Source organism: Antechinus flavipes, chromosome 5 (genome assembly GCF_016432865.1).
Source record: "Antechinus flavipes isolate AdamAnt ecotype Samford, QLD, Australia chromosome 5, AdamAnt_v2, whole genome shotgun sequence".
Taxonomy (NCBI): Eukaryota; Metazoa; Chordata; class Mammalia; order Dasyuromorphia; family Dasyuridae; genus Antechinus; species Antechinus flavipes.
In genome coordinates, this window is record NC_067402.1 from 138,341,981 (window position 1) to 138,414,069 (window position 72,089).

General features: G+C 33.2%; 1 pseudogene; it reads right to left on the reverse strand.

Annotated features, from left to right (window-relative positions):
- Positions 1 to 34,757: 34,757 nt before the first annotated feature.
- LOC127538631 (platelet-activating factor acetylhydrolase IB subunit beta-like) lies at positions 34,758 to 39,306 on the reverse strand (annotated as a pseudogene).
- Between the last annotated feature and the right edge of the window lie 32,783 nt (positions 39,307 to 72,089).

Sequence of the window (72,089 nt, forward strand, 5' to 3'; positions counted from 1 at the left end):
ATTAGGCCAAAGGCAGAAATATGGGACACATCCAGCTTAACCAGGAAAAATAAATGATGAATTAACAAACAAGATTGAGAAGTTATTAGAGTGATAAAATCAGAAATAGGAGAATTCAATGTTATGGAAGCCAACTCCATAGATGATTTTTATTTTAAAATGCATGATAATTTAGCATGCTAGTTACAAAACTATCACTTTCTCTTTATTTACATGTTTTCTTCCATAAATCTGTAAAGTTTTATTAATTTGTATTTACATTATTTTTCTTTTTATCTCCTCTACTTCTCCCCTTTCTTTCCTTCAACATTCTACATATTTCATGCAACTCAATATTCATTCATTATATTAAAAATCCAACTTTAGATGCCTAACTTGTAGCATTCCTTCCCTTTTAACATACAGCATTGGTAATACAGCTTGAACCTAAAAATTATTAATTGTATTTCGGTCCCCAACCCCTTTTGTTTCTCATTTCTTTGGTCTGTCTTTTCATTTCACTGAAATCTATAATTTATCTTTATAGGTATGTTTCCTCCTTCCCATTCCATATTTCACAAAAGTTATTTGGTATATGAATATTAATTGTTTAGAATTGATGGAGGTCATTGAGTTTATTAAATTCATTTTTTCTTATTACTTTTTCATTGGTTGAAAATTGAAAATATAGATAAATGAAGAAATAATCAAAGTGTACCTAGCTACCCTTAGTAGGTTCATAACAAATACTGGATTGTTAAAAATCTGGAACATGTGATTGTTCCTTAAATCAGCAATAGGAAAAAAAAAAGAAGTTTTCTCAGGCCTAAAGAAGGGTAAATATTGCTCCTTCTAAAGGAAAGGGGAGTACTTCTGTCATAAAATAATAGAATTAACTTTACATTGACTATTAGGAAGATTTCTAAAATATTATATCAAAGAGGAATTTATTGAATAAGAAAGTGATAATTATTGGAAGTATAATTTTAGAGAAAGGAAGTTCTGGTTTCCAATACTGCCTCTGAATTTTTTTTTTTTTTTGCTGTTGTCAATTATTTCAGCTATGTGTGTCTTTGTGACTCTACTTAAGGTTTTCTTGACAAAAAGTACTAAAGTTGTTTGCTCTTTTCTTCCTTAGTTCATTTTACAGATGAGAGAATTGAGACAAACAGGATTAAAAGACTTGTCTAAGGTCAAAAACTATCCAGTGTCTGACGCATACAAGGTCTATTAAATATCTTAGTCAAGAAATTTATCTTCTCAATGCTTCCAGGCAGCTTTAATCATTTCTTTAAAGTTACTGATAAGTTGCATATCTGAATCAGTAAAGGATACTTTCACATTGAGGGCTTCCCACAATAGTGAAATCACAGACACATAAAAACCAAAACAAAATACTTCCCAATCCACAGCAAATAAACAAAGAAAGAAACATCAAACAAAAAATGAAACCTAAATTTGTGGATCAGGGGAATTCTGGACATGGAGTTTCTCTGGATATTATGAAAGCATTTGATTTTTTAAATTATCCTCTTTCATCTAGAAAAAAGAAAATTGTAGTTAACAAGAATTCAAAATTAATGAATAATTAGATCAAAACATAGACATTAATGCTTCTCTAAGCATTAGTAGTAATAGTAATAGTAATAGTAAATAGTAATAATAAAAGTAAAATAGTAATAGTAAAGCGAATATTCTACTGGAGTAGAGGAATCCAAAAATTTTCCCTTGGCCTTATGCTGTTAAACATTTATCAATTATTTGGATAAAGATAAAATAGAATATTGATCAGATTTACAAATGCTATAGAATTGAGGAATCTAATGAATGAGTCAAAACAAAGTGATCAGGAGAACAGTGACCATACCTCTTTCAAGATCATATTTCATTGGAAGCACTAAAAACTTGCAGACCCTCAGAACTATCTCTGAACTCAGTGGTTTAAAAAAAAACTTGAAGCTTACGACAGTGTCTCCCCATACCCAGATAAGCAAATTCATTTTTTAAATTTTTTTTTAAAAAATGTTTTATTAAAAAATTATTTCAGAATAAGAAAAAAATAGAAAAGAAATGAAACAAACACAAAAAAACACAAAACAAACACAATAAACAAAAGAGAACATTGTCATGTGCTCAAAAGAACATAAAGGAGGATTCAAAATATGTAACAACAAATTACCAGATCAAGAAAGTATCTATGTCTATATCTGCATAGATACAGAAATAGATATGGAGAAGAAATTATATTCATGATTGCCCATCTTTTCTTTACTTTCTTGTAAATTGTTCTTTTTTTTAACTGCTGCTCATCTTTTTTTTTTTTTTATTCTGTTTTCCCCTTCATCAATTTCACCACTCCCAAGCAGGCTAGTGACTAAGTAAGGATACATTTATGTTTACATTTGTGTTTACACACACACACACACACACACACACACACACACACACTTGGCCCTCCCCAAATATCTTTCCCTTTTAACTCTGATTTACTTCTGTTCTTAACTTGTCTTGCTATTACTTGACCTCCCCCCACTCACAAATCCCACCCTTGTCTTCTTCCTTCATCCTTTGCTTCCTGGTCCACTCATCCCTACCCACTAGTTTCTTTATAGATTTTGGAGGTTGTCATATCCTTTACGCTCTATATGTAATGTTACCTATTTAACTTATTCCTGATGTAAACAGGTTTTCAGAACAATAAGCTTTCCTCTCCCCTCTAATGCCTCTGTGTCTATTCTTCTCTGTATCTCATTTGTATAATTTCAATTTTTGTCTTAACTCTATCTGAATCTTTCTTGTGAGCTGCCCTATTGTTGATGTCAATCATATATATGGTATTCATTTTCCATTCATTTAAAAAATAATAATAATTTTTCCATGTTGAGTTCCTTGAAATTGTTCTTTGATATTGCCCCTTATATGTTAATTTTTCAAATAAGTTCAGATTTGGTTGCTAGAAAATCCTGAAAATCTGCAAATTCATTGAATGTCTACTTTGTTCTCATTGAATATTAAAAATTATATTACTAGATATGATATTTTTGGTCACACACCTAATTCTTTTGATTGTTGCTAGATAGGATTCCAGGACCTGCAATCTTTTATTGTGGGTGCTGATAAGTCCTGTACAATTCTAATGGCAGCTTCAGTATATTTGAATTGTTTTCTTGTTGTTTCTTGCAAATTTTTCTCTTTAATATGGAGGTTTTGAAATTTGACAATAATGTCCAATGTGTTTTCTACAATCACATCAAGGTGGTGATCAGTGAGGTTTTTTCTATTTCTACTTTCCCTTCATGTTCTATCCCTTAAGGACAATTTTTTTGGATTATTTCTTGCATTGTATCAAGGTACTTTTTTGGTCACAATTTCAGGCTGTCAAATTATTTTTTTTTATCTTTTCTATTCTCTATCTGTTCTCCAGATCTGCCATTTTTTCTTACAAGATGTTTCACATTTTGTTTTATTTTTTTTCATTCTTTATATATTTTTTGTTATTCCTTGGTCTCTCATAGCTTCACTGGCATCCCCTTGTCTGATTTTAATTTTCAAAGAGTTATTTTCATCTTTGAGACTTTGTATTTCCTTTTCTAGTTAGATAACTTTTTTCATAATCATTTTGTTTTTCTTGTATCATTTTTAGCTTTTTTTTCTCAGTTTTTCCTCAAGGTTTATCATTTGATTTTTAAACTGTGTTTTGAGTTTTTCAATAAATTCTCTATGGGTAGGAAGTCATTTTACATTATTCTTTGGGGTAGAAGCTTTTTTAACTTCATTGTCCTCCTCTGAAGATGAACCCTGGTCTTTCTGTTCCTATAGTATGTTTCTTTAGTGAGGTTTTCCTTGCCAGTTTATTTTTTAAATAAGAGGTATTAGTGTAAATACCTCTAATTCTGAGATTAGGGGGATGATGATTGTTTTTTTTTTTCATCTCAGCTCTCCCCTTTGACTAGGAATTCCATACCAAGAGTGCCATCTTCCAGCAAGTGACCAAATCCAGCAGCATCGTGTCCCACTGCTTCTGCATTCATGACTGTGTTGGTTTCTTCTCTCCCAGAACTGTGTTTCTGCACCACAGCTGGGCCTGGGTATTCCTAATCAGCCAAGGTTCACTCAGTCTTTTTGGATTCAGGCCCTAGTTGCACAGTTCAGGAGGTGAAAGTTTCTGTGGCTCCTGCCAAAGTGTCAACCATTTCCAGCTTGCCCCATTGGGGAAGATATTCCAGAGATGTTTGCACTTAACATGGATTAATCCTGCTCCCTGTCTTTCTTCAGATCTTCTCATATCAGGAGGACACCTGTTCTGCTCCAAGTCTTCTTGATTTTTCACCGGTCTATGTTTGTTCTGAGAAACAAATTTGTTCTATTTGCCAGATAAATCTGAAGAGCTTAAAATTTACCAAGCAACTCCATCAACATAAAGTTCAAAATAAAAGAGAATCTGAAAAAAAGAGCAAACAACCCCCAAAAATGACGACAAAAAGCCACAGGAAAGACAAAGATAAAAACTCAGAAAAAAACAATACATTTAAAATGGCTGCAAGCAAAGCCACAAAGGAAAAAATGCAAATTGGACTCAAGTCCAACAAAAATTCCTAAAAGAATTTAAAAAATAAATAAATATCAATGGTAGAAGAACAATTGTGAAACAAAATCAGAGCAAAGCAAGAAAATTATGAAAAAAAGAATAGTTTAATGAAAGAGAAACAAAAAGTCTAAAAAAAAATAACAAATTAAAAATCAAAACTTCACAATTTTTCCTCAATTGATAACCAAATTATATGAATAGGTAGGTTTAAAGAGAAATCAGAACTGCCTGTCGTCATATTTTAAAAGGAATCCAAACTGCTATTGATTAGAAAAATGTAAATTAAAACAATCTGAGGTACTAAGTAAGTCATCAGAAATTAATGTCAGTGGGGATGAAGAAAAAATAAGTACAGTAATGGAGTAGCAGATTAGTAAACTGGTTCAATTCTTCTAATGAAAAATTTGGAACTAAGCCCAAATACAACAGCCATATCACTACTAAATCAAAGAGATTAAAGAAAAACAAAAAGAACCTACATGTACAAAAAATATTTATAGCACTTTATTTTATAATTGCTAAGAATTAGAAATCAAAGGGATGGTCTTCAATTAAGGAATGGCTGAACCAGAAGTAGCATGTGATTTTTATGGTATACTCTTGTACTGTGAAAAAGGACAATAGGAATGATTTCAGAGAAAACAAATAACAAACAAAGAAAATCAAAAGACAAAACAAAAAGCATATTAAAACTGATCTAAATTAACGAGTGAAATAAGAAAAGCCACGAGATTATTGTGCAGAGTAACAACAACTTGATTCAAAGATGAATTTGCAAAGACTCTCCTCCTTGGTGAATAAGGGTTATTTAATGCCCCAACCATTTAAGTATGTCTGGGAGTGAGTTAGTGAGTGAAAGAAGAGAGATCCTATTCTACTGCATTCCAGCTTTAAAAGAATACATATTCCATATTACATTATTCACTTCAGGTTCCTTAAGGGAGAAAAAGATTCTGTGGAGCAGCTGATATATAAAGGATACAGTATCACCAAACATGTCCTTATGCCCAATTTACTAGAATAATGACTACGGGGAATTTCCCCTTTAAAATAATCAAAAACTCAATCTTCACTGAGATGATCTAACTAACTCTTTCTTAGTGGGAAAGCTCATTTACTTTATATCTAGTACATATTCTCCTAGTTATATGTTGGGGAGGGGGTTGTTTGTTTTTCTTTTTTGCTTTTGTTTTTGTTTTTATTTCTGTTTTGAATCAGTTTGGAAATAAATAGATTTATTTGATATTTGCTACATGTATTTTCTGTGAAATTGGTATTTAGTAGGAAGGAAATCAAGCCTTGTGTATCTTAAGGTACTCATTCTTCATAAAAAGATGATATTAGAAGTATAAATTAAACACAAATATTATTTCCTCTACTTTGACAATATTTAATAGAAAAGATATATCTGATTCTAGTCTGGTACTCCAATATTTTTTTCTCAGGAGAGCAAAGTATCCAACCTCTCTCACACTTCCCTTTCTAGTTGCTTTGGAGAAAGATAGGAAAAATAAAATTCCTGCTTCTCTTAAAGCCATATCTAGAAAGATCCAAATGTTTATAAATATTCTACATCTGCAACATACAGTACAATGATATATTTCTTATACGAGTGAAGAAATCAAGTTTCAGAAATATTAAGTGACTTTTCAAAGTAGAATGACCTTCCAAGTAACATTTTAACTGAATGAGCATGTTTTCCTTGATTCCATTTTGTTTCTACAAGGAAGCAGATCCATCTAGAATTTATCAGATCCATATTATAGGTGAGATAGAAAGGCAAAATTGATGAAAAATTATATTTCAAAACAAAAAAAAAGAGAAGTATGATGGAAGAAAGGTCATGTGTAATGTAGTTTGAGGAAATATGTAGGAGCCTAGAATATAGAAAGTGATGACTGGTATAAGGAAAATTGCATCGTACTTCTTCAATAATTGCAAGCATTTTCATTTGGCATATATTTTCAATTGGAAGAAAAAATCCACCTTTTCCATCTCTGAGTTACAGAACTGTTGTTTATTTGTAATAAAAGTAAATTATAATGCTATACTAAGCAAATATGCAAATCACTTCCTAAGGTCACCTCTTTCAAATTTTAATAGAAGTGATTACAGGATTAAAAAAAAGCAAAGAAATGAAGCTGAGAATGTGTAAATGAAATTTACATTAATTATATCATCCTGCCTAAAAAAGATTAAATTATTTTTAAATGAGAAACTATTTTATTTCATGGGATCACAATAATTATCATTATTATAGTGTAATGAAAAATTAGGGGAGCATCCTCAGAAAAACTTGGAAAGTTTTATTAAGAAAGGATTTCTCCAAATAAGTTGCATTGGTCTGCTAGATTTGAGCAGCCAAAAAATGTAATTATCCAAAAAATTGTTACAAAAATTGTAATTGTCCAAAAGCCAGTTAGGGGCTGGAGCTCAGAAGAGAGATTAGAGCTGGGTATATCAATTTGAGAACTATCAGCATAATTATAAATCCTCTTGCATTTTATTTTGTCTTCTCATCACATATTCAATATGACACATTCCATGGAGCAAGGAAGGTAATATTCTATATTAATTGTAATTGGGATTGGAATTTAAATATATATTCAGAACCTAGGTGACCTACTGGAGGCAGATAGGTGCCTCAATGGATCTAGTGATGAACCTGGAACCAGGAAGAGCTGAATTCAAATCCAATACCATGAATTTACTAATTGTATGTGAGTCACATAATCTTGTTTGCTTTAATCCACTTGAAAAGGAAATGGCAATTCAGCCAAGCATCTTTTCCAAGAAAACCCTATTGGCAATCTTGGTACAATCCATATAGTCATGAGGAATTGGACATGATTGAACAACAACAGGTAATCTAGTAAGAATTGCAGTACAAATGTAATAAAATAAGGAAGAAAAATTTACTCTTCTCCATCCTCATCCGTTATAATAAAATATGATCTTAGTCACTCTTTCCTAATTCCTCATTTATCTATCTTAACTAGCCATGGATTCATAATGATCTTTTAATCATTTTCCCTTTTCCAGTCCTCTTTCTGGAACCTTTTTCCCCTTCCTTTCCTTCCTTCCTTCTTTCCTTGTAATGTTCTGTTGGTTGGTTTTTCTGGAGGTCTTTGGAACAGCCTTCTTCTCAGTTGAGTAATCGCCACAAGAATAGCCAGGTGTTAACGTCCAAATCCTTTATTATCTCCTTCACAATCAAGTCTCCTTGCCTGGGGTCCAGGCTAGCTTTCTTAAGGCATTCTGAAGTCTTGGTTTCAGTGGAGAAATGAAGGAGGAGAGACTGCCACCACAGTAGTATGAGACAGAATGAATGAATCTGTCCCTGTGTACCTTGGCTTGAATATGTGTCAGCTAATATGCTCTACACTGAGTATAAACCAATTATTATATCATTAGGAAATTATTATTTGTTGTAAGATTAAATCAATCATACTGAACTAAGAGAACTATTAAGCACCATGCTGTACTAGATAACCATCGTCTTTATTAATTCCACTGACTTAACACCTTGTAAGAATTCTTGTTTCAAAGTTCTGGTCCATAACACTTTGGCCAGAACCTGAAACAAGGTACTAAGTAGAACTAATTAATACAAGGCTTGTGTTCACACCTTTACTCATTGGAGTTCACAAGTATGCCAGCTTCACAAAGTAAACTTTCTAACTTCAAGGGAGTTCACACCTCCCTTAAAGCTCTTTGGGCCAGAGAGCACTATGGGAGAAAATCCATAATCCCATTCTCTCAGAAGATTCACATATAAGGCGAGACAGCCATTCCAGAATACATTTTATTTTCCTCTTGGCTGGTTGGTCGCAGAAGAGAGTTCAGCTGGACTCGAGAGGAGCGACTCTGGTGGCAGACGAAGGGTTTTCAGAGGATAAAGCTACGAGTGGAGAGTTCAGTGGACAACCAGATTCATCTTCATCTCACACCACTGTAGTTGGTGGCTGGGCTCCCCAGAAGGAGACAAGAGAGACATTCCATCTCTGTGTTGGTTGGAGGCTGAAGAAAGCAGAAGCAGAGGCTGAAGGACAGAACCTTTGGATTTGGAGACATCCGAAGGGCTCTAAACCTCTAAACCAGCTGTGCTTTGAGAAGAACAAGAACTCCAACATTTGAACTCATAACACACTTCCTTCTTTCCTTTCTGTATGCCCATTAGTTGGATAATGGCTGAATAAGTCATGGTACATGAATGTTATGGAATATTATTGTTCTGCAAGAAACAATCAGCAGGATTATGTCAGAGAGGTCTGGAGAGACTTACATAAACTGATGCTAAGTGAAACAAGCAGAACCAGGAGATCATTTTACATGGTAACAACAAGATTATATGATGACGAATTCTGATGATGTAGGTCTTTTCAAAAGTGACATGATTCAAGTCAGTTCCAATGATCTTGTGATGAAGAGAGCCATCTACACTCAGAGAGAAGACTATGAGAACTGAGAATGGATCATAACATAGCATTTTCACTCTTTTTGTTGATGTTTGCTTGCATTTTACTTTCTTTCCCATTTTTTTCTTTCTGATTTTATTTTTGTTGTGCAACAAGATTATTATATAAATATGTATGCATATATTTGATTTAATATATATTTTACCAAGTTCAACATATATTGGATTACTTGCCATCTAGAGGAATGAGTGGGAGGGAGGGAGGGAAAAAGTGGACACAAGGTTTTGCAAGGTTAATCTTGAAAAATTATCCACACATATGTTTTGAAAATTTAAAAAAAAATTCATAAAAATAATGTTCTCTAATTCTTCTTTGGTCATAAATTCCTGTTTCTCCCATATTACTCATAGGTAAATTATCCCTTGTTCTCCTAATTTGTTTATGGTATCATCCTTTGTTCTGAAACATCTATCCATTTTACAGAAGTTCTGAAAAACAGTCTAGTTACTTTCTGAAGCTCAGACACTCTCCAAATGGAATAATACCTTGATCATTTCATAAAATGTCAGATCTTCACTAATTCTATAGTCACTTTCCATTAGGAATATGATGTATAAATACTCTGAAAGAAATAACTGAAATCAATGATTTTAAAATCACTGAAAATAGGTGATGTCACAATACAGTTTGTGATTAATTGTCAATTGAATGGAAGGAACACTAATTTCTATAGCCATTTTCAGAAGGGTGACACCACTTCAGGAAGAAACAATCTACACAGAATCAGAATTCATGGATTCTGGTTTAAGATCTACTACTCACTAGCTTATGTCAATGGACAACTGAATTCAGTTCAAAGATAGAGGATGGTTATCCAACCTCGTTTTATGGTATGACCATCTTGAATCTTTTGACTGTCTCTAGGCTACTGATTTCGTGTGTTTTGTTCTTCCCATTTCATGGGACTTTCAAGTTTCTATAATCATGCTATCTCATACTTCTCTCCCTTCTGTATTTCTAGATGTAGGGGAAATATACTGAAGAATCTTACACACAGGTGATTTATTACTTTCTTTTCCTAAGACTGTATACAGCCAGATTAATGCTATCCCCTCAGCTACATTTTGCTTAGATCACAGCTATCACTTTGTTAATGTGAAAATTATAATAAAATAAACACATGATAGAGGAATACTTTAATAGAGAATTTTGAAAAGAAAGACATCTTACATAGTTCTCTCAGTAAAAGAAAGGAAGGTTTAATGAAATAATTGTGAACTGATTTAGACTTTTAGGAAAGGAAAGGTTGGCATACTCAATAATTTCAAAGAATGTTCTTTCTAGAAAATTGAGATTGGATGATAACAGAAAAAGTTAATAAATAGTACAGTTTGCCTTGTATGTTAGTAGAATAAAGAATATGTTATTTAGTCTTTCTAGTTCTGATTTAGTTTCTTCATGAATAAAGGTAAAGATAACTAAGTGGTGTAGTAGCTAAAGCACTGAGCCTGGAGTCAAGAGGATCAGGGTCCAATTCTGATCTCAGACACTTACTAGTGGTGTTATCCTGGGCAATTCACTTAAGTCTGTGTTCCTCAATTTTTTCATATATAAAATGAGCAGGAGAAGGAAATGGTACACTATATCAGTATTTTCCAAAAAAACTATTAAATGTGTAATAAACTTAAATGAGATGAATGAGTGAAATCAGTGAAGTTTTTTTTTTTAATTTTAAATGAGGGTGCTACATTAAATTATCTTTAAATGCTAATATTATATGATTCAATAGGAATCACTGTAATACATTGAAAGAGCATTTGATTTTGACTCAGCGTACCAGGGCAGGGAAATTTAATGCATTCCTTGTATTAGAAAAATCACTTAATTATTTTTCTTCTGTTAAATGAGAAAGCTATACTAAGTATATCTAAGGTAATTTCTACCTTTAAAAAATCTGATTCTATAATTATGGGAAAGAAAAAATGCTTTAGGTATTCTAACAGTACTAGGAAAAGTAGGTCATATTGGCCTTGAATGCCTCCAGAAGTGTTAGATGCTTATTCCCTGGGTATTGGTGTTGACAAGATTAGAAGTCATGAGCCCCTTGCATAATGATAGCTAAAATAAAACCTTTCTACTTATGGGAACTTTCCCCTTTGTGTGGGGTATATATACAATTTGGAACATCATGCATTAGTGGAAATTGATCCCCCATGACTTCCTATTTATGGTACCCTTCTCTGTAGAAATTAATACATTGATTAACAATCTGTCAGGCAACAGCAAGCATAGGGTGATTTCAGTGGGACAGAACAGACCTGTTTCCACCTTTAGAGTCCCTAATGATAGCTTGTGAGAATTCTGTTGCTAGGAAACTGACATCAGTGCTTACCATACAGGTGCTACTTTAACATCAGGGTATAACCCTCTAAGTCCCACTGTGAGTCTTCATGGGACTTGTAGGATGATTATTTTTCTTTAAAAGTTCACTGATATGTGAGTTCTCTAAAATGAATTTTAAAAAGCACAGCCATTCTCAAAATCTAAGAGCCAGTGTCCTCCAGGCATTATATCTTCACCCACTTTTCCACTATCTTTGCTCTTTTGTAGAAACAAACAATAAGTAACACGTGGCATAATTCTCAAGGTGACTCAGTGCAGGTAAAGAATGTCTATATGAGATGCCCCAAAGTGCCCTTCCCTGGGAAGCAGTTATATAACTGAACTGCGGCAATTATAAGAAATTTACAATGTGCCTGATATTAAATGTTAGAATAGTGGAAAACAACCTACAAGACTTAAGTTTGCATCTTTGTTATCACTGTTTAAAAAGCTCCTTAATCAAAGCTTCGTATTTCTGCTTTACATAACACGTTCAGGGGCTGGGCTCCATGAATATATAATAATTATGCAAAACATTTTAATGTATATTCTTTCCACATCCCATTCTAGATATAATGACATAAGCCAGAATCCCTAGATGAGATAGCATGGTAACCAAACACTTATTCGAAAGTTTGACATTTTTCTTTTCTCCTTGACAAAACACTTCATAAAATACACTAGGAATCCCACAAGTGAAACATGAAATAAATGATAGTAATTCAAACCCAAGAGGAGAAAGTTTTAAATGAAATGAACTGAGAAACAAGGCAAGATTGGAAGAAAAGTGCACATTTTCCTAAAATAATTCTTAGGGCAAGACAATTTCCAAATAAAATTAAAGGAATTTTTGTAGTATTTTCCTCAGAGATTCTGGCAATCAGTGAGTTTCTATATTTCTTCTTCATCATTCAAAGAACTAATTTTTTGAAAAAAGTTGTATCATGCACTTGGTTCTTCTCATTTTGAATGATTTCTTGGCAATTAAAATTGAGAGAAATTGAATTGTGAATGCATAATGCAGAAAGTTTTGCAAAGAACAGAAATATCCAATCAATGCACACACTTTCATGTTTAAGAAATGCATATTTACAAAATATATTTTGTATAAGGATAGCAAAAACAAAAGTAGCAGTGCTGGTAATTAATGATGATGTTTTTCAGTACCTTAAAGATACCTTCTACCTTTGTATAAGAATGTTAACATCAGGCTATATTCGTTCTAAACTTTTCATTTACCCAGTGCTTTCCCAATGACCTGAAAACAGTATGTGCATTGCCAAATATAAGAAGAGACTTTACAACATATCTGGAGGAAAATTAATTTTACTTCACACGTTATGGCCAGTTGGATGAGTATTGTCATGTCTTAATAGAGAAACCACATCTGTATAATGCAATAATTCTGCTACAGAGTTCACTTCAAAAAGTGGGTTCTACAATTATGAGTTTTTTTCAAAAGATCATGAGAGAACCAAAGAGTTGCCCTCTTGAACTATTGTATACATATACATGTACAACACCACCTGATGCAATCATTCTCCACTTACTGACTGGCTTCTAGGTAGTAATAATCAAGAGAATAGATATTTTTATTAAGTAACAAGTGATGTAATATTACAAAAACAGACAAGATTTTAGTGGGGAATTTAAAATATTTTATAGTTTTAAAAAATGTGAAACTGGCTCTGGAAAATTTTTTTTAAATGGGCAAAATGTGTTTCTCAGCTACGACTTGAATCTAAAATGCATGAATAAGAAACTAACTTGGAGAATTTTTACTCAGCTTGAAGGATTTTATAACCAGATTATTTTGAAAGTGATATTTTCATCATGATTTTCTCTACCATTAATTACCACTCAACTCCACCTCCACTAATTTGGTAAACTAATACTAACATGATATGGATATGATGTTAACTAATTTCTGTGGATGTCTTAAACTGACAATTATATATTGTGATGAGAGAAACAAAAATTCAAAATACTGATTTGTCAATGGATCAATCTGTTTGATGTCAATTCTTGTTTGTCCTTTATATGACCAAAGATAGTAGATTTGGAGTTGCCAATAACATATTGCTCAGAAGTCATAATGAAATCTAGCCCTTGGGGAAATTTCCAGAGAGCTCTACTTTAGCCATAGATGGCTGATACATTTTCTAGCAGATTTGCTCTTGCAAACTCATTCTTATTTGTTACTATGGGAATTACTTTTATTCATTAATATTTTATTTTTAAATTAGGAGCATAAGACACTGCTATATATTTTTTCCTTTTAGTTAGCATGTGATGAATTAAATATTTGTTCCATCTTTAGCTTAATATTTGACTGAATCTCTTATAGTAGAACTACTTTGCATTTTTCTTAAGATTTCCTTGTTGTAGGATGATTTCAATTTTCTAACAAGTTGCTTTATAATTTTCGATCTTTTTTTATATTTCAGGTGTGCTTTATTCTGCTATTATTTATGCTTACTCTTTAGATTTATGGGGAAATAAAGAACATGAATATGATCCCATATTTTGATAAAATCTTCTCAGTAGAGCAATTTGATGTATTATAGTGACTTTTAAGGGAGATTTGTGCACAAAAAAATAGGAATTTATATAGAGAAATGAGTATTTTGTTCATTATAAGGAGGGTGAGATATAAATCAGAAACATCCAAAATACTTTACAAAGCAAAAAAAAAAAAAAAAGCCCAAAATCATAATTTCCTTTTAACTCAAATTTTATAATTAAAAATATAAATTGGTACTTTGAAGGAAATGATATTTAATCGATTTGATTTAATCAATTAATCAAATATAATCAAACAATCAATCAATACATTTAATAATGTCCATCTAAAGGGACATTAATTAAAATGTTTTTTTTTTGCAACTTTGCAGAATGTATTACTTTCTGATGCTCTCATAAAATAATTTTGACAAATTTTGCCCTGATCGATTGAGGAAAGCATACTTTAGAGTGCATAAGAAGTATGCATTCAACTTCGTTTTTATTTACCTTAAATTTTATTTCAATTAATCAACCAACATTCACTAATCACCTATTATATGCCAGGTAGCACATTTAGTACTACAGAAATAAATAACATGAATTAAGAATACTCTAATCTTAAGAAATTTACATTCTAACTGAAGAGCCTATACATAAAAAAATAACACAAATAAATTTAAGATTGCTAAATACAATGTACTGGGAGAAGGAAGGCATTAGTAGATGAGATCAGGAAAAGCTTCAGGTAGATATCACTTGAAATGTTTTTGAAGCAAGAGAGGGATTCTTTGAGGTGGAGGGGAGATGTAAGTGACTTTTAGTCAGTTCAAGGACCTCAGAGGAAAGATTTATATAGACTTAGATGAGGAACAGAAAGAGGGTAAGTTTGGCTAGATTAAAGAAGGTAGAAAGAGAAGTGATATACAATGAGATTGCATATATAGGCTGAATTAAAGTCGTGAATGACAAACATCTATACAGTGAAGTACATATTCTATCATAAGGACCCATTGAAATCTACTAAATCGGGGAATAACTAGTTCACATTTATATTTAGGAAAATCACTTTGACCTCAGTGTAAAAGTTGGACTGGAATCAAAAGACAACTCATTATTTGTTGAGCACTGGTCAGACATTCAACTTTATACTGAAAGGCTAAAGTTATTATACTAAGTGCAATGTTTTAACACAAATGAAAAACAAAGTGTTGCTTAAGAAATGTTCAAATTGCTACCTATCAGTTTTATTGACTGTTGGAATCCTTACTAACTGCTAAGTAATTAGAGTTGATCTAATCTTACAAGAAGATGTTTTGGGCAGAACCTGAAACAAGGTACTAAGTAGAACTACCCATAATCCCTCTCTCTGGAAGGAGCATAAATAGGCCAATGGGCCAGTCGGAGACTTCTTGAGAGAGTGAAGACGCTACAAGTCGAGATTTCAGCGGAATGACATGAAGAGTTGGAGCTGGCTGGAGGCTGAAGAAAGCAGAGGCAGAGGCTGAAGGACCAGGCCTTTGGATTTGGTGACATTCGGAGAGAGCTCTTGGAACCAAGCAGAGAGATAGGCCTCTAAGCTAACCGGGCTATATTGGAGATATTAAAAGATCTGAACTTTTATCACCTGGCTGCTTTTTGAGAAGAAAAAGCTCACCACATTTTGGCGCCCAACGTGGGGCGCCAAATGGTGTGAGCTTTTTCTTCTCAAAAAGCAGCCAGGTGATAAAAGTTCAGATCTTTTAATATCTCCAATATAGCCCGGTTAGCTTAGAGGCCTATCTCTCTGCTTGGTTCCAAGAGCTCTCTCCGAATGTCACCAAATCCAAAGGCCTGGTCCTTCAGCCTCTGCCTCTGCTTTCTTCAGCCTCCAGCCAGCTCCAACTCTTCATGTCATTCCGCTGAAATCTCGACTTGTAGCGTCTTCACTCTCTCAAGAAGTCTCCGACTGGCGCCCTGAACGTGGGACAAACAGACCCCTCAGTGGATTTCAGTGGAAAAGCTCCGATCCTGATTCAAGTGGAAAAGCCTCTGATCCTGATCCAGTGGAAAAGACTCTTCAACCCAGAAATTAGGGTGAGTGCAATAAAGAAATTTTGCTAAAAGAGTTAAAGTAGAATTCCAGCTAAGATGGGACAGATATTTAGAAAACAGCCTTCTGTTTCTGTTCAAGGAAAATGTTTAGAGAGCATTGTCAAAATTATGGAAAGCCAAGGTTTAATTATAAGTTTACAGCAAATCACTGAACTTTTACAAACTGTAAAGGACATATGTCCTTGTTTCTCTCTTGATAAGGAATTAGATCTAAATGAATGGAAATTGGTTGGAGAGGATCTTTGTCAATTCTATGATAAAAATGGGCCTAACTCAATAATTAATACATATAATGTAATACAATTGGCTATAAGAAGTTATTTAAGTGATAGAATGATGAAAAGGAAAGTACAGGAGGAAGAATTGCCAACTTTACTAGGTGAAAAGGAGGACGAATCAGATGAGAATGGAGTTAATTACAATTCTGAGTATGATACTTCACAGCAGGAGGAATTAAGTGATTCCACATCTCATGACCCTCCCCCCGCAATTAACCATTCATGGGTGGAACAAGGGGGAGGGAGGGAGACAGAAACACAGTCAACTTCTCCTGTAAAGCAGAATTTGACAAGATTAGAAAAGGCATTAATTAAAGCAAAAAATGAAGGAGAAGATATATCTGATTTTATAAATGCATATCCTGTGATTGAAGAGCTCAACTCCTCAGGTCAAAAAGAGAGAAGATACACTCCTTTTAATTTGGAAAAAATTAAAAACCCCCAATCAAACACTAAACTTGAAATTCTAAAAATAAAAGGAGAGATCAATAAAATTGAAAGTAAAAAAGAAACTGTTGAATTAATAAAACTAAGAGTTGGTTCTATGAAAAAACCAACAAAAAAGAAAAACGCTTAGTAAATCTGATTTAAAAAAGGAAAGAGGAAAATCAAATGGTTAGTTTTAAAAATAAAAAGGGACAACTTGCCACTAATGAAGAGGAAATTAAAGCAATAATGAGGAGTTACTTTGCCCAGCTTTATACCAATAAATTCGACAACTTAAATGAAATGGAAAAATACCTTCAAAAATATAGCTTGCCCAGATTAACAGAGAAAGAAGTAAATATCCTAAACAGCCCCATTTTAGAAAAAGAAATAGAACAAGCTATTAACCAACTCCCTAAGAAAAAATCCCAAGGACGAGATGGATTTACATGTGAATTCTACCAACCATTTAAAGAAAAATAACTCTAATGCTATATAAATTATTTGAAAAAGTAAAAGAAGCAAAAATGGGTGGGATAAAAATAAAAGGATGAAAAGCAGGAAGAATGGAAGGAAAGAAGGATGGAAGGAAGGAAAGAACAGAAGGAAGGAAAGAAGAACAGAAGGAAGGAAGGGAAGGAAGGAGAAAAGAAGGAAAAAGGAAGGAAGAATAGTTGAAAGAAGGGAGGAATAGAAAATAAATAATGGAAAGAACAAAAAAAAATTGGAAAATATTGGAAACTCTGTGGGGCAGAACCAAGATGGTGGAGAGGACACACGCTTCATTCTGAACTTCCTTTTACCCTCACTTCCTAATTACCTAATTCAGTATCAGAAAGAGTGCTTGACTGGTAAAATCCACAAATATTGGGAGTACAACAGATTACCAATTGAAGATTACTTGGAAGATCACCAGAAAAGGTCTGTGTTGATAGGGCAGGAGGAGACCAATGCAGGTAGGGAGACAGAGCGCAGAAGCTAGTCCAAGCTGAGCAAACAAGGGTTGTATATAATCACTGTGAGGGGAGAATTTTCAGGGAGAACTCTACCACAGTTTGGCTGCTCTACATTAGTTGCAAAGCAGGAGATCAGCAGAGAAGTTACATAAATGCCAGGGGTAGAGTGTACCCCCAATGTCCCCAAGTTAACCTGGACATGACCAAGCCCACATAGCAACCTAAGTGACTCAGCACAATCACAATGCTGCTGTGCAGCCACAGTCCACAGGGGGGTTTCTACCCAGGGCAGTAACACTTCCACAGCAGATTGTTGTTCTTCACAGCCCATTAGCATGCCAGCTACTGTTCTTCTATCCCTCTCTGTAGAGGAAGCTGAGAACCTTGTTGCCTGGAAACAGACCCCAAAGGCTTTTAAAAAATGAGTATAAAAGCCAAGGGAACGCTAACAATAGATAGCTTTTGTACAGAAAGAGAGCAGATTTCCAACCCTGAGGAGACAAAGAGCAGACAGTCTCCAGAAAAAAAAAAAAAAGGGGGATGTAACCTGGTCCCCATCAGACAAGGCTCTCCTAGAAGAAATTATAAAAGAAGGTAAAAGAGAGCTAGAAGAAAAATGGGGAAAAGAAAGAGAAGCTATGCAAGAGAATAAAGAAAAGGCTTATAACTCATTAAAAGAAAGATTTGATAAAGAAAACAACATCCTGAAATGTGAAATGCAAAAGTTAAACAACTCCAAGGGAAACAGAATTAGTGAATTGGAAAAGATAAAGAACTCCCAGGAAAGTAGGATTTGTGAATTTTAAAAGAAAATAACTTATTAAAAATTAGTGAAATGGAAAAACATTCCAAAGAGCAAAACAACACATTTATGTTTTTTAATAATTATAACTTTTTTTTTATTGATAGAACCTATGTCTGGTAATTTTTCAACATTATCCCTTGCACCCATTTCTGTGCTGACTTTTCCTCTCCTCCCTTTCCTCCTCCCACAAATGGCAAGCAGTCCTATACATGTTAAATATGTTACAGTATATCCTAGATATAATATATATGTGCAGAACTGAACAGTTCTCTTGTTGCACAGGAAGAATTGTATTCAGAAGGTAAAAATAACCCAGAAAGAAAAACAAAAATGATGTTTACATTCATTTCCCAGTGTTCTTTCTTTGGGTGTAGCTGCTTCTACCCATCATTGATCAATTGAAACGGAGTTAGATCTTACCTTTGTGGAAGAAATCCACTTCCATCAGAATACATCCTCATAGAGTATCTTTGGTGAAGTGTATAATGATTTCCTGGTTCCTGGTTCTGCTCATTTCACTCAGCATCAGTTCATATGAGTCTCTTCAAGCCTCCCTGTATTCATCCTGCTGGTCATTTCTTACAGAACAATAATATTCCATAACATTCATAAACCACAATTTTCCCAGCTGTTCTACAATTGATGGGAATCCATTCATTTTCCAGTTTCTAGCCCTTACAAAGAGGACTGCCACAAACATTTTGGCACATACAGCTTCCTTTCCCTTCTTTAGTATCACTTTGGAATATCAGCCCAATAATAGCACTGCTGGATCAAAGGGTTTGCACAATTTGGTAACTTTTGGGGCATAATTCCAGATTCCTCTCCAGAATGCCTGGATGTGTTCACAATTCCACCAACAATGATCTGATCAAAAGAAATAAGGAAGGAAACTATATCTTGTTAAAATGTAGCATAGAGAGTGAAGCAAGATAAATAGTAAACATAGGGAATTCCGGCCAAGATGGCGGAGAGGAGGCACACAGCTGTGTAAACTCCACGTTTTTCTCTCACTATCCATCTCATTACAAGCCTCTGAATTAGTGCTTGACTGAAAAAAAAAAAACACCTACAAATAGTTACAAAGAGCAGCCATCCTTGAGACTCGTCAGGAAAGGTCTGTTTTCGTGCGAGGGCGTGACAGTTTTTAGATCGGAAGCAGGCTGCGGGCAGACAAGCAGCAGCAGCGAGAGCACAGAAGGCGACTCAGAGCCGAGCAGAGCAGAGAGGGGGTGGGGTGTGATCACAGGAATCTCTGCAGGGAGAGCTTTGCTACAGGATTGGATACTTTGCTCTGGCAGCAAGCCAGCAGCCCAGCAGAGAAGCTAAAAACACCGGGGGTGAAGAATACAACCCCAAACAGCTGGAGTCTCTCGGGACCTGGTCACCCCTCCCCCACAGTGTCTCAGCACACTCTCGAATCTCAGAGCTCAGGCCCAGCACAGCCATTGCTGTCCTGTTAGGGCCTCACTGCTGCCCCTGCAGTCTGTAGAGGAAGCTCGGTAACACCACCCAGCCCCTCCCCACAAAAAACAGACTCTAAATTAGGGGTGATTTCTTTTTATCTTTTTGCTAGTTTGTCTTTGATTCTTTGACATAATGAGCAAAAAACTGAAGAGGACTTTAACCCTTGATAGCTTCTATACAGATAGAGAGCAGACTCTAAATCCTGAGGAGACTAAAAACAGACAGTCTCCAGGTGACTCCCCAAAGGAGGAGATCATCTGTTCCTCAGCACAGATGAATCTCATAGAAGAAATTTAAAAAAAACTCTCACAAGGGAGCTAGAAGAAAAATGGGAAAAGGAGAGGGAGGCTTCACAAAAGAGTCTGGAGAACTCATGCCACTCATTTAAAGAGAGAGTGGATAAAGAAATCAAATCCTTGAAAAATAGGATTAGTGAACTGGAAACAGAAAATAGCTCTCTAAAAAACAAAATTGGCAAAATGGAAAAAATTTCCATAGAACAAAAGAACTCAAACAGAAAATTAGAAAAAGAAATTTAAAAAGTGAGTGAAGAAAATACTTCACTGAAAATCAGGTTCGAACAAATGGAATTGAATGACTTGAAGAGACAAGAAGAATCAGTCAAGCAAATCCAAAAAAATCAAACAATGGAAAAGAATGTGAAATGCCTTCTGGGGAAGACAACAGACCTGGAAAACAGATCCAGGAGAGACAATCTGAGAATCATCGGACTCCCAGAAAAGCATGATGAAAAAAAGAGCCTGGACACTATTTTCCAAGAAATTATCAAAGAGAACTGCCCAGAAGTCATAGAAACAGAGGGTAAAATAGACATTCAAAGAATTCATCGATCCCCTACTGAAAGGGATCGTAAAATCAAAACACCAAGAAATATAGTGGCCAAATGCCAAAACCCTCAGACGAAGGAAAAAATAATGCAAATGGCTAGAAAAACCCAATTCAAGTATCGAGGAGCCACAATAAGGATCACCAAGGATCTAGCAGCATCCACATTAAAGGATTGAAGGGTCTTGAATATGATATTCCGAAAGGCTAAGGAACTTGGTATGCAACCAAAAATAACTTAACCAGCTAGAATGAGCATCTTTTTTCCAGGGAAGAAGATGGACATTCAACGAAGTAAGCGAATTTCACCTATTTTTGATGAAAAAGCCAGAACTTAACAAAAAATTTGATCTACAAATACAGAACTCAAGAGAAATCTAAAAAGGTAAAGATTAATCTTGGGAACTATATTTAGGCTATAAAGATATACAAAGAATATATGTATACCTTGTTCTAGAAACTAGATGTGGAAAGGACATTGTACCAGAAAAAGGGTAAAGTGGGGGTACTACATCTCATGAAGAGGCAAAGGAAACCTATTATATCTGAGAGAAAGAATGGAGGGGGATGAATATAATGAGTATTTTACTGCTTTCAGAATTGGCTTTAAGAGAAAAATTTTAGACATATTCAATCTATGGTGAATCTTCTCCCACCTCATTGAAAAGTGAGAAGGGAAAAGTGAAAAGAGAAGGAATAAGCTAAGTGGAAGGGAATACAGAAACTGGGAGGGAAAGGGGTAAGATAGGGGGAGGAACTCTAAGGGGGGGAGGGATACTAAAAAGGGAGGGCTGTGAGAAGCAAGTGGTGCTCAGAAGCTTAATACTGGGAAGTGGGGTAAGGGGGCAAGAAGGGAGAAAAGCATAAACCGGGGTTAACAAGATGGCAAGTAATACAGAATTGGTCATTTTAACCATAAATGTGAATGGGGTAAACTCCTCGATAAACAGGAAGTGGTTAGCAGAATGGATTAAAAGCCAGAATCCTACAATATGTTGTCTACAGGAAACACACCTGAAGCAGGGAGATACATGCAGGATAAAGGTAAAAGGTTGGAGCAAAATCTACTATGCTTCAGGTGAAGTCAAAAAAGGAGGGGTAGCCATCCTGATCTTAGATCAAGTTAAAGCAAAAATTGATCTAATTAAAAGAGATAAGGAAGGGCACTATATCTTGCTAAAGAATAGAATGGATAATGAAGCAGTATCTATATTAAACATATATGCACCAAGTGGGGTAGCATCTAAGTTCTTAAAAGAGAAATTAAGAGAGCTGCAAGAAGAAATAGACAGTAAAACTATAATAGTGGGAGATCTCAACCTTGAACTCTCAGAATTAGATAAATCAAACCACAAAATAAATAAGAAAGAAGTCAAAGAGGTAAATAGAATACTAAAAAAATTAGATATGATAGATCTCTGGAGAAAATGTAATGAGGACAGAAAGAAGTACACCTTCTTTTCAGCAGTTCATGGAACTCATACAAAAATTGACCATATATTAGGACATAAAAACCTCAAACTCAAATGCAGTAAGGCAGAAATAGTAAATGCATCCTTTTCAGACCACGATGCAATGAAAATTACAATAAACAAAAAGCCAGGGGAAAGTAGACCAAAAAATAATTGGAAACTAAATAATCTCATACTAAAGAATGATTGGGTGAAACAGCAAATCATAGACATAATTAATAACTTCACCCAAGAAAACGATAATAATGAGACATCATATCAAAATGTATGGGATGCAGCCAAAGTGGTAATAGGGTGAAATTTCATATCTCTAGAGGCCTATTTGTATAAAATATAGAAAGAGTAGGTCAATGAATTGGGCTTGCAACTAAAAATGCTAGAAAAGGAAAAAAATTAAAAACCCCCAGTCAAACACTAAACTTGAAATTCTAAAATTAAAAGGAAAGATTAATAAAATTGAAAGTTAAAAAAAAAAACTATTGAATTAATTAATAAAACTAAGAGTTGGTTCTATGAAAAAACCAACAAAATAGACAAACCCTTAGTAAATCTGATTTAAAAGAGGAAAGAGGAAAATCAAATTGTTAGTCTCAAAAATGAAAAGGGAGAACTCACCACTAACCAAGAGGAAATTAGAGCAATAATTAGGAGTTACTTTGCGCCAATAAATTCGACAACTTAAATGAAATAGAAGAATACCTCCAAAAATATAGCTTGCCTAAATTACCAGAGGAAGAAGTAAATATCCTAAACACTCCCATCTCAGAAAAAGAAATAGAACAAACTATCAATCAACTCCCTAAGAAAAAATCCCCAGGACCAGATGGATTTACATCTGAATTCTATCAAACATTTAAAGAACAATTAATTCCAATGCTAAATAAACTATTTGAAAAAATAGGGATTGAAGGAGTCCTACCAAACTCCTTTTATGACACAGACATGGTACTGATACCTAAACCAGGCAGGCTGAAAACAGAGAAAGAAAATTATAGACCAATCTCCCTAATGAATATTGATGCTAAAATCTTAAATAAAATATTAGCAAAAAGATTACAAAAAATCATCTCCAGGATAATACACTATGACCAAGTAGGATTTATACCAGGAATGCAGGGCTGGTTCAATATAAGGAAAACTATTAGCATAATTGACTATATCAATAACCAAACAAACAAAAACCATATGATCATCTCAATAGATGCAGAAAAAGCATTTGATAAAATCCAACAGCCATTCCTAATAAAAACACTTGAGAGCATAGGAATAAAAGGATTTTTCCTTAAAATAATCAGGAGCATATGTTTAAAACCTTCAGTAAGCATCATATGCAATGGGGAAAAATTGGAACCTTTCCTAGTAAGATCTGGAGTGAAGCAAGGTTGCCCACTATCACCATTATTATTCAATATTGTATTAGAAACACTAGCCTCTGCAATAAGAGTCGAGAAAGAAATTAAAGGAATTAGAGTAGGCAATGAGGAAACCAAACTATCACTCTTTGCAGATGATATGATGGTATATCTAGAGAACCCCAGAGATTCTACTAAAAAATTATTAGAAATAATTCATAACTTTAGCAAAGTAGCAGGATACAAAATAAATCCCCATACATCCTCAGCATTTTTATATACCACCAACAAAATCCAACAGCAAGAGATACAAAGAGAAATTCCATTCAAAATAACTGTTGATAGCATAAAATATTTGGGAATCTACCTACCAAAGGAAAGTTAGGAATTATATGAGCAAAATTACAAAAAAGTGTCCACACAAATAAAGTCAGACTTAAATAATTGGAAAAATATGAAGTGCTCTTGGATAGGCCGAGGGAATATAATAAAGATGACAATACTCCCTAAACTAATCTATTTATTTAGTGCTATACCAATCAGACTTCCAAGAAAATATTTTAATGATCTAGAAAAAATAACAACAAAATTCATATGGAACAATAAAAAGTCGAGAATCTCAAGGGAATTAATGAAAAAAAAATCAAATGAAGGTGGTCTAGCTGTACCTGATCTAAAATTATATTATAAAGCAGCAGGCACCAAAACCATTTGGTATTGGCTAAGAAATAGATTAGTTGATCAGTGGAAAAAGTTAGGTTCACAAGACAGAATAGTCAACTATAGCAATCTAGTGTTTAACAAACCCAAAGACCCTAACTTTTGGGATAAGAATTCATTATTTGATAAAAACTGCTGGGATAACTGGAAATTAGTATGGCAGAAATTAGGCAAGGACCCACACTTAACACCATATACCAAGATAAGCTCAAAATGGGTCCATGACCTAGGCATAAAGAACGAGATTATAAATAAATCAGAGAAACATAGGATAGTTTATCTCTCAGACTTGTGGAGGAGAAAGAAATTTGTGACCAAAGATGAAATAGAGACCATTACAGATCACAAAATAGAAAATTTTGATTATATCAAATTAAAAAGCCTTTGTACAAACAGAACTAATGCAAACAAGATTAGAAGGGAAGCAACAAACTGGGAAAACATCTTTACAGTTAAAGGTTCTGATAAAGGCCTCATTTCCAAAATATATAGAGAACTGACCCTAATTTATAAGAAACCAAGCCATTCTCCAATTGATAAATGGTCAAAGGATATGAACAGACAATTTTCAGATGATGAAATTGAAATTATTACCACTCATATGAAAGAGTGTTCCAAATCACTATTGATCAGAGAAATGCAAATTAAGACAACTCAGAGATACAACTACCCACCTTTCAGATTGGCTAAGATGACAGGAAAAAATAATGATGAATGTTGGAGGGGATGCGGGAAAACTGGGACACTGATGCATTGTTGGTGGAGTTGTGAACGAATCCAACCATTCTGGAGAGCAATCTGCAATTATGCCCAAAAAGTTATCAAACTGTGCATACCCTTTGATCCAGCAGTGCTACTACTGGGCTTATACCCCAAAGAGATACTAAAGAAGGGAAAGGGACCTGTATGTGCCAAAATGTTTGTGGTAGCTATGTTTCTAGTGGCTAGAAACTGGAAATTGAATGGATGCCCATCAATTGGAGAATGGCTGGGTAAAATGTGCTATATGAATGTTATGGAATATTATTGTCCTGTAAGGAATGACCAGTAGGATGAATACAGAGAGGCTTGAAGAGAGCTACATGAACTGATGCTAAGTGAAATGAGCAGAACAGGACAATGATATTGTATGAGGGTGTATTCTGATGGAAGTGGATTTCTTTGACAAAGAGACCTAACTGAGTTTCAACGGATAAATGATGGACAGAAACAGCTATACCCAAAGAAAGAACACTGGGAAACGAATATGAACTATATGCATTTTTGATTTTCTTCCTGAGTTATTTTTACCTTCTGAATCCAATTCTCCCTGTGCAACAAGAGAACTGTTCGGTTCTACAAACATATATTGTATCTAGGATATACTGCAACATATCTAACATGTATAGGACTGCTTGCCATCTGGGGGAGGGGGTGGAGGGAGGGAGGGGAAAAAATCGAAACAGAAGTGATTGCAAGGGATAATGTTGTAAAAAAATAAATTACCCTGGCATGGATTCTGTCAATATAAAGTTATTATTAAATAAAATAAAATTTAAAAAAATAGTAAACATATATGCACCAAGTGGTATAACATCTAAGTTCCTAAAAAAGAAGTTAAGAGAGTTGCAAGAAGAAATAGACAGCAAAACTGTAATAGGGAGAGATCTCAACCTTGTAGTCTCAGATTTAGATAAATCAAACCACAAAATAAATAAGAAAGAAGTTTAAAAGGTAAATAGAATATTAGAAAAATTAGGTATGATAGATCTTTGGAGAAAACTGAATGGAAACAGAGAGCAGTGTACTTTTTTCTCAGAAGTTCATGAAACCTATAAAAAAAATTGACCATATATTAGGACATAAAGACCTCAAAATTAAATGCAGAAAGACAGAAATAGTAAATGCATTCTTTTCAGATCACAATGAAATAAAAATTGTATTCAACAAAAAGCTAGGGATAAATAGACCAAAAAATAATTGGAAAATAATTAATCTCATCCTAAAAAATGATTGGGTGAAACAGCAAATCATAGACATAATTAATAATTTCAACCAAGAGAATGACAACAATAAGACAACATATCAAAATTTGTGGGATGTAGCCAAAGCAATAATAAGGGGAAATTTATATCACTAGAGGCTTACTTGAATAAAATAAAAAAAGAGAAGTTCAATGAATTTAATTTGCAACTTAAAAAGCTCGAAAAAGATCAAATTAAAATCCCCCAATCAAATACTAAACTTGAAATTCTAAAATTAAAAGGGAGAATTAATAAAATTGAAAGTAAAAAAAATCTATTGAATTAATAAATAAAACTAAGAGTTGATTTTATGAAAAAAACAACAAAATAGCTAAAACTTTGGTAAATTTGATTAGAAAAAGGAAAGAGGAAAATCAAATTGTTAGTCTTTAAAATAAAAAGGGAGAACTTTCCATCAATGAAGAGGAAATTAGAGCAATAAGTACGAGTTACTTTGTCCAACTTTATGTGAATAAATTTGATAACCTAAATGAAATTGATGACTACCTTCAAAAATATAGACTGCCCAGATTAACAGAGGAGGAAGTAAATTGCTTAAATAGTCCTATTTCAGAAAAAGAAATAGAACAAGCTATTAATCAATTCCCTAAGAAAAAATTCCAAGGACCAGATGGATTTACATATGAATTCTACCAAACATTTAAAGAACCATTAACTCCAATGCTATATAAACTATTTGAAAAAATAGGGAATGAAGAAGTCCTACCAAATATCTTTTATGAAACAGACATAGTACTGATACCTAACCCAGGTAGGTTGAAAACAGAGAAAGAACATTATAGACCAATCTCTCCAATGAATATTGATGCAAAAATCTTAAATAACATATTATCAAAAAGATTACAGAAAATCATGCCCAGGATAATACACCATAACTGAGTAGGATTTATACCAGGAATACAGGGGTAGTTCAATATTAGGAAAACTAAGTGACTACATTAATAACCAATTTTTTTTTAATTTTATTTTATTTAATAATAACTTTGTATTGACAGAATCCATGCCAGGGTAATTTTTTACAACATTATCCCTTGCACTCGCTTATGTTTCGTTTTTTTCCCCTCCCTCCCTCCACCCCCCCCAAGATGGCAAGCAGTCCTATATATGTTAAACATGTTGCAGTTATTAATAACCAAATTAACAAAAAATATGATCATCTCAATAAATGCAGGAAATGCATTTGATAAAATCCAACCTCCATTCCTATTAAAAACATTTGAGAGAATAGGAATAAATGGGCTTTTCCTTAAAATAATCAGGAGCATCTATTTACAACAATCAGTAAGCATCATATATAATGGGAGTAAACTAGAATCATTCCCAATTAGATCAGAAGTGAACAAGGTTGACCACTATCACCATTATTATTCAATATTGTATTAGAAATGCTACAATTTGGCAATAAGAATTGAGAAAGAGATTAAAGGAATTAGAGTAGGTAATGAGGAAACCTAATTATCATTCTTTGCAGATGATATGATGGTATACTTAGAGAACCCAAAGATTCTACTAAAATACTATTAGAAATAATCCACATGTGAATACATCCAGCCATTCTGGAGAGCAATTTGGAACTATGCTCAAAAGTTATCAAACTGTACATACTCTTTGATCCAGCAGTGTTTCTACTGCGCTTATCTCCCAAAGAAATCTTAAGGAAGGGAAAGGGACTTGTATGTGCACGAATGTTTGTGGCAGGTCTCTTAGTAGTGGCCAGAAACTGGAAACTGAGTGGATGCCCATCAATTGGAGAATGGCTCAATAAATTGTGCTATATGAATATTATGGAATATTATTGTTCTGTAAGAAATTACCAGCAGGATGTTTTCAGAAAGGCCTGGGGAGACTTACATGAACTGATGCTGAGTGAAATGAGCAGGACCAGAAGATCATTATATACTTCAACAACAATACAATATGATGATCAATTCTGATGGATGTGGCCCTCTTCAGTAATGAGATGAACCAAAGCAGTTCCAATAGAGCAGTAATAAATTGAACCAGCTACACCCAGCGAAAGAACTCTGGGAGATGACTATGAACCATTACATAGAATTCCCAATCCCTCTATTTTTGTCTGCCTGCATTTTTGATTTCCTTCACAGGCTAATAGTACACTGATCTGTATAGTCTCATTGCCATGCTTCCATGGTCCAGATTCAAAACTATCTCTTTGTGAAGCCTTCTCCCATCTAACTCTGAAAGTTATCTATTCTTTCTCCAGTTTTCCAAAAGCCCTTTGCCTCTTTACTATTAAATCATACATATTTATGTGTGCCTTATTCCCTCTATTAGACTTATAAGGACTTTGAAGACAAAGACAATAATAATGTTCATCTTTATTCCATAGGACCTAATAAAGTATTTTGTATATGTTAGGGAATTAACAAATATTTGTTGCATTAATTCATTAAATACTGAATATTGCTTCACATGCATAGATTGTGATTTAAAAAGACAATTATAATTTCCTTTCTCTTCCTTTTTTCATTTCTGTGTTAACAAATTTCCACCTCAATATTTCCATTTGACATCCTTTCCTCTTTCTTTTCCTCTGCTTTTTTATAACTATAAGACTTTAAGTATTTCATGCTTTCATTTTCCATCTAATTTTCATATGTTGCTTCTTTAGTCTGTCTCCATTTGTCTCCAGCAACTATTTACAAATTAATTATATCAACATGACAAATGGCATGTAATTATTATTTGTTTAATTTCTTTGATTTATTTATTTTGCTATTTTAAAATTATAAACTAAACAGATGCCATCTAAATGAGCATTCCTACATATAAGAAACTAGAGAGGGCTTCATATTAAATTATAGGAGCCTACACTACAAACAGACAGAGCCATACATGTTAAATATGTTAAAGTATATGTTAACTACTACTACTACTACTACTACTACTACTACTACTACTACTACTACTACTACACACACACACACACACACACACACACACACACATCCATACAGTTATTTTGCTGCACAAGAAAAATCAGACTTAGACATAAAGTAAAAATAATGAGAGAAGGAAATAAAAAATGCAAGCAGACAAAAACAGAGGGAGTAAAATAACTGTTAGAACATATATGCTTTCATATACTTAACATGTATTGGTCAACCTGCCATTGAGGTGAGAGGATGGGGAGAAGGAAGGGCAAAATTGGAACAAAAAGTTTGGCAATTGTCAGTGCTGTAAAATTACCCATGCATATAAGTTGTAAATAAAAATCTGTAATAAAAAAAAAGAAAGAATCCACACTTTTATCAAACTTGCAGGATACAAAATAAAGCCACATAAATCATCAACATTCTTGTATATCACTAACAAAATCCAACAGTTAGAGTTACACAAAGAAATTATATTTGAAGTAACTACTGATAGTATAAAATATTTAGGAATCTATCTGCCAAGGGAAAATCAGGAACTTTATGAGCAAAACTACAAAACACTTTCCACACAAGTAATGTCAGATCTAACGATTTGGAAAAATAGTAAATGCTCTTGGATAGGGTAAGCAAATATAATAAACTTGACAATACTACCTAAACTGATCTATTTATTTAGCATTTTACCAATCAGATTCCCCCAAAACTATTTAATGACCTAGAAAAAATAACAACAAAGTTCATATGGAAAAACAAAAGGTCAAGAATTTCAAGGGAACTAATGAAAAAAAATCAAATGAAGATGGCCTCGCTGTACCATCTCTAAAATTAGATCATAAAACAGTGGTTACCAAAACCATTTGGTATTGGCTAAGTGTAATGGGCTGAGGCTTGAGTTGATGCACTGAGGTCCCAAGCACATGGGGCTAAATAGTAATTGGACCATACTCTATTAATATATAAGCTTGGAGAAAGAATGGCCCCGCCCACTCTTTGTGCAAGTCCTGATGTGTTGTATAGTAAATGATGATTTTGGTGGGTGGAGCTAGGGGAGTGGAAAAGGAAGGGGAAGGAGAGACTGTTTGCATTGCCATTGCCATGGTTTTCTCAGCTCAGATCCCCCTCTGTTAGCTGGCTTCCTGTCGCAGCTGCCCATATTGCTATCTCGATCCTTATTCACCTCTTCACTTCAATCAATAAAGATTGAAGATTTTTCCCTTAACCTGAATTCCTGACTCCGGCTGATTTTAAATACTCGATCATTATAGCTAAGGAATAGACTAGTTGATCAGTGAAATAGGTTAGGTTCAAAGGACATGATAGTCAATAACTTTAATAATCTAGTGTTTGACAAACCCAAAGACCCTGGCTTTTGGCATAAGAATTCACTGTTTGACAAAAACTGCTGGAGAAACTGGAAATCAATATAGCAGAAACTAGGCACTGACCTACACTTAATATTATATTTCAAGATAAGGTGAAAATGAGTTCATAATCTAGGCATAAATAATGAGATTACAAATAAATTAGAAGAACATAAGAATAGTTTACCTCTCAGATCTGTGGAGTAGGAAGGAATTTGTGACCAAAGAAGATGTAGATATCATTATTGATCAAAATATAGACATTTTTGGTTATAGCAAACTGAAAAACTTTTGTACAAAAAAAAAAAAACTAATGTAGGCAAGATTAGAAAAGAAGCAATAAACTTGCAAAACATTTTTTAAATCAAATGGTCTGATAAAGGCCTCATTTCTAAAATATATAGAGAATTGACTCTAATATATAAGAAATCAAGCCATTCTCCAATTGATAAATGGCCAAAGGATATGAACAGACAATTAGCAGACAAAGAAATTGAAGCTACTTCTAGCCATATGAAAAGATGCTCCAAGTCATTATTAATTGGAGAAATGCAAATTAAGACAACTCTGAGATACCACTACACACCTGTCAGATTGGCTGGGATAATAGGAAAAGATAATGCTGAATGTTGGAGGGGATGTTGAAAACTGATATATTGTTGGTGGAATTGTAAATGAATCCTACCATTCTACAGAGCAATTTGGAACTCTTCTCAAAAAAATTATCAAACTGTACATAACCTTTGATCCAATAGTGTTACTACTGGACTTATATCCCAAAGAGATCTTAAAGAAGGGAAAGGAACCTGTATGTGCAAAAATGTTTGTGGCAACCCTTTTTGTAGTGGTTACAAACTGGAAATTGAATGGATGCCCATCAATTGGAGAATGGCTGAATAAATTGTGGTATATGAATGTTATGGAATATTATTTTTCTGTAAGAAATGACCAGCATCATGATTTCAGAAAGGCCTAGAAAGACTTACATGAATTGATGCTGAGTGAAATGTGCAGGACCATGAGATCATTACATACCTCAACAATAATATTATATTGAGATCAATTCTGATGGACTTTGCTCTCTTCAACATTGAGATGAACTAAATCAATTCCAATAGAGCAGTAATAAATTGAACTAGCTATACCCAGAAAAAGAACCATGGGAAATGAATATAAACCACAAGGTAGAATTTTTATTCCCTCTGTTTTTGTCTGCTTGCATTTTTTATTTCCTTCTCTCATTATTTTTACTTTATGTCTAAGTCTGATTTTTCTTGTGCAGCAAAATAACTGTATGGATTTGTGTGTGTGTGTGTGTGTGTGTGTGTAGTAGTAGTAGTAGTAGTAGTAGTAGTAGTAGTAGTAGTAGTAGTAGTAGTTAACATATACTTTAAAATATTTAACATGTATGACTCTGTCTGTTTGTAGTGTAGGCTCCTATAATTTAATATGTAGCCCTCTCTGGTTTCTTATATGTAGGAATGCTCATTTAGATGGCATCTGTTTAGTTTATAATTTTAAAATAGCAAAATAAATAAATCAAAGAAATTAAACAAATAGTAATTTACATGCCATTTGTCATGTTGATATAATTAATTTGTAAATAGTTGGCTGGAGACAAATGGAGACAGACTAAAGAAGCAACATATGAAAATTAGATGGAAAATGAAAGCATGAAATACTTAAAGTCTTATAGTTATAAAGAAGCAGAGGAAAAGAAAGAGGAAAGGATGTCAAATGGAAATATTGAGGGGAAAATTTGTTAACACAGAAATGAAAAAAGAAAGAGAAAGGAAATTATAATTGTCTTTTTAAATCACAATCTATGCATGTGAAGCAATATTCAGTATTTAATGAATTAATGCAACAAATATTTGTTAATTCCCTAACATATACAAAATACTTTATTAGGTCCTATGGAATAAAGATGAACATTATTATTGTCTTTGTCTTCAAAGTCCTTATAAGTCTAATAGAGGGAATAAGGCACACATAAATATGTATGATTTAATAGTAAAGAGGCAAAGGGCTTTTGGAAAACTGGAGAAAGAATAGATAACTTTCAGAGTTAGATGGGAGAAGGCTTCACAAAGAGATAGTTTTGAATCTGGACCATGGAAACATGGCAATGAGAGTATACAGATCAGGATTTAATATAGTATTACAATTTTGTCCAGAATCTATAGATTTAGAAAGGTGAATAGAATAAAATAAGATTGGTAAAATAGATGCAAATCAGATAGTAAAGAATCTTAAAAGTCAGACTAATTTCTTGTAAGGCAATAGGAAGACAATGAAAATTTCTGAGTAGAGCAGTAACATAGATCTATAGATTAGAAACATTATTGTAGCAGATGTGTGAAAATGAATAGAATGCAAGTACTGGGAAGATTTATACTGATTCAGCCTGAAAGAGATGAGTTTGAATGGAGACTCAGGGGAAAAAAAAAGATAATAAATATTTTTCGGACAGGAGAGAACATTTTGTCCATATTATTCATAGTTTTTTTTTTTTTTTATGAAGGGAATTGGGGTCTAAAGAAAATAACTCCCTTATAAAAAGTCAAACCATGTTAAGAAGAATAAGAAACCATATTAAGTAAGACTTAAAACTGGATCTTTTGATTACCGCTGCAGCAGTCTTCCCATGACTCAGCCCTTCTTCATTTAAGTAGAATGACTTTAAAATCAACAAGATATGACAACTGATTTGATATGAGTAGGAAAAAAAGTTTAAAAAAATACTAATAATTATCTTCCATGAGACTATAGGATGGTTGCAACTTCATTTTATTTTTTTTTAAATTAGGAATATTGGCCGTAGGAAAAATGGAAGATGAAAAATTTAGTTTCAAGCATATGGAAATTTGAGCTGCTAATAGGACAACCTTTGTGCTGATGTTGAGTAGGCAGTGGGGATTGTAAAAATGGAGCTCATGAGAGAGGTAGTTCTATTTCATTATATTCAATTCAATGAGCATTTAGCAAATGTTAGTCCACTGTAAAACAATATGCTAAGTGTTGCTAATACAGAAGTAGAAAGAAAGTGGCCCTCCTTTCAAGATATTTTACAAATTGGGTGCAGATTTTGGAGAGTTATCATTAAAAAAATAATTGAAACAATATTATTTGATAAGTTTGCCAGAGGTAACTTTGTAGTAGACAGGACCAAAAAGATCTTAATTGGTCATTTTTAAAGTTCCTCAAAGCTCTTCCAGTCTGGTGGATATTAGTAATTCTTTCGTTCATCTCCTGATCATGTTCATGGGTATTAAAAATGTGAGAAATCTTAGGGAAAGGTCTGTTAGTCATTGCAACATTTGTTTTATTTTTATATAGACTACATTACTTCCCCCTATATTTCAAAAGTAAAGGAATGGGCTTTGGTTAGTTTTCATGTATAAGTTTTTTTGCTGAATTAAATTTATGGATATGAGATTACCAGGGTAATTTTCATTATAACTTTAAAATTTCTTTATGGGATAAAATATTACTAAGAAACAAAACCAACAAAATTTCTGAGCAAAGGTCTGTTTTATAGCATTTTAATCTGCATGTGCAGCATTGCTCAGAAAGAAATGATTTTTCCATAAGATTAGATTTTGATTCACATTGAATGATTATGAAGGTGTCAAGGACTCTACAAGTGATTGAATAGGCATAAATGATATGTTTTGATTGCTATACATATTAAAAATATTCTATATATTTGCAATAATTACAACCATAAACACCCTAATACTTGCAAGATTTTTATTGGTCTTTAGATAGTATTTCATCTTTCATTTATTAGAGTCTTAGCTTAATATATAATTTTTACCTTGTATCAAACTTTTAATAAACAATCTATATCTAGAATAAGTTACATGAAATGACAATATTCATTTAAATAGAATTCAATGAGGGTATCTGAGTGTATCCAGAGGAATGAGAGGGGCAATTGGCAAATGTGAATCAGTCAACAGTACTGCTACACTTTTATTTTGAGCTACATATCTACTAATCACATGTTATCTTTCTTTGCAATCCAAGGAGGAAACAATGTTCATGTACAATGAGTGTTTTCATGCATCACTTATCTTTGTAGTCGTATACATGGAGGTTCTTTTCATCTACACAGTCAATTCAAAATAAACTAAGCTTTCCACAATGAAAAGAACCACTTACCCAATAACCATGATTCCCAAAGGTCATAATGCACACGCCGATGATAACATCCTAATTTTAACAGTTTTGTTTCTGGATCTATGTAATAATGTAAGTCCTGTATTGTGTTCCTTTTTTGTCACACATCTTGTAGTTTCAGAAATACAGGAATTGAAACTTTCTGGGGCCCATAAAATGCATTTAACCCAACCTTATGTTCTCAGATCTCAGTTTTGTGTTCTATTCTGGTACCACTTATACATATACTGTCTGATCATTAGAACAGCTGGCAAATAAAGTACCATATTGATTTGGATGCATCAAATATAACCATTCTTGGTATCCTGTAGAAAACAACATACAGTAGCTAATTTTCCCTTCTTTAGTTACTGTATGATGTTGCTGTCCTTGGGGATTGGCATGATAGCTACTGAGCAGACATTGTGACCATGTACATCCATGGTTCTGATGCACTCAAAATTTTATAAATCCCATAGTTTAATGACCAGCAGCACAGGAAGCTAAAAGCTTGACACTAGGGTCAAAGAAAATATCCTGTGCGCAATCTGTATGGCCTTTATCCTTTTGTTCAAAATCTCCAATTGCATAATCCCTCACCTTTAATGAAGCATCTTCAGAAGCAGATACAATAATGCTGAAAACTGGTGGAAAAAAGACAGAAGTGACTAGACTCTTATATTCACTCAAGTTTTTCTTTTCTCTATGTAAACAAATTTATTTTCGGGCTCTCCTTTCCAAATAAGAGGTCTACTTGATGTAAATTCTTCCTTTGTTTCATTTAGCATTGATTCTAATTCCTTAATCTTCTTTCCAAATCTACCAATATATTTCTTATCTAATGCTTTATTCCCATATAATTCAGCTTCTTTTATAAAGTTGAATATGCTTCTTCGCAGCCATTTAAATGAAAATAATCTCCTATGCCTCAATTTCCTAGCTTCTTCCTGGAATTGGCAGCTTTGATAGGTAGTATATTTTCTCTTATGGGAAGCTTTTAAACAAAAGTTGGATATTGCTTGCCTGGTATGATGTAGAGGGAATTCTTTTTCAAGTATAGATTGGCCTAGATGGCTACTGAGGTCCCTTCCTGAACTTTGAAATTCTTTGATTAGAAATAGTCAGGAGCATATATTTAAAACCTTCAGTAAGCATCATATGCAATGGGGAAAAACTGAAACCTTTCCCAGTAAGATCTGGAGTGAAGCACGGTTGCCCACTATCACCATTATTATTCAATATTGTATTAGATACACTAGCTTTTGCAATAAGAGTCGAGAAAAAGATGAAATGAATTAAAGTAGGCAATGAGGAAACCAAACTATCATGCTTTGCAGATGATATGATGGTATACCTAGAGAACCCCAGATATTCTACTAAAAAGCTATTAGAAAAAATTCATAATTTTAACAAAGTAGCAGGATACAAAATAAATCCCCATAAATCCTTAGCATTTTTATACATAACCAACAAAATCCAACAGCAAGAGATACAAAGAGAAATTCCATTCAAAATAATTGTTGATAGCATAAAATATTTGGGAATCTATCTACCAAAGGAAAGTCAGGAATTATATGAGCAAAATTACAAAAAAGTTTCCACACAAATAAAGTCAGACTTAAATAATTGGAAAAATATGAAGTGCTTTTGGATAGGCCGAGCAAATATAATAAAGATGACAATACTCCCTAAACTAATCTATTTATTTAGTGCTATACCAATCAGACTTCCAAGAAAATATTTTAATGATCTAGAAAAAATAACAACAAAATTCATATGGAACAATAAAAAGTCGAGAATCTCAAGGGAATTAATGAAAAAAAAATCAAATGAAGGTGGCCTAGCTGTACCTGATCTAAAATTATATTATAAAGCAGCAGTCACCAAAACCATTTGGTATTGGCTAAGAAATAGATTAGCTGATCAGTGGAAAAGGTTAGGTTCACAAGACAGAATAGTCAACTATAGCAATCTAGTGTTTGACAAACCCAAAGATCCTAACTTTTGGGATAAGAATTCATTATTTGATAAAAACTGCTGGGATAATTGGAAATTAGTATGGCAGAAATTAGGCATGGACCCACACTTAACACCATATACCAAGATAAGATCAAAATGGGTCCATGACCTAGGCATAAAGAACGAGATTATAAATAAATTAGAGGAACATAGGATAGTTTATTTCTCAGATTTGTGGAGGAGAAAGAAATTTGTGACCAAAGATGAACTAGAGACCATTACAGATCACAAAATAGAAAATTTTGATTATATCAAATTAAAAAGCCTTTGTACAAACAAAACTAATGCAAACAAGTTTAGAAGGGAAGCAACAAACTGGGAAAACATCTTCACAGTTAAAGGTTCTGATAAAGGCCTCATTTCCAAAATATATAGAGAACTGACTCAAATTTATAAAAAATCAAGCCATTCTCCAATTGATAAATGGTCAAAGGATACAAACAGACAATTTTCAGATGATGAAATTGAAACTATTTCCACTCATATGAAAGAGTGTTCCAAATCACTACTGATCAGAGAAATGCAAATTAAGACAACTCAGAGATACCACTACACACCTGTCAGATTGGCTAAGATGACAGGAAAAAATAATGATGAATGTTGGAGGGGATGCGGGAAAACTGGGACACTGATGCATTGTTGGTGGAGTTGTGAACGAATCCAACCATTCTGGAGAGCAATCTGGAATTATGCCCAAAAAGTTATCAAACTGTGCATACCCTTTGATCCAGCAGTGCTACTACTGGGCTTATACCCCAAAGAGATACTAAAGAAGAGAAAGGGACCTCTATGTGCCAAAATGTTTGTAGCAGCCCTGTTTGTAGTGGCTAGAAACTGGAAATTGAATGGATGCCCATCAATTGGAGAATGGCTGGGTAAATTGTAGTATATGAACGTTATGGAATATTATTGTTCTATAAGAAATGACCAGCAGGATGAATACAGAGAGGCTTGGAGAGACTTACATGAACTGATGCTAAGTGAAATGAGCAGAACCAGGAGATCATTATATACTTCGACAATGATATTATATGAGGATATATTCTGATGGAAGTGGATTTCTTTAACAAAGAGACCTAACTGAGTTTCAGTTGATAAATGATGGGAAGAAGCAGCTACATCCAAAGAAAGAACACTGGGAAATGAATGTGAACTATTTGCATTTTTGTTTTTCTTCCCGGGTTATTTTTACCTTCTGAATCCAATTCTCCCTGTGCAACAAGAGAACTGTTCGGTCATGCAAACATATATTTTATCTAGGATATACTGCAACATATCTAACATATATAGGACTGCTTGCCATCTAGGGGAGGGGGGAGGGAGGGAGGGGAAAAATCGGAACAGAAGAGAGTGCAAGGGATAATGTTGTTAAAAAAATTACCCTGGCATGGATTCTGTCAATATAAAGTTATTATAAAATAAAATATATTATAACTGAGGTTTGGAAAAAAATAGAATAAAATCCTTGCATTCAGTGAGAAAAAAAAAAGAAATTCTTTGATTAGTTCTTCTCTTTATCTCTTTGACAGCAACATTATGGCTGTGATATCTAGTTTTCTGATATAACACCAATTGGCTTCTTTCTTTAGGAAATCAGAAAGCCTCATGATTCCTGAACCAATAACCAAATATGCCATAAAATAGCATCTTCCTATTATGAAAAACATTTTCACATATGAAAACTAATATAAACAAGACATATTCAGAATTTTTTTTCATTGAACATGTACCAGGCATTTTGTTTTTCCCTAGAGATATCAGAGGAAGAAAAAAAAAAAATCCTTGCTCTTGAGAGTTCATACACTGAGAGGCTGCTATGGTGACCTTGGTATAACTTTTTCAATCTTTCATACCCATCAACAGGTGAAAAACAGGTGGAGAGGAGGACTTGACAATATATTTTGTCCCTAGTCTCTGATAATTATATTTTTATTGTGATGTTTGTTACTTGTTCTTTCAAAAAAAAAACTCATTGTACAAAAAAAATTATTAAAAGAACAGTAAAGAAAAAAAAATCATCTATGAAGGGGGAAAGTATGGAAAAAGTCAAATTCTGAATCATTTGATTAATATGCTTGTATTTAACAATTGTTACTTATCATTTAGAGAAAGTTGAACTCTGTAAACCTATGATGATTTATGTCCCAACTTCTTAAACTGTAGATCACAACTTCCATAGGGTTGAGTAATTGAATGTGGAAGTTATAAAATTATGATTTTTTATTAGCAAATATTTGATTAGTATACTTATTTAATGTATCTATATACCTGGGGTCATAAATTTTTTTTCAGGAAAAGAGGGATCACAATTGCAAAACATTTACTAGTGGAGAAGGTTTTAAAATTCATTTAGGACATGTTAATTAACCACAGAAATAGTTATCGTTAAAATATATCTATGTTCTAGTCAACCTGGACTATTCAATTTTTTGTTCACACACTGTGCACACACACACACACACACACACACACACACAAACACACATTCTGTACCATGTCTTTATTCATGCAATTACCTTTATCTGAATTGTCCCTCAGTGAGGTCTGTTTCCTCATGTTAAAATCATACATATTCTTCTATGCCTAAAACAAATATAATGTTATTAATTTGTATTCTTTTCCCAATTAGAATTTTTAAAAATCTCCTTATGAATCCTTTTTTTCTGATCAATTGACAATATACTAAGCACCTGTTATGTGAACTTTGTCCATATGTTGTGGTTTGATGAAAAAAAAATGTAACAATTCCTATCCTCAGATAACTCAATATGAACATATAGCAGTATGTCCAGGTCTAGTTTTGGAAATGGACCAAAATCATTACATTTATCCAAAGTTCTTCTCAATATAGATATAGTGCCCCACATGACACTTTCTTGTAATTATAATGAAATGAATGAATAGAAATATATAAAGGAGAAAAACAAAGAATGTTATGCTTTTATTTACTTTATTTTTGTGACCCTTTTCTCATCAGACTGTAAACTTCAATAGATTGTAAGTTTCTTGAGGACAGGGCTTTTTTATTTTTATTTTTTTCCTTTTTTTGTATCCTTTGTACTCATCATAGTAGGTATTTTCATGAATTATTGATGACTTGATCTACTTCCTATGAAGGGTAAGTACTTCATAAACGTTATTGTGCATGCCCCATTGAAAATCCTTTGAAAATTGTTCTTTTTTTGTTCCATAAAGATTCATGTGAATCTTGATATGCCATTAAATGTGTAATATTTCCTGCAATTTGCTGTTATCTATATAAGTAATTAGACCACTGCATTATTGTGTCAAAAAGTCTTGGGTTATGGTATGCATAGTAAGCCATGCTCAAAGTCATAGTGAAAAGATCTGACAAAAAAATGATCCATTGGAGAAGGAAATGGCAAACCACTCCAGTATCTTTGCCAAAAATACTCCATGGACAGTATAGAGGACAGAAGGATCTGAAGTGCTATCATCCACAGGTCATAATGACCATGTACAAATGATTGAACAACAATAACAAAATCTAGCTAGATTCTGAATTTTTTCTCCTTTTTCCATTGTAAAAAAAAAATAATGCTTTAAATTATGGCTTTGATAAACTCATAAAGTGATAGCTGTATTTTGAAAATCGATTTATTACAAGCATTGTTTTGATGTATCAGAGCCTGAGACCTCCCTCCAAGCTTAGCTAGCTCTACTACCACTTTTTGAAGCAAAAGTGTAAACTCTGATTCCCTAGTCTTCTTCATCATTATGTTCCTCTTGCCACAGGGAAAGACTCAGAGCACAGGACTGGACAGTTTGCTGAGTGATGAAGGCATCTTGTTGGCAAGTGCATCGTTTATTTCTCAAGAGAGTGGTTGTAATCTCTGTTCTTCCTCCTTCCTGTTACACAACTTTTCCAGTGCAGAAGAGCAAAAGTTGTCCTGGCAACAGTCACAAATCTCTTCTGTAATGATGATAATAGCATACTGAGAGGTAACAGGGAAAAGTGGAAGGGGATTGGAAAATGTAGATTCCAGTCTTAGTTCTGAAACTAATCACGTAGCTCTGGACAACTCTTTTAATCTCTTGGTGCACTAAGCAACTTTTCAGACTCTAACTTGGAGAACAGGTTCTGATTTTGAATAGTGAAGGGAGTTTTCCACTGCAATTTCTTTATACCAATGAAAATAGTTATATTCCCCTCTAAGTGCATTTTATCTTGAAAAACTCCATTAAAACACTACCTAATTGTTTATTTTATTTAAATTATTCAAGGCCATTCAGCTTACAATAAACTCTAGCATGAATAGAAAATTGAAAAAGCTTTGAATTCAGGCACAATGATGTCTATTATCTGCAAAACTTAGCAAGAGACTATTTCATACAAGAGACTCAAATTGTAGTTAACCACAGAGTTTCACTGTCAGAAAGTTGACCACAAAGAGAATTTTTTTTCAATTACTACATCTCAAAAAATACATCTATTAAAACAGAGGTTAAAATATAATCCAGTGGAGAGATTGAATACCTAAGCCAATAAAATAATAGACCCTATATATATCGATGTATAATTACGTTGCCAAAAATAAAATTCATTCATACATATATGTTGTATATGGATGAGGGTTAGTAATAATTAAGTTGAATGTTCATTTTTTACAGGCATATTTTTCCCTTTAATATATGCATCAATACATTTCCTTATTATCCTGTCAGAATATGCACCCTTATTTCTTCTGCAATATGCACAGAGCAGCATTTTTTTTTCACATCTTGGAAATAAAATTTTTGACAGTATCGTCAAGTTCACCTATATTTTTGATTACCTCCTTTAAAATTATTATTATTTTTATCACCAAAGCATATATCTTTCTGGTGCCTGTCTTCATATCAAAAAAGGAACAAAATTATAAAAGATTTTTTTACAAGTGTAAGCCTTCTTGAACAGTGAAAAGTTTGATTTAGTGATCTGTGTCCCTGGCTTCCAAGGAATTTATAGATCACAGGGAGCTAAAATTTATATATTTAGACAGTCACCTCTAAAATGTATAATAATGATGATGATGATGATTTTTAAAAAATCTTTAATTTTATCAGTATGAGTAACAGCCAGTGTGTAAAATGTAATACTTGCTAGCTTCCAGAACTATATCATAACATTTCCTAAAGCCACTGAGAGGCCAATTGAATTGCCTAGAATTTCAAAAAGGGAAAAATAATTACAATATTAGCAACAACAACATTCATATAGAACTTATTTTGTGTGAATGCTGTGCTAACAGTGTTACAATTTACAAATATTACCTTTATACTTATTATTTCATTTGATCCTTACAACAAACTTGGGAGGTAGATGTTATTATTAACTTCATTTTATGAACAAAGAAAGTGAAGCAAAAATAAGTTCAATAAAATGGCCACTTAGTGAGTAATATACATAGTTGGTGAGTATCTGAGGTGAGTATCTCAGATTTTCCTGACACCAGATCTAGTGTTCTGACATTTATTTTATGATCCTTAGCAAGTTACTTGAACTATGTGTGGTTTAGTTTCATCATTGTTAACCTGGGGAGGATAATAGCAACTGCCTTCCAAAATTGCTGTGGGGATAAAATGAGATAAAATGAAAATCACTTTGAAAACATTATGCAAATATTATGGAGTAGTAATAATAGTTGTGGTTGTTCATTCTGTTATATATCTAGAATCTCAGTCAAAGAGAGACTTGTTGAAGATCTTAACTTAAAAAGGCCACTGTCTCCCATTTTATGCAGCGTCACCTCCAGTTGTCTTGATTGTCTTTGGCCACTGGACCCAGATCTCTATGGAGGGAAAAGTGAGGCTAATTACCTTTAACAGTCCTCCCTCATACCTCTCTGATGTCATGGTCCTCCTCAAGAACAAAAGACAAGCAACAACCTTGTATTAGTCATTACTTTTTATGAGTCTCAGTTTCTTCATCTGAAAATGTAGTTGAAATGGATATACTGAGAGGCAGAAAGATATACTTAGAGAAATGACCTCAGATTCAGAAAGAACAGGGTTCAGACTCTTTGATACATTTTGACTGTGTGATCTTGAGCAAATATTTTAACTTCTGAGCATCCACAGGATAACTATTAGTGTATAAATGCAAGAACAATTCTGAATTGGTAGAGGGAATTTTCTCAGAGGAAATCTCTTTTCAGTGATTTTATTGGAGGAAAAGAGAGAGGATAGCAAAGACGTGGAGTAGACCATCATAAGGTTGTTGTGAAGTTCAAGTGAAATTATCTATTCAAAATACTTTTCACTATATTGATGTCATTATTCTTCAAGAAATTTAGCAAAGATAAACAACTGTCCAGAGATTCATTGTTAGTGATTATTTTTTTCTGAAAACGTGTTTAGATAAAATGCAAATTGAAATGAGCAAAATGGTTTGTTTTTCATCTCATTATATTCATTTCCACCTACAAATAGATGAAAATGAATGCATTATGAAACTTCTTGAATTTCATACACTTGCGATAAGAAAAGCTGTCATCAAAAAAACTGAGATTTTTTTTTTCTCAGTTTAACAATGTATTTAAGCACATTGTCAACCAAGTTACTCCTTGAAGAAATTTGGCTGCAGTAATTTCCTTAATAGCAGTTGGATGTTTATAATTTACCAATTCTAACTGAACGAATTAATGGATTTTAATGGGAAAAGACTGCCTGATATGTCTTATGCTATAGAAATCCTGTAACCTATAAATTTGAAGGAACCTCTTAATGAAATTAACTTACTAAGGAAACTACTTAAAAATGGGCATAAAGCAATTCCCCTAGTCAAAAAGATTGGATCATCCTGGACATCTACTTTTTGTACAATACTTCTCATATCATAGTTATCTTGTGACTGATTGATTAAGGAAAGACTGAATCTTTCAATCAACCTAGAAAATTTTCCATTTCTGTCTCCTTTTACCAATAATAAGCCTTATGAAACCTATGCAGAATCAAGCCAAAGAGGTGGTAAGGGAAAAAAAAGAACAGGAAGGAAAAAAAGGTCAAAGGAATTGAGGGGAAATGACAGAAACATAGTGACAGGACCAGTGAGAAAAGCTACCTTTACTTTAACTGAGGCCTATATTTTCATATGTGCCCAAGAGACAGGTATAATAATGGCTATGTGCAAGTTGCTGCCTTTGCACTATGCAGGCCATGTACTGCACGTACCTGCCCCTATTACCACACAGTCTCAAGGGTGTATTTTTCTTTCCATAAATAACTAAACATCCTGAGAAAATCTCATTGCCTTGTCTTGTTTGTTACCAAACATTAATTTTTCATTCAAGTAAACTACACTCTATTCCTTATCTTATTTAGAGTACATGACCCAAATTCTTGCTTGTTTGCACTGTTGAAATAAATGATTCACAGAATGCATACATATGTATTTTGGAATAATAGTAACCATATGTTGAGTCAAGTTCAATTTCTCTCGTTTATTTTTTTTCCCTGATTGTCAGCATATAGTATGAACTGCCCCCATTTAAGACAGTCCCAACTGCTTCAAGATAAATGGTAGTGATATTTGATCATACATCTCTACAGTATGTAGCACTATGGTACAGTGGAAAGAGTGCAAAATTTCAAGAAGTCAAGGCTCTAAATTCTGGCTCTGCTACTTAATACCTGTATAACTTTGCTTTTTTACCTCCCTCTTTGATTTTCAGTTTTCTTCCTTAGATGTCTTCTAAGGATCAGTTTAGCTCTAAGTCTGTAATAATGAGATTAATGGATAATTAAGGAGTGGAGTCACTTCTAAGAATTCCTGCATTTGAATCAAATGGGATCTGGAGGTAGAATTTGTGGTGGTAGATAATATATACTGATCATACAATTGCTATGTCTGAGGAGGTGGCTCCTAGCAAGTCTGACTTGCACTAACTAAATAATTAGAAAGGGAGGAGAATTCTGGAGAAAGATATGATAGCAGTGGAATCCTAGGTGAACTTCCTGTGATCTCTCTCACATATATTGGGATTAGGGAGGATTACTAAGGGTTTTAGTTTGGAACTAAAAGGGAAGTCACAAAAGGGAGAAAAAATGTATTGAAGCTGCTGAAAAGTAGGGCAAGGTCATAGTTGTGCTCTATCAGTTATATCTATATTGTTATATATTTTCTTTTCTGAAGATCTCACTTTTTAAATTATTTTTTTCTATTTTTTTCAATAGAATATAAGGTGCTGGAAACTACAGATTATTTTCTTTTTTAGTGTTTAATACATAAGGGACACAGTATTTGTTGATTGCTCGCTATTTCAAAGATCTATTATTTTACTACCAATGTATTTAGTCTATAGTTTTCTGAGTGGCTGTGAGCAAAAAGAAAAATCTAAAGAAAATCTTATGATAATGATCTCCAAGTTTAATCAGGCTAGACTTCAGATGAGAGATAATACTAAAACAATCAAAAATTTAGAGCTGGGAAAGAGCTTAGAAGTTATCAATTCCCAAACCTTCTTTTCATAAGTGAAGAAACAAAATGTTAAATTGAGATCATGGTCATATCACTAATAGTATATAAAGAGGTTATTTGAACTCAAATTATCTTGACTTCATGCCTACCACATCAGCCCTTCCTCATATATGAAGCCTTTCTAACTTGATGCTTTAAACAAACAGACAAGTGACAAGAGGATGCCTATGGTGGGCTAACTTTTCTGCTTCCTGGTGTAGCATAAGGTTTCAGTTTTCAATTTGATAATGCAAAAAATTCCATTGCTATTGTCAAAATTTGTACAACACAAGCTACTGAATCATCAGAATGTTTATTTAAATCTTATTAACATTATGGTGATATGTGTTCAGTTATTTCAGTCATGTCCAGCTCTTCATGCCCCCACTTGGATTTTCTTGGCAAAGATACTGGAGTGATATGGAAAGTATGTCATTTTCTTCTCTAGTTAATTTTAAAGATGAGTAACTGTGAGTTAAGTGATGTGCCCAATGCCAAGGGCCACACAGATAGCAAATGTTTGAGGCCAGATTTGAACTCAAGAAGAATCTTCCTAACTTTAGTCCCAGAGCTGTATCTGCCACACCATACAGAGAGAAACAAATTACAGGGCAGGCCTTAGAATTACAAAAGTGAATAAATTCCCTTTAATCTCCCATGGCATATTTGACATTCTTAGATTGAGGTCTGAGAACTTCATGTGTTGAATAGCAAAGAAGAGGGAGAAGGAAGACCTTCACAAGCATCCTTCAGCATCCATTTTTCAGTTTGATTAAATCATTAATTGAAATATGTACTGGCTGGCTCCATTCTGATTAACAATATTATAACTTAATGATATCAGTAAAAGGAGGTTGCAGATACAGGTGTCTCCCTTTGCCAAAGATTCTTTATTTTGGTGTTTTATCACTATATCTGATATTCCATAGAAATGGCTTGTTAAGTCCTCCACAAAGTTAAAATGTTCTGAAACCATATCTTTTGCTCTACTCTCTTTAACAATGTAGGAAATAGTGTTCTTGATGTAGTATAATTAAAGCTCTCAAGGAGCCACTGATGCCTTTTCAATTATTTCTGCAGAAACTTATGGGGAACAGTTTTAAAATAAATCAGGACAGATGGAAACTGATTAATTACTGTAGATTTAAAAAACTGAATGTAAACACTGGCTTAGGAATCAAATAGAATGGTCAAAACCAGGCTCACCCTGAAAGGAATTATAAGTCCATACAATGCTTGCATTACTCAACCCTATGGCTATTTTTATTAAGAAATGGAAACATTTCACTGTCCTATATTTTAATCTTTCAGATTCTCCATTTGTTTATTTTGAACTTCATGTGGCCTTTTCTTGGGCTTCCTCTAGCTAACCTCTGAGAATTAAAGAAACTTCAGCCAGAAACCAAATTTTCATTCTCACACACATGACATTTTCTTATTCACTGTCCAATTGCTACAACCTTAGCATCTTGGAGTTAGAACCTCTCATAATTGTGAGCTTAACTCTGCCCCAAGCACCCTTTACAAAAATCTAGGCCCTGGAAAAAATAAGATTAGTAAGTGCTAAATGTCCACTGAAGATATAGGTGGTAAATCTGGCAGCAAAATCTTAGAAGGAAGGAAGTCCTTTGGCAAAAGCTGGCTTATAGCCCAAATGCTAAATTTAATGCTATTTTCAGTGTTCTGGAAATGATAAATGTTGCATTCCAAAATAAGCATCTAATTTTGTCCTTTGTTATGAAAGCTCCTGAATGATATAAAAATGAAAGCAAGACAGATACCAGATTGGAAGATATTCATATACCTCCTCTCTGCAAAACAGCACATCTTTTGTGTATCAAATTCCCTAGAGCAAGCTACAAATGATTTGGAATTTCATGGATCTTGGAACAGAACATGTAACTGATATGTTTTAAGATGTTTTGATGACTTTCAAATATAGTATGCTGTCTCAAATTCATTTTATTTAGCAATCTTAATTTGACACAATTAATTTCCTTATACTTACATTTTCCTTTTGTCAGTATCTATAGTTGCTGCCTCGCCTTTTTCATAAGTTTCTTTTTTTCTTACATCAAACATGAAATTCAAAGTAAATTATTTTTAAATAATTCATAACATGTTACAGCACTATCATGTATTTAAGTCCATATGTGTAATATATGATTATAATATTTGTATATGCATGCATACATGCATAAATATAATCCAGAAAACTAAATTTTCAAGTGAAATATTTCCATAATCCTATTTCTTTTTTTTTTCTTTTTGAGCAACTCTGTTTTGTAAATAGAAGAAAAGGGATTAGTAAATAAAATAGTTCTCTTGCAGCAGATTTGTGAGGTGATGAAAATAAAGGTCTTATTTGTTCCAGTGTAAATGGGTGAAAAGATTTCATTTAAACATTGTTTAGTTCTAAGTCTTAGTAGTATTCTTATCAAGAATTTACATATCACTGTCTGATGCATAGTGTTTCTTTGTTTAGATAATTAAAATAGGCATTAGGATTTTAGTTTCTTCAAATACGAGACAAATGTAAAATCTTCATTTAAGGGAAAAATCAATTTACAGATTGAAGAAATAAAAGTCATTGAAAAAGCCTTTTTTTTCCAAATAAAGGAAATTTAGCCAATTTTAATAAAGAGTTATCTCTCTTCTTCCACTCCCGACTATTCAAAATTATGAAACATTGTGATTACCTTAGAGAAAGAAGAATATTCTCAATTAACATCTTGTTTCCCATATATTTACCTTAAACTAGAGCACAGAAGGAGAGAGGAACATGAGAAAGCTAAGTCTGGAATATTATTCTCCCTACTCTAACTCCTAAGAAGCTTTTATGAATGCAACTTTATCTCACTTTCTGTTTCCTCAGATTGTTCTCTAATACCTATCGCTCATTCTTCTGAAAACTATTTTATTTGTAGTCATTCAGACAAGTTTAGAGACTACTTACAATCTTTGAAGGATTATTGCTTCAGAGCTGAATGGAGGTCTCAACTGGGATCTTGCCTATACCACCCTTTCAAACCAAATGATATAGAATATAAGATTTATAGAAGTGAAGTGACTTACCCCAAAATTACATTGATAAATAAATAGCAGATCTAAAAGTTGAATTCAGATTCCTCCACTCCAAGTACAGCATTCCTCCTGGGGTAATATGCTACACGTAGGCCTATAAGTAAGCACTTGCTGAATATTTTATTGTACATTTTATTGTGTTCCCTACATACATTATGTAATACAATTCAATTCAGTAAAGTCAATTCAATAAACATTTGTTAAACATCTATGTTACATATATATACATATATATGTTTCAATATATATGCATATATATGTTATGTATAAGCACATAAGTTGAGTCTATGTACCAGACTCTATAATAAGTGCTGGGAACACAAATAAGAAAATAGATAGTCCTTACTCTCAAGGAATTTACAGTCCAATATAGGGAAAAAATAAACAAAAGAACAATAAAAGAGAAATAAAATAAAAATTAAAAAGGAAAAATATGAAACCACTCAACTTGGGGAGGATATTACATGATGTATAAGCCAAGTAGAATTGCTGGTGAATAATGACTTTACCAAGGAGCCATCTATAAAGCAAAGCTTTAAGAGGAGTTTAGTGTTCAACTGCAGCCCTCCAGTTAGAAGGAGAAATTGTACAAAATACTGAAAAAATCCGATACATTTTAACAACTTAATCTACAATCTAATTCAGTTGTTTTCCCCACATATTTATATACATACATACATACTTTTATGTGTATTTTTTTTTGGAAATCATTCAAAGTTTCTTCACAGTACTAAAGAAGTTATTGTACTGTCTTCCTTGTTGTTGTCATATATTTAGATGCCATTCAGGATTCTCTTTCCATGCAAGGGGCAAAACATTTAAGAACATTTGTTTTCTATCTATGTGATTGAATCTCTGATTTTCCAGTTACAGAGAAAAAGTCAAAATATCAAATAAAAATATTTTCTCCAAAAGATTCCTGTTGTGAGATCAGTAGTAAAATTGTATTTATGAAAAGATGAAACTTACTTTTTGGGTGTATCCCCAGAAGATAAAAATAATTCTGGGCTTATTTTCCAGCTTCAGATTTCTTACTTTATATTCTAAAAAGACATCAATAATGTGAGAAGGTACTTGTCATTACATGTTCCTCTTTTTTCTCAGGATATTTAAATTTTATTAATCTACACATCATTGAACATTTGGTAACAACAGTAAATGATGATATAGTTTTTAGACCTGTCAAAATTTGTGTGAAACCATGAAGTAAAACAACTATTTATTATGGGATTTTTAACAACAGTTTTTGGTCTATTTTTGCTGATTATTTTTATCTTAACTCCTCAAATGCTACTGTTTGAACTCTCTTTGCAAATAGGATTTTGAAACTTCTTCAATATAAATTCTAGCCTTTTGGACTTTTGAAAAAACACATTTGATCTCCTTGGCAAGTATTGAAGCTTTTTGCAAAAGTGTTGAAGATGCTGAACATGCTCAGAATTTTTTTCCAACATAAAATTAAAATAGCAGGCATTAGTAATGTAGATCACCATTATGGTGAATCAGATATGATAGAGAGCAATGTCAAAATAAAAAAACCTAGATTAAAATCCTAAAATTACCTAAATCTAGCTTTTTGTCCCAGGGCAAGTAAATGAAGCTATCTGTTCCTTAGCATTGTCATCTGTAAAACATTTTTTTTTAAATGGAGTTGAGAATTTATTGTCTTTCATTAACCAATTTTAGATTCTAAAGGAAATATTAAAGAGATGATATGAATCAACAAAGATATTTAAAGTATATTTGCAATGTGATGATGTTTCTTTAAAGCTCTTTCCTTAGATAACTATGTTTTTAATTTTTTTTATTATTTTTGGGGGGATGAGGATTAGAAGGAGTTGGTTGAGCTTACAGAAGTCATTATTACTTTGTTTTCTGAGGGAAAAGGAAAAAAGCTCAGGAATTTACATTCACAACTAAATAGATCATATAGAGCATAAATTTTGTTGTTTTTTTAGGAAAGAAGCTGTTTCACCTTCCCAGATTTTTATAAATAGTCCCTACTATAGATTTTTTATGCACCAACATGGAAAATCAAATCCTCCACTGAAACGACTGAATTCAATTCAATCCATCCAATTCATCTTTTTAAAATTTAGTTTTCTGAAAATTTTTCCTACATGTAAGATATAGTATTATGGATTAAATTTGATGCTTGGTTGAAGCTATCAAAATATATCATGACAAATGAAAAAGAATTCCTAATTTCTTACTAAATACAAAACACTGGGATAAATTGTGATAAAAATAGAAAAGTAAGACTGTCTTCCCAACAAAGGATTTCACTTAATTTTTTATACAAGTTTTCTTTTTTTTAAAATTTTCAAAACATATGCATGGATAATTTTTCAGCATTCGCTCTTCCAAAGCTTTGTTTTCCAAAAATTTTCCCTTTCTTCTCCTCAGCTCCTTCCTTAGACAGCAAGTAATTCAATATATGTTAAACATGTGCAATTTTTCTATACATATTTTCACAATTACCATTCTGTACAGGAAAAATCAGATCAAAAAGGGAAAAGGGTGGAAATAAACACAATGCAAGCAAGCAATAGCAAAAGGAGTGAAAATACTATGTTGTGATGCATGCTCAGTCCTCACACTCCTCTCACTGGCTGCAGATAGCTCAATTCATCAGAAGACTATTGGAGGACTTCTGGCCAAGATGGTGGAGAGGAGGTACACATCTACTTAAGCTCCCTGTTTTCTTTCAGAATTTTAATCATGACAAGCCTCAGAATTAGTGCTTGACTGAAAAAAAATAATTATCAAGAGAAGACATCCTTGAAATTTACCAGAAGATGTCTGTTTTTGCTTGAGGGTGGGGATGGTTTTAGATGAGGTGCAGGCTGAGGGCAGGCAGCAGAAGCTGAGCAGACCTGAGCGGGGTGGGGTGTGATCTCAGGTGTCTTTGATGGGAGAACTTTCCCATCAAAGTATCAGACAAAGTAGACAAGTATTGGATACTTTGTCCTGGTAGCAAGCCAGTAGACAAGCAGATAAGCTAAAAAGACAGGGAGTGAAAAATACAACCCCTAACAGCTAGGGTCTCTTAGGACCTGGCCACACCCACCTACAATGTCTCAGCATGCCCATTAATGTCCTCCTAGTGCCTCACTGCTGCCCCCTGCAGTCTGTAGAGGAAGCTCGGTGACACCATCCAGACCTGCCCCCTCCCTCCTACCCAAAAAAACAGATTGCATTTGGTAGTTTTTTTCGTAGTTTCTCTTCTTTGATTCTTCTCTGATAAAATGAGCAAAAAATTTAAATGGCCCTGAACCATTGATAGCTTCGATATAGATAGAGAGCAGACATTAAACCCTGAGGAGACTAAAAACAGACAGTCTCCATATAAATCTCCAAAGAAGGATATGATCGGGTTCACAACACAGATGAATCTCATAGAGGAAATTAAAAAGGCTCTCACAAGATAGGTAGAAGAAAAATGGGAAAAGCAAAGGAAAGCTTGGCAAGAGAGTCTAGATAAGTCAGCGAACTCATTTAAAGACAGAATGGATACAGAAATCAAATCCTTGAAAAATAGAATTAGTGAACTGGAAACAGAAAATAGCTCTCTAAAAAATAAAATTCGTGAAATGGAAAAACATTCCATAGAACAAAACAACTTGCTTAAAAAATCAATTGGACAGTTAGAAAAAGATTTTTTAAAAGTGAGTGAAGAAAATACTTCATTGAAAATCAGAATTGAACAAATGGAATTGAATAACTCGAGAAGACACCAAGAATCAGTCAAGGAAAATCAAAAACATGAAACAATGGGAAAAAATGTCAAACACCTTCTTGGAAAAACAACAGACCTGAAAAATAGATCTAAGAGAGACAATCTGAGAATTATTGGACTCCCAGAAAAATGTGATGGAAAAAAGAGCCTGCACACTATTTTCCAGGAAATTATCAAAGAAAACTGCCTAGAAGTCATAGAAACAGAGGGTAAAATAGACATTGAAAGAATTCATCCATTACCTGTTGGAATCCTTACTAACTGCTAACTAATTAGAGTTGATCTAATCTTACAAGAAGATTTTGGCCAGAACCTGAAACAAGGTACTAAGTAGAACTAATTAATACAAAGCTTGTGTTCACACCTTTACTCATTGGAGTTCACAAGTATGCCAGCTTCACAAAGTAAACTTTCTAAATTCAAGGGAGTTCACACCTCCCTTAAAGCTCTTTGGGCCAGAGAGCACTATGGGAGAAAACCCATAATCCCATTCTCTCAGAAGATTTGCATATAAGGAGAGAGAGCTATTCGAGAATACATTTTTTCCTCTTGGCTGGCTGGTCGTGAAGAGAGTTCAGCTGGAATCGAGAGGAGCGACTCTGGTGCAGAGAGCACTTTGACGGATCTCAGCGGAATTACGCCAGAAGCCCTCTTTCCGAGGCAAGGCAGAATATATTCCACTTGGCTGGCTGGAGACAGATGAAGAGTTTTCAGAGGATAAAGCTACGAGTGGAGAGTTCAGTGGACAACCAGATTCATCTTCATCTCACACCACTGTAGCTGGTGGCTGGGCTTCTGCACGCCCCCCACTGAGACCAAGCTGGTCTGAAAGACTCACCAGAAAGCTAGCCGAGCCCCAAGTGAAGGAGACAAAATATTCATTCCATCTCTGTGTTGGTCGGAGGCTGAAGAAAGCAGAGGCAGAGGCTAACAGACAGAACCTTTGGATTTGGAGATATCTGGAGGGCCCTAAGCTAAACCGGCTGTGTGTTGAGAAGAACAAGAACTCCAACATTTGAACTCATAACAATTACCTACTGAAAGAGACCCTAAAATCAAAACACCAAGAAATATAGTGGCCAAATGCCAGAACTATCAGATGAAGGAAAAAATACTGCAAGCTGCTAGAAAAAATCAATTCAAATGTAGAGGAGTCCCAATAAGGATTACTCAAGACTTAGCAGCATCCACATTAAAGGAACAAAGGGCCTAGGATATTCCGAAAAGCTAAGGAACTTGGTATGCAACCAAAAATAACTTACCCAGCTAGAATGAGCATCTTTTTCCAGGGAAGAAGATGAACATTAAACAAAATAAGCGAATTTCACCTGTTTTTGCTGAAAAAAACAGAACTTAACAAAAAGTTACCGGAAAAGGGTAAAGTGGGGGTATTACATCTCATGAAGAGGCAAGGGAAAATATCCAAGAGAAAGAATGGAGGAGGGAAGAACATAGTGTATTCTTAATGCCATCACAATTGGCTTAAAAAGAAAAAATTTAGACATATTCAATTTATGGTGAAACTTCTCCCACCTCAGTGAAAAGTGGGAAGGGAAAAGGGAAAAGGGAAGGAATAAGTTAAGCAGAAGGGAATACAGAAATTGTGTGGGAAAGGAGTAAGATAGGGGGAGGACCTTTAAGGTGGGTGGAGGGATACTAAAAATGGACGGCTGTGAGAAGCAAGTGGTGCTCACAAGTTTAATAGTGGGGAGGGTGGTAAGGGGAAAAGAAGGGAGAAAAGCATAAACAGGAGTTAACAAGATGGCAAATAATACATAATTGATCATTTTAATTATAAATATGAATGGGGTAAACTCCCCCATAAAGAGGAAGTGGTTAGCAGAATAGATTGAAAGCCAGAATCCTACAATGTGTTGTTTACATGAAACACACCTGAAGGAGGGAGATACATACAGAATAAAGAGAAAAGGTTAGAGCAAAATCTACTATGCTTCAGGTAAAGTCAAAAAAGCAGGGGTAGCCATCCTAATCTCAGATTAAGCAAAAGCAAAAATTGATCTAATTAAAAGAGATAAGGAAGGACACTATATGTTGCTGAAGGGTAGCATAGATAATGAAGCAATATCAATATTAAACATATATGAACCAAGTAGTGTAGCATCTAAATTCTTAAAAGAGAAATTCAGAGAGCTTCAAGAAGAAAAAGACAGCAAAACTATAATAGTGGAAGATCTCAACCTTGTACTCTCAGAATTAGATAAATTAAACCACAAAATATATAAGAAAGAAGTCAAAGAAGTAAATAGAATACTAGAAAGATTAGATATGATAAATCTCTGGAGAAAACTAAATGGAGACAGAAAGGAGTACACTTTCTTCTCAGCAGTTCATGGAACATAAACAAAAACTGACCATATATTAAGACATTAAAAACCTCAAACTCAAATGCAGTAAGGCAGAAATAGTAAATGCATCCTTTTCAGACCATGATGCAATGAAAATTACATTCAATAAAAAGCCAGGGGAAAATAGAACAAAAAATAATTGGAAACTAAGTAATCTCATACTAAAGAATGATTGGGTGAAACAGCAAATCATAGATATAATTAAGAACTTCACCCAAGAAAATGACAATAAAATCGATAAACCTTTGGTAAATCTGATTAGAAAAAGGAGAGAGGGAAATCAAATTAGCAGTCTTAAAAATGAAAAAGGAGAACTTTCCACTGATGAAGAGGAAATTAAAGAAATGATAAGGGGTTACTTTGCCCAACTTTATGCCAATAAATTTGATAACCTAAGCGAAATGGATGACTACCTCCAAAAATATACGCTTCCCAGATTATCAGAGGAGGAAGTAAATTGCTTAAATAGTATCATTTCAGAAAAAGAAATAGAACAAGCTATTAATCAACTCCCTAAAAAAAAAAATTCCCAGGACCAGATGGATTTACATATGAATTCTACAAAACATTCAAAGAACAATTAGCTCCAATGCTTTATAAACTATTTGAAAAAACAGGGAATGAAGGAGTCCTACCAAATTCCTTTTATGACACAGATGTGGTACTGATACCCAAACCAGGTAGGTTGAAAACAGAGAAAGAAAATTATAGACCAATCTCCCTAATGAATATTGATGCTAAAATCTTAAATAAGATATTAGCAAAAAGACTACAGAAAATCATCCCCAGGATAATACACCACGATCAAGTAGGATTTATACCAGGAATGCAGGGCTGGTGCAATATTAGGAAAACTATCAGCATAATTGGCCATATTAATAATCAAATTAACATAAACCATATGATCATCTCAATAGATGCAGAAAAAGCATTTGATAAAATCTAACATGCATTCCTATTAAAAACTTTTGAGAGTATAGGAATAAATGGACTTTTCCTTAAAATAATCAGGAGCATCTATTTAAAACCAGCAGTAAGCATCATATGTAATGGGGACAAACTGAAACCATTCCCAATAAGATCAGGAGTGATTTGCCCACTATCACCTTTACTATTTAATATTGGATTAGAAATGCTAGCTTTTGGCAATAAGAGTTGAGAAAGAGATTAAAGGAATAAGAATAGGCAATGAGGAAACCAAATCATCACTCTTTGCTGATGATATGATGGTATACTTAGAGAACCCCAGAGACTCTACTAAAAAGTTATTGGAAACAATCCACACCTTCAGCAAAGTTGCAGGATACAAAATAAACCCACATAAGTCATCTGCATTCTTATATATCACTAACAAAACCCAACAGTTAGAGTTACAAAAAGAAATTCCATTTAAAGTAACTATTGATTGTACAAAATATTTAGGAATCTATCTGCCAAGGGAAAATCAGAAACTTTAGGAGCAAAACTACAAAACACTTTCCACACAAATTAAGTCTGATCTAACCCACTTGAAAAATATTAAATGCTCTTGGATTGGGTGAGCAAATATAATAAAGATGACAATACTACCTAAATTAATCTATTTATTTAGCGCTATACCAATCAGACTCCCAAAAAACTACTTTGATGGACTAGAAAAAATAGCAACAAAGTTCATATGGAAAAACAAAAGGTCAAAAATTTCAAGGGAATTAATGAAAAAAAAAATCAAATGAAGGTGGCCTAGCTGTACCAGATCTAAAATTATATTATAAAGCAGAAGTTACTAAAACATCTGTTATTGGCTAAGAAATAGACTAGTTGATCAAAGGAATAGTTAGGTTCAAAGGACAAAACAGCCAATAACTTTAATAATCTAGTGTTTGACAAACCCAAAGACCCCAGTTTCTGGGATAAGAATGCATTATTTGACAAAAATTGCTGGGAAAATTGGAAATTAGTATGGCAGAAACTAGGCATTGACCCACACTCAACACTGTACACCAAGATAAGGTCAAAATGGGTTCATGTCCTAAGCATAAAGAATGAGATTATAAATAAATTGGAAGAGAAAATGACAATAATGAGATGTCTTACCAAAATGTGTGGGATGCAGCCAAAGTGGTAATAAGGGGAAATTTCATATCTCTAGAGGCCTATTTGTATAAAATATAGAAAGAGTAGGTCAATGAATTGGGCTTACAAGTAAAAATGCTAGAAAAGGAACAAATGAAAAACCCCCAGTCAAACACTAAACTTGAAATCCTAAAAGTAAAAGGAGAGATCAATAAAATTGAAAGTAAAAACAAACAAAAAAAAATATTGAATTAATTAATAAAACTGACTTGTTTTTAGGGGGAAAAAAACCCAACAAAATAGATAAAGCCTTAGTAAATCTGATTTTCAGAAAAGGAAAGAGGAAAACCAAATTGTTAGTCTTAAAAATGAAAAAGGGAGAACTTGCCACTAATGAAGAGGAAATCAGAGAAATAATTGGGAGTTACTTTGCCCAACTTTATACCAATAAATTCAACAACTTAAATGAAATGGAAGAATACTTCAAAAATATAGCTTGCCCAGATAAACAGAGCAAAAAGTAAATATCCTAAGCAGTCCCATTTTAGAAAAAGAAATAGAACAAGCTATTAACCAACTCCCTGAGAAAAAAATCCCCAGGACCAAATGGATTTACATGTGAACTCTACCAAACATTTACAGAACAATTGACTCCAATGCTATGTAAACTATTTGAAAAAAATAGGGATTGAAGGAGTCCAACCAAATTCCTTTTATGACACAGACATGGTACTGATACCTAAAACAGGTAGATTGAAAACAGAGAAAGAAAATTATAAACCAATCTCCCTAGTGAATATTTATGCTGAAATCTTAAATAAAACATTAGCAAAAAGATTACAGAAAATCATCCCCAGGATAATACACTATGACCAAGTAGGATTTATACCAGAAATGTAGGGGTTGTTCAATATTAGGAAAACTATTAGCATAATTGACTATATCAAAAACCAAATTAACAAAAATCATATGATCATCTCAATAGATTCAGAGAAAGAATTTGATAAAATCCAACATCCATTCCTAATAAAAACACTTGAGAAGATAGGAATAAATGGATTTTTCCTTAAAATAGTCAGGAGCATCTATTTAAAACCATCAGTAAGCATCATATGCAATGGGGAAAAACTGGAACCTTTCCCAGTAAGATCAGGAATGAAACAAGGTTGCCTATTACTAATATTATTCAATATTGTATTAGAAATGCTAGCCTCAGCAAAAAGAGTAGAGAAAGAGATTAAAGGAATTATGGTAGGTAATGAGGAAACCACATTATCACTCTTTGCAGATGATGTGATGGTATATTTAGAGAAACCCAGAGGTTCTACAAAAAACTTATTAGAAATCAGTCACAACTTTAGAAAAGTTGCAGGATACAAAATAAATCCACATAAATCCTTACCATTTTTATATTACCCACAAAATCCAATAGCAAGAGACACAAAGAGAAATTACATTCAAAATAACTGTTGATAGCATTAAATATTTGGGAATCTATCTATCAAAGGAAAGTCAGGAATTATATGAGCAAAATTACAAAACACTTTCCACACAAAAAAGTCAGATTCAAATAATTGGAAAAATATTAAGCACTCTTGGATAGGCTGAGTGAATATAATAAAGATGACAATACTACCTAAACTAATCTGTTTATTTAGTGCTATACTAATCAGACTTCCAAGAAAATATTTTAATGACCTAGAAAAAAATAACAACAAAATTCATATGGAAGAAAAAAGGTCGAGAAAAATCAAATGAAGGTGACCTAGCTGTACCTGATCTAAAACTATATTGTAAAACAGCAGTCACCAAAAACAATTTCGTATTGGCTATGAAATAGATTACTTGATCAGTGGAATAGGTTTGGTTCACAAGATAAAATAGTCAACTATAGCAATCTAGTGTTTGACAAACCCAAAGATTCTTCCTTTTGGGATAAGAATTCATTATTTGACAAAAACTGCTGGGAATACTGAAAATTAGCATGGCAGAAATTAGGCATGGACCTACACCTAACTCTATCCACCAAGATAAGATCAAAAGGGTTGCATGATTTAGGCATAAAGAATAAGATTATAAATAAATTAGAGGAACATAGGATAGTTTCCCTCTCAGACTTGTGGAGGAGGAAGAAATTTATGACCAAAGATGAACTAGAGATCATTATTGATCACAAAATGGAAAATTTTGATTACATAAAATTTAAAAGCTAGTACAAACAAAACTAATGCAAATAAGATTAGAAGGGAAGCAACAAACTGGGAAAACATTTTCACAGTTAAAGGTTCTGATAAAGGCCTCATTTCCAAAATATAGAGAGAATTGATTCTAATTTATAAGAAATCAAGATATTCTCCAATTGATAAATGCTCAAAGGATATGAACAGACAATTTTCAGATGATGAAATTGAAACTATTTCCACTCATATGAAAGAGTGTTCCCAATCACTATTGATCAGAGAAATGAAAATTAAGACAACTCTGAGATACCACTACACATATGTCGGATTGGCTAAAATGACAGGAAAAATAATCATAAATGTTGGAAGGGATGAGATGAGGGAGAACTGGGACATTGATGCATTGTTGGTGAAGTTGTGAACAAATGCAATAATTCTGGAGAGCAATCTGGAATTATGTCCAAAAAGGTATCAAACTGTGCATACCTATTTATCCAGTAGTGCTACTAATTGGCTTGTATCCCAAAAAGATACTAAAGAAGGGAAAGGGACCTGTATGTTACAAAATGTTTGTAGCAGCCCTGTTTGTAATATCTAGAAACTGGAAAAATGAATGGATACCCATCAAGTGGAGAATGGTTGGGTAAATTTTGGTATATGAATGTTATGGAATATTATCATTCTGTAAGAAATGACCAGCAGGAGGAATACAAAGAGGCTTGGAGAAACTTATATGAACTGATGCTAAGTGAAATGAGCAGAACCAAGAAATCATTATATATCTTAACAATGATACTGTATGAGGATGTATTCTGATGAGTGGATTTCTTCGAAAAAGAGAAGATCTAACTCAGTTTCAATTGATCAATGATGGACAGAATCAGCTACACCCAAAGAAAGAACACTGGGAAATGAGTGTAAACTGTTTCCATTTTTGTTTTTCTTCCCAGGTTATTTTTACCTTCTGAATTCAATTCTTCCTGTGCAACAAGAGAACTGTTCAGTTCTGCACACTTATATTGTACCTAGGATATACTGTGACATATTTAACATATATAGGACTGCTTGCCATCTGGGGGAGGGGATAGAGGGAGAAAGGGGAAAAATCTGAACAGAAGTGAGTACAAGGAATAATGTTGTAAAAAATTACCCAGGCATTGCTTCTATCAATAAAAAGTCATAATTAAAAAAAGAAAAAAAGAAAAAAGAAGCCTACTGGAACTGGCCTAAATTGACTTATTGTTGAAAAGAGCCATAGTTATCAGAATTTATCATCATAAAATCTTGCTGTTTTGTTGAACAATTATATCCTGGTTTTGCTCATTCAGGTAATATCAGTTCATGTAAGTTTCTCCAAGCCTTTGTGAAATCATCCTCTTGATCACTTCTTATAGAACAATAATATTCTATAGCATTCATTATATATATATATAAAATGTATATATATATATATATAAAATGTTAGGACAGTTTTATAGACCTTTGTGCATAGTTCAAAATTGCTCTTCAGAATGGCAGGATCAGTTCACAACTCCAACAACAATGTACTAGTGTCCCAGTTTTTCCACATCCCCTCCAACACTGATCATTCTCATTTCCTATCATCTTAGCCCTTCTGTAGTAGAACCTCAGAGTTGCCTTAGTTTGCATTTCCCTGTTCAATAGTGATTTAAAGCATCTTTTTCATATGACTACAAAGGGTGTAAATTTCTTCATCTGAAAACTGTCAATGCGAGAATGGCTTGATTTCTTATAAGTTCGAGTCAATTCTCTTTACATTTCTGAAATGAGTCCTTTATAAGACCTCATGCAAGTAAAATATTTTTCTAGCTTGTTGCTTCCCTTATAATTTTATCTGCATTGCTTTTATTTGTGCAAAAATGTTTTAACTTAATGTAACCAAAATTATCCATTTTGTATTCCATGATGTACTCTACCTCTTTTTTGGTCACTCTGCTTTCTTCATTCTCCACAAATCTGAGAGTAGGACTACTCTTTGTTCTTGTAATTTGCTTATAATGTCACTTTTTATTTCTAAATGATTTACTCATCTTGAGCTTACCTTGGTAAACAGTCTTAGATGTAGGACAATGCTGAGTTTCTGCCATAATAATTTCCAATTTTCCTAGAAGGTTCTGTCAAATACTGAGTTTCTATCCCACAAACTGGGGTCTTTGGATTTGTCAAATACTAGATTACTATAGTCACTGATTATTTTTTCCTAACCTGTTCCAATGATTTATTATTCTATTTAATATCCAGTACCAAATTATTTTGATGATTGCAGTTTTATAATATAATTTTAGGTCTGGTTCAGCTAGGCCACTTTCAGTTTCATTTTTTTTGTTGATTCTCTTAAAATTCTTCACCTTTTGCTCTTCCACATTCATATAGTTTCATCGTTACCTACTCTAATTCCTTTAATCTGGTTTTCTTCATTTATTGCAAAAGCTAATTTCACCCCTTATCTCCCTAATATATGATGCTTGTTGATAGTTTTAAATAGATGTTACTGATCATTTTAAGGAAAACTCCATTTATTCCTATATTCTCTATACTTTTTCAATATGAATGGGTGTTGTATTTTGTCAAATGCTTTTCTGCATTGAGATAATCATATTATATTTGCTAGTTTGATTAATGATATAGTTAATTATGCTAATAATTTTCCTAATATTGCACCAACCCTGCATTATAAATAGTTCTTGGTCATGGTTTGTTAGATTATCAGATTTCCTGGCATACAGTTGGGCAAAATAACAAAATAACTTCTAATTACTGCTTTAATTTTCTCTTCATTGGTCGAAAATGCATTGTATGATTTATGATACTAAATTTTTGATGTTCTTTTTTTCTAATGAAAATAATTAAAAGTTTATCTATTTTGTATTTTGTTGTTTTTTCATAAAATCAATGCTTAGTTTACCAATTCAGTAATTTTCTTACTTTTAATTTTATTAAACTCCCCTCTTATTTTCAGAATTTCAAATGTGCTATTTAATTGGAGTGTTTTCATTTGTTCTTTTTCCCCCTATTTTTAGTTGCATGCCCAATTCATCGAGCTTCTCTTTCTTTATTTTTTTCAAGGAAGCACCTAGAGATATAGAATTTCCTTTAAGAGGAATTGACTCTAATTTATAAGAAATCAAGGCATTCTCCAATTGATAGGTGGTCAAAGATATGAACAGACAATTCTCAGATGAAGAAATTGAAACTATTTCTAGCCATATGAAAAGATGCTCCAAGTCATTATTAATCAGAGAACTGCAAATTAAGACAACTTTGAGATACCACTATACAACTTCCAGATTGGCTAGAATGACAGGGAAAGATAACGCTGAATGTTGGAGGGGATGTGGGAAAACAGGGACACTAATACACTGCTGGTGGAATTGTGAACACATCCAGCCATTCTGGAGAGCAATTTGGAACTATGCTCATAAAGTTATCAAACTGTGCACACCCTTTGACCCAGCAATGCTACTACTGGGCTTATACCCCAAAGAGATACTAAAGAAGGGAAAGGGACCTGTATGTGCCAAAATGTTTGTAGCAGCCCTGTTTCTAGTGGCTAGAAACTGGAAAATGAATGGATGCCTATCAATTGGAGAATGGTTGAGTAAATTGTGGTATATGTATGTTATGGAATATTATTGTTCTGTAAGAAATGACCAGCAGGGTGAATACAGAGAGGATTGGTGAGATTTACATGAACTGATGCTAAGTGAAATGAGCAGAACTAGGAGATCATTATATACTTCAACAATGATACTGTATGAGGATGTATTCTGATCAAAGTGGATTTCTTCGATAAAGAGATCTAATTCAGTTTCAATTGATGAAGGCTGGACAGAAGCAGCTACACTCAAAGAAAGAACTCTGGGAAATGAATGTAAACTGTTTGCATTTTTACTTTTCTTCCTAGGTTATTTTTATCTTCTGAATCCAATTCTTCCTGTGCAACAAAAGAAATGTTCAGTTCTGCACACATATATTGTATCTAGGATATACTGTGACATATTTAACATGTATAGGACTGCTTGCCATCTGGGGGAGGAGGTGAAGGGAGGGAGGGGAAAAATCTGAACAGAAGTGAGTGCAAGGGATAATGTTGTAAAAAATTACCTAAGCATGGGTTCTGTCAATAAAAAGTTATAATTATGAAAAAAAATAAAATAAAATTTCCCTTAATGACTACATTGGTTGCATCCCACAAATTTTATTATGTTGTCCCATTATTGTCATTCATGTGGATGAAATTATTGATTGTGTCTATGATTTGTTGTTTCACCCATTCACTCCTTAGGGTTTTATTTTTTTAGTTTTCAATTAATTTTGGTCTATTTTCCCCTGGCTTTTGATTGCATGCAATTTTATTTTAATCAAAAGCAGAATGGCAAATATAGTAAATGCATCTGACAAAAATGCATTTACTATATTTGCCATTCTGCTTTTGATTTTGAGGGTTTATACCCTAATATATTGTCAATTTCTGTATAGGTTCCATGAACTACCAAGGAAAAAAGTATACTCCTTCCTCTTTCCATTCAATTTTCTCCAAAGGCCTATCATACCTAATTTTCTGGAATTCTATTTACCTCTTTAATTTCTTTCTTATTTATTTTGTGGTTTGGCAGTTGTTCTGAGAGAGCAAAGTTGAGATCCCCCACTAGTACAGTTTTGCTGCTTCTTGCAGCTCTCTTAACTTCTCCTCTACGGATTTGGATGCTACACTACTTGGTGCATATATCTTTAGTATTGACATTGCTTCATTATCTATGGTATCCTTTAGAAAGATATTTTCCTTCATTATCTCTTTTAATTGGAACCATTTTTGCTTTTGTTTGATCTAAGATCAGGATCAATACCTCTGAGCTTTTTTGTTTGTTTGTTTGTTTGTTTTTATGTCAGCTGAAACATAATAGATTATGCTCCATCCTTTTATCTTTACTCTGAATGTATAACTCTGCTTTAAATGTGTTTCTTGTAGACAAAATATTGTATAATTCTGGCTTTTAATCCAGTATGCTAGGTACTTCTCTTTTATGGGAGAGTTAATTCTATTCCTTTTTACAGTTAAAATTACTGACTTTGTACTTACCACCATCTTTTTTTCTCCCAAGTTACTCTTTTCTCTTTTCTTTACCCCTTTCCTCCTACCTAATATTTTGCTTCTGACTATTACCTTTCTCAAGTAGCCTTCTCCTTTTACAGCACTTCCCCTTTCTTATACATTTCCCTTCTACTTCTGTTCCCCCATCTATTAGCCTCCCCTTTTCCTTTCCCTTTTTCCCTCATAGTTCTGCGTGTGACAATAAGACAAGTTTCTCTGTGAAGGTAAATATGTCTCTTTGCACCAAATCCAGTATTTTCTCTTTGAGCCAAATCCGATAAGAATAAGATTTAAACAATGCTAATCCTCCTCCCTTCTTTCCCTCAATTTTAATAGGCCTTTTTTGTCTTTTCATGAGATGTAATTTACCCCATTTAACTCCATTTCCCTCTTCTTCCAGTGAAGTCCCCTTGCCTCCTCTAGTTTATGTTTATATCATGCCAATAAAATCAAATTATGCCTGCTCCTTCTCAGTATACCCATGACAGAGATACAGTTCTCAAGAGTTAAAAATATTGTCTTCCTATGTAGGGATATAAGCTTTTTAGAAAATTATTTCTTTTCTCTCTTTTGCCTTTTTATATTTCTCGAATTCTATATTTGAAGATCACAGTTTCTGTTCATCTCTGATTTTTTTCATCAGAAGTGAATGAAATTCACCTGTTTCTTTAAATATCCACTTTTTTCACTGAATGATAATGTTTAATTTTGCTGGACAGTTGATTTCAGACTTCACTCCGAGTTCCTTTGCCTTTCACAAAATGAGATTCTAGATTCTTTGATCCCTTAAAGTTGAAGGTGCTAGATCCTAGGTAATCCTGATTGTGGCATCTTGATATTTGTATTGTTTCTTTCTGGCTGCTTTCAGAAGGTGATGGATGAATTCTTTCAATGGTTATTTTACCCTCTGGTTCTAGGATATTTGAAAGATGATGTTTATGCACTTTTTTTTTTCATCATCATTTTCACGTAGTCCAGTAATTTTTAGATTATCTCTTCTGGGTCTATTTTGCAGGTCAGTTGTTTGTCCATGATGTATTTTACATTTTCTTCTATTTTTTTTTCATTTTTTGGTTTTGTTTTACTGATTCTTAAAGTCTTATTGAGTCTTTCACACCCATTTGTTCAATTCTAATTTTTAGTGAATTACTTTCTTCAGTTAGCTTTTTTATCTCATTTCCATTGGACGACTAAATTTTTTTTATTTTAAATTTTATTTTATTTAATAATAACTTTGTATTGACAGAATCCATGCCAGGATAATTTTTTCACAACATTATCCCTTGCACTCGCTTATGTTTCGTTTTTTTCCCCTCCCTCCCTCCACCCCCCCCCAAGATGGCAAGCAGTCCTATATATGTTAAATATGTTGCAGTATATCCTAGATACAATACATATTTGCAGAACTGAACAGTTCTCCCGCTGCACAGGGAGAATTGGATTCAGAAGGTAAAAATAACTTGGGAAGAAAATAAAAAATGCAAATAGTTCACATTCATTTCCCAGTGTTCCTTCTTTGGGTGTAGCTGTTTGGGACAACTAAATTTTTAAATGAGGTGTTCTGTTCATTATTTTTTTCCAATTTCATAAATTCTGCTTTTCAATGAATTGGTTTATTTTTTTAATCTAATGATATCATTTAAAAGTCAAACTCAGAATTTTAATTTGATCTAAGAGGCAACTGAATGCTACTAGTGTTTACTGAGTAAGAGATTGAAATGGTGGTGATCATTTTAGCACATGGGAATAGGTTGGAGCCTTCAATTAAAAGTCTGTGATAATACAGCTATCTAACTAATTATTTAATATTTCATAATTTCACAACACCTCTGCAACCATGGAGATCAAGCCAGATGTCACAAAAAATAGAAATGAAAAGAATCGACTACAACAAAATGAACTTTGGAAAAATGAAAACTTGGTTTTGAGATGTATGCTGTGAGCAAAGGTAATTGAACGACACATATAGATGTGTGCGTATATATATTATATATATATATATATTATATATGTATATGTATATGTATATGTGTGTATATATATATGTGTGTGTGTGTGTGTATATATATATATATTATATATATGTGTGTGTGTGTGTGTGTGTGTGTGTGTGTGTGTGTGTGTGTCTGGCTTTATGGATGGTTTTAATTTCCTCATCTGGAAATTTTCTGTTGAAATGCTTTGATCATAATGCAGAATGTTGGAGGGGATGTGAGAAAACAGGGACACTAATACATTGTTGGTGGAATTGTGAATACATCCAACCATTCTGGAGAGTAATTTGGAACTATGCTCAAAAAGTTATCAAACTGTGCATACTCTTTGATCCAGTAGTGTTACTACTGGGCTTATATCCCAAAGAGATCATAAAAAAGGGAAAGGGACCATATGTGCATGAATGTTTGTGTCAGCCCTCTTTGTAGTGGCCAGAAACTGGAAACTGAGTAGATGTCCATCAATTAAAGAATGGCTGAATAAATTGCGGTATATGAATATTAGGGAATATTATTGTTCAGTAAGAAATGACCAACAGGATGATTTCAGAAAGGCCTGGAGAGACTTACCAAACTCATGCTTAGTGAAACGAGCAGGGCCAGAAGATCATTATATACTTCAACAACAATACTATATGATGATCAATTCTGATGGACCTGGCCATCTTCTGCAATGAGATGAACCAAATTAGTTCCAATGGAGCAGTAATGAACTGAACCAGCTATGTCCAGTGAAAGAACTCTGGGAGATGACCAAGAACCATTTCATTGAATTCCCAATCCCTATATTTTTGCCTGCCTGCATTTTGGATTTCCTTCATAGGCTAATTGTACAATATTTCAGAGTCTGATTCTTTCGTACAGCAAAGTAATGGTTTGGTCATGTATACTTATTGTATATCTAATTTATACTTTAATATATTTAACATCTACTGGTCATCCTGCCATCTGGGGGAAGGGGTGGGGGGAAGGAGGGGAAAAATTGGAACAAAAGGTTTGGCAATTGTCAATGCTGTAAAATTACCCATACATATAATTTGTAAATAAAAAAGCTATTTAAAAAATGCTTTGATCATTTATCAATTAGGGAATGACTTGCATTCTTATAAATTTGACACATATCTTTATATATTTTGGAAATGAGACCTTTATCAGAAACAGTGGCTGTATTCTCCTCCTCCCCCCTCCCCCCCGCTTTGTACTTCCTTTTTCATCTTATTTCCATTGGTTTTGTTTATATGAAAACTTTTTAATTTAATGTAATCAAAGTTTTGTTTTTTTTTTTTTTTTGGCCTTTCATAATGTTCTCTAGTTCTTCATTGGTTATAAATTCCTCTCTTCTCCAAAGATCTGATAGGTAAATTATCCCATGCTTTCCTAATTTACTAATGGTATAAACCTGTATGTCCAGATCATGTACCCACTTTGATTTTATTTTAGTCTGGGGTGTGAAATATAGATCTATGTTGAGTTTTTAACATATTATTTTCTAGTTTTCTCATCAATTTTTATGAAAAGATGTGTCATATATATCTAACCTATTTTACTAAATGATTTTATTCTTCATTTTTGAAGAGCACCCATATCATCAGTAAGGTGATATCCTGACTTGAAAACTATTTGGATTTAAGTGAAGCAGCACTCTGCAAAGTCATTGGCTTCATTCTCTCTTTTGGAGTTATCTGGGTCAGTGGACAGATAAGTATAAAAGACTATAAAAAGTATGCCAGATGTCACAAAAAATAGAAATGAAAAGAACTGACTACAACAAAATGAACTGAGGAAAAATGAAAACTTGGTTTTGAGATGTACGCTGTGAACAAAGCTAATTGAAAGAATGCTGAAACCATTGAATGTAATAGAAAAATTCAGAAAAGGTAAACTTTGGATGAGAGGATGAATAAATTAATTTTTGATGTGTTGTTTTTGATGTGCTTTGGACATCAAGATGTCCAGTAGGCAGTTAGAAACATGGGATCAGGAGAGAAATTAGGATATATAAATATGTAATTTGCTTGCATAAGGATAATAATTTATTCTGTGGTAGTTTTTGAAATGATCAAATAAGATGGTATGGAGGAAGAAGAGAAGAAGCCTCAGAGAATGCCTTTGGAAGTTATCCATGTTTTGTGGACATGACCTGAATTACCATGTCTTGAAATATCCAGCAAAGGAGATTTCAAATAAATGGTCAGACAGGAAGACAGAGAATAAAAAAAGTGCAATGTCCCAAATATACAGAGAGGAGAAATTGTTAAGAAAAGGGGGTGATTATTCATGTCAAAGGTTAATGAGAGATTAAGAAGGATGAAAAGTAAGAAAAAGGCATTAGATTTAGCAATGGAATTAATTATAATATTGTAGACAGCAGTTCAGGTTGAATGAGCATGTGGGATGCCAGACCTGATATTTAGAAGTGAAAGGAAAGGAAATCGAAGGAGCTTTTTAAAGAGGTTAATAATTAAAGGGAGAATAGATGTAGGATCATAGTTAACTGGGGATGGTTTAAGAGTGTAGATGTGGATATGTTCGTAAATAGCAATAAAACAGACACTGGGTATATATGAACTAAAGATTTTTTATATCTTTCCTTTTTTTTTTCTTTTTAAACATACATTGTTTTATGAAACATGTTGGGAGAGAAATATCAGAGTAAAAGGGAAACAAAATGAGAGCGATTAAAAAAATAGAAAAAAGAAGGGAACATACCATGTCTTGATTTATATTCAATCTCTTTACTTCTCTTTCTGGATACAGATGACATTTTTCTGTCCGAAGTCTATTGGAATTGCTATGAGTCATGGAACCACTGAGAAGAACAAAGCCTTTCATAGTTGATCATTACACATTCTTGCTGTTATTGTATACACTGTATTCCTTGTTCTTCTTGAATGGTAAATTAGTGAAAGAATACAGATTATGGAGAGGGAAATCTATTAAAAAAGATCCAAGGAATAGGTTTAGAATGGAAAATATAGCAACTTATTCTTTGAAATATATTATCAATTGTTTATTTAAGTTATTCCAAATTTACATTTAAAAACATCATTTTAAAGAATACTGAGCTCTCAATTACCTCAATTCTCTTTTGAGCCTCCACCTCCTCTTGAGAAAGCCAGTAATGCAAAACACAATTAAACATTAGCTACATTGCAAAAAAAAAAAAAAAAAAAAAAAAAGAAAATAAAAGAAAAGAAAAGAAAAAAAGAAAGAAAGAAAGAAAAAGAGAAAAGAAAAAAGAAAAGAAAAAGGAACAATCCCACAAAGAAGAAGAAAAAAATAAATTTTGAAAAGTATGCTTTAATTTTAATTCAGAGTTCACCTATTCTTTCTCTGGAGGTGAATAGTATTTTTCACAATTGTTCTTTGGAATTGTTTTGAGTCATTGTCTTTCAATGTTGACAATTTTCAGATGAAAAAATAGAACCATTTCTAGTCATATTAAAAAATGCTCTAAATCATTATTGATGAGAGAAATGCAAATTAGGACAACTCTGGGATAGAACTGCACACCTCTCAGATTGGCTAAGATGACAGGAAAAGATAATGATGATGTTGGAGTGGATATGAAAAAATTGGGACATTAATATATTGTTGGTAGAGTTGAGAACTGATTCAACCATTCTGAAGAACAATTTGGAACTATGTCCAAAGGGCTATTAAACTGTGCATACCCTTTGATCCAGCAGCATCTCCACTATGCTTATATTAAAAAGAGATCATCAAAAAGGGAAAAGTACTCATATGTGCAAACATGTTTGCAAAAGCCCTTTTTGTAGTAGCAAGAAAGTGGAAATTGAGTGGATGCCTATCACTTGGAGAATGGCTGAATAACTTATTGTGTATGAATGTTATAGAATATTATTGTTCTGTAAGAAAAGATTAGCAGGATGATTTCAGAGAAGCCTAGAGAGATTTACATGAACTAATGCAAAGTGAAGTGTGTAGAATCATTATACAAAGCAACAGCAAGATCATATGATGATCAATACTGAGGGATGTGTCAATCATCAAAATCATTTGGGACTGTCTAAGAAATAGGGTAGTATATTAGTTGAATAAGTTAGGTTTGCAAAACTATAGTAATCAACTCTTTGATAAAGCCAAAGACTCCAGATTCTGGGATAAGAACTCACCATTTGACAAAAATTGCTGAGAAGTCTGCTATTTATAAGGAGAAACTGGATATTCAGAGACTAGTTGGAGGTTATTACAGTGACCTAGATAAGAACTGTTAAGGATTTGAAGTAGGGTGATGTAAATGAGGAAGAAGAGAAGTATGCCAATCATAAAAAACATATTAGCAGTAATTAGGTATAGGGGTGACTGTAAATAATAATAAAGAGAGTTAAAATAAGTATGCTTTATTCTACATTCAGACTCCATCAACTTTTTCCTTGGAGGTAGATAAAAGATTTTTTCTTTAATCAAAAGTCTTTCAGGATTTACTTTAATCATTATATTGCATTATATTGCTGAGAAAAGTTAATTCTTGTCAATCATTGTACAATACTGCTATTATTGTATATGATGTTCTCCTGGTTCTATTCACAGAACTTTGCATCAATTCATTTAAGTTTTTTGAGATTTTTTAAAAGCACGCTTCTCATGTACTACAATCAGATAATATCCAGATAGATAGATGACAGACAGAGATAATTAAGCAATGAGAAAGAAAGATGAACTGGAAGCAGAGGAAAGGGAAAAGAATATGGAAAGTTATTTCGCATAAAAAAGGAATGAAGGAAGAGTATTTTGCAATACAGGGGAAGAAGGCATGGTAGAAAGCTATGATTAAACCTTGTTTTCATCAGAATTGGCTGAAAGAATGAATAGCATACATATTAAGTTATAGAAATCTATTTTACTCTACAGGGAAGTAGGAAGGAAGGGAATCAGAAAAGAGAACAAAAACTTATTGAAGGGATGGCAGCATAAGAAAAGGAATTATTAGAGGTAAAACACACTTTTGAGTAGGGACAATGTAAAAAGAGTGAATGAAAGGTAAACTAGAAAAACAGGTAAGAGTAAATATTGTTAATAATAACTGTGAATGTAAAAGAAATTAATATATGATATCATAATAATATAATATATATAATTTAATGATATATAATATTAATGTTATATTAATATATAATATTATATATACTTTAATAATATAATATTAATTACATTATATATATATACATATACATATATGGATATCAGAATACATTGAAAATAAGAGTCAGAAAATATGGTGTTCATAAGAAAAAATGTAAAACAAAGAGATAGTAAAAATAAGGGACTAGAGTTTTTGCTGAGGCCACAGAACAAAACAAAATAGGAATCACAATCAATCTCAGTTAAAAACAAAAGCAAACATAGATTTAATAAAAGAGGTAAGCATGTAAACTATGTTTTTTTTTTCTTTTCCTGAGGCAATTATGGGTAAGTGACTTGCCCAGGGTCACACAGCTAGGAAGTGTTCAGTGTCTGAGGCCAGATTTTAACTCAGGTCCTCCTGATTTCAGGGCTGGTGCTTTATCCACTGCACCACCTAGCACCTTGGTTAAACTACCTTTTGTTAAAATATATCATAAACAATGAAGTAATTTCAAAACTAAACATGCCTCAAATGGCATAGCACCTGAATTTTTCAAGGAAAAAAAAATTAGGAAATAGTAATACCATGACCAACTTTTCTCTCTCAGAACAACAACAAAATCTAACAATAATATAAACAATAAAGAAATTAGGGAGATAAATATAATTTTAGAAAACTTACATATCATAGATCTCTAGTGAAAATTAAATGTGAAGAGAAAGTACAAATCTTTATTCACTTGTATTTGTCACCGTCACCAAAAAAAAAAAAAATTTCCTTGTATTTAGGCATTAAAACTAGAAAAATAAACAAACAAAAAATCTCACAACCAAATTCATCAAAACAAATATTAAGTGTCTTTTTCTGAGTGCAAATAATTGAAATGGGCATACAACAAAAAAAGCAAAAAATGAAAAAGCATGACAAAAATTCCAAATTAATAAAGTGAAGATCAAAGGAATAATTAATGAAATTGAAGAAAATTGAACTAATCAATAAAATGAGGATTTTGCTTTATGGGAAATAATTTATTTTTATTGATGAGAACAGTTAAGTCATTCACAATTGATGAATGACTAAACAAATTATAGTATATGATTGTGATGTAATATTCCTGAGAATTGAGAAATGAGAAGCGTGCTTTTAAAAAATCTCAAAAAACTTAAATGAATTGATGCAAAGTTCTGTGAATAGAACCAGGAGAACATCATATACAATAATAGCAGTATTGTACAATGATTGACAAGAATTAACTTTTCTC